The 72089-nt window shown below is 44.7% G+C and overlaps 1 protein-coding gene across 1 annotated transcript; it reads left to right on the top strand.

Annotated features, from left to right (window-relative positions):
• The first annotated feature begins 29389 nt into the window (after positions 1-29389).
• Positions 29390-34408, top strand: LOC134732387 (ran-binding protein 9-like). The gene is made up of 3 exons (XM_063617044.1): positions 29390-29439; positions 29630-29920; positions 30237-34408. Exons 1-3 carry the CDS (start codon positions 29390-29392, stop codon positions 30673-30675), a joined length of 780 nt encoding a protein of 259 aa, XP_063473114.1. The 3' UTR covers positions 30676-34408.
• Positions 34409-72089: the final 37681 nt, after the last annotated feature.

The raw sequence follows: 72089 nt of genomic DNA, 5'->3' as shown, positions 1-72089 counted from the left end.
TTTAGGCTTGTTGGTGCTGGCTGCCTCCCCGAAGCTGCTACCCTGCTTCCAGTGCCGGGGTAGGAATGAGCTGAGCCTAAAGTCCACCCACCCACCTCTTCTCACTTCGGCATCCATCTGATCACCAAGCTACTGCGAGTTGACCCAGGCTGGGGTCCCAGGATAAAGTAGACGCAGGTCTTGCTCTCGTGTGCTGGCGCTATCCATGTCTCCCTGGCCCACGCTCCAGCCCTCTCCCTGGTACTGTGCCCAGGGCTGACCTGCACCCATAAGCTCCCTTGTCTCCCTTGCCTCCCGGCCTCCAGCTGGATTTGACCCATAGAAGACACAGGCAGGAGCCCAGGCAGGAGCATGGTGGCCGGCGGGGGATTTACTCTGCACCTTTCTGCCTGAGGCCGCAGCTGCTATCCCTGTGTTCAGATCCTCTCTCTCCTTTGTCTCTTCCTTCACAGGCTGGGCTGCAGCTCCTGGAGTGCTGCACCATCATTCGTTCCCCTCTGGACCCTGCCCAGCACCCTCAGACAGGGTCCCTGCTGCACTCGCCCCAGGTGGCACTTGGGGCTGGGCTCAGTGGAAAAGCGGATTCTACGATGGCGCCGTGGTTTCCCAGGCCAGGTAGAAAGGCGGTGCTCGCTGAGGGGACTTGCAGAATGGCTGCCTGGGTGACTCAGGTGGTGATGGGCTCTTCCTTCTGACTCCTGAATCTCCACCAGAATCCTGCATACTGCAGAAAGGCTAGAGCTCCAGCATGCAGATTGCAAGTGCTGTGGGCAGGCCTGGTGAGGCAGCTAGGGATGGTGGGAAGAGCTAGACCCCAGCTCTGCCATTTGCTGGCTAGTTCAAGTTCCTTCTACCCTCTCAGTTTCAGTTTCTTTATCTGTAAAATGAGAATAGTATCTTTTTTTTTTTCTTTGAGATGGAGTCTTGCTCTGTCACCCAGGCTGAAGTGCAATGGCACTATCTCGGCTCACTGAAACCTTCGCCTCCCAGGTTCAAGCAATTCTCCTGCCTCAGCCTCCCAAGTAGCTGGGATTACAGGCGTGCACCACCATGCCCAGCTAATTTTTGTATTTTTAGTAGAGATGGGTTTCATCATGTTGGTCAGGCTCGTCTCCAACTCCTGACCTCGTGATCCACCCCCCTCAGCCTCCCAAAGTGTTGGGATTATAGGCGTGAGCCACCACGCCCAACCATGTCTACTTTTCATGGTGTAATCATTAAGATAATGTTCATAAACAGGGTACTATAGTGTCTAACACAAAATAGACAGTCAATATGTGGCATTTGCATTTCTTTCTTTTTTTTTTTTTTTTTTTTGAGACGGAGTCTTGCTCTGTAACCCAGGCTAGAGTGCAGTGGCACGATCTCAGCTGACTGCAAGCTCTGCCTCCCGGGTTCACGCCATTCTCCTGCCTCAGCCTCCCAAGTAGCTGGGACTACAGGTGCCCCCCACAAGAGCCAGCTAATTTTTTGTATTTTTAGTAGAGATGGGGTTTCACCGTGTTACCCAGGATGGTCTCGATCTCCTGACCTCGTGATCCGCCCGCCTTGGCCTCCCAAAGTGCTGGGATTACAGGTGTGAGCCACCGTGCCCTGTCAATATGTGGCATTTCTATTTTTCTTATTATTTCTATTTGGAGAATGAATGGACAGGATGGTCTTACTCTCCTGGAAGTGGATTGTTGAGCCTTTTGTGAACAAAGATGATGCTTACAGCTCCATAGTTAAGTTTAAAATGGGTAAGAGCCTTGTGCTGAAAACCCTGTGAGCCTCATCTTGAATTCCAAGAAAAGTTGTTATTTACATAAAACTAAAAGCCTGTGGGGCGTTCAAAAGTTGAAGGGCCTTTGAGAACTCTGATGATGTTTTCGTTACTATGAGATGGAAGCCAAGCTTGTGGCTCCAACCAAAAAATTTCCAGGTTTTGTAGTCGGTGTGGAGGTGGGAACAGGCAGGGGTCACCATGTGTGGCATGGGTTCTCGGACACATGACCCCTGGAAAATGCATTTCTCCTTCTGTTCTTCCGGAAGCAGCCAGCACCCTGCAGGTGAGGGAAGAAGTCATTGAGGGTTCCAGGAGCCACACTCACAGGCTGAAAATGTCCATGGCAGTCACGAAGGATTCTGCCAGGGTTCAGGCCCGTGGCATCCTCAGGTGCTGGAAAGCACTGGAAAGCAGGAGAAATGAAGGCAGGTGACAGCCAGCACTGCACTGAGCCCAGACCTCCCAGGTCTCAGGGGCTGATGGCGGACACTCTCTCAGCACCGCCCTCCTGCCCTAGCCAGCCCCTTGAGTCAGCTTCTAATGGTCTGTCTCACAATTTGCAGGGAGATGACACTATACACACATGCTGAGGCCAGGTGCGGTGGCTTATGCCTGTAATCCCCACAACTTTGGGAGGCCGAGGCAGGCAGAACACCTGATGTCAGGAGTTCAACACCAGCCTGGCCAACATGGTGAAACCCCGTCTCTACTAAAAATACAAAAAATTAGTGGGGCATGGTGGCGGGTGCCATTAATCCCAGCTACTGGGGAGGCTGAGGCATGAGAATTGCTTGAACCTGGGAGGCAGAGGTTACAGTGAGCTGAAATTGCGCCACTGCAGTCTAGCCTGGGTGACAAGAGCGAAACTCCGTCTCAAAAAAAAAAAAAAAAATTAAATTAAAATTAAAAAAAAAAAAAAACACCTGCTGAGACCTCTTCCTAAGAAATTATTTGGACTTGGAGCAAAGGTTGCCTTGTTCTGGGCATGCCCAGCTCAGAGAGCTCTGGAAGAAAGTTCAAGAAGGCAAAGAGGAGAATCCAGCTAGCCAAGGTTGGGGAGGTTGGAGGAAGAGTGAACGCCCCTGCCGGAAGCCCCCCAGTTCTCACCCCCTTCTGAGTCTCAGCATCTGCGTGGGATGTGAGCCATTGTTTTGTGACTGACAAATCAGATGAGGGCTGCTTATTTTTCAAATGATCCCGTCAAGTTCTCTGATCACAGCCATAGCTACAAGGCAAGCAGAGTGGGGAAGACACCCATCACCCTTGCGCAGACACTTGTTTTACCAACACTTGGCGTGCAGGGAACCCAGGTCACCTACAGTCTCTTTTTTCCTAGGCTGCCTCGGCCCGTTGCAGCCTGACCTGGCCCTACCCCGGCACTCCCACAGTGGGCAGGATTGGAAAGGGCAGTGGCTGGCACGTTGGCACGAAAGCCAGCCAGGAGGGTTGGGCAAGGGCTCCAGGGCCCGTGAGGAAGGAGTGGAGACCACACCACGCAGTGCCCTGCCCCCGTTTTGATTTGGTCGTCATTGTCTGTGTTCAATCCCAAGCTTGTCGAGAACTGGGCTGGCATGGCTATTGAAGTTCTGTGGAACAGAAGTTGGTCTCTTACAGGGGTGTGGCTGAAACAGCAAAGGACTGGAAGGCCTATTAGTCATCTGTGCTGTGTAATAAATGACCCCAAATGTAGCTGCTTAAAACAACAAACGTGACCGTCCCACAGCTTTTGAGAGTCAGGAATCAGGGAGCAGCTCCACTGGGTGGTTCTGGCTCAGTGTCCCTCCTGAGGCTGCAGTTGGCTGGGCTGCAACATCTGCTGGCCAGGCCAGGCTGGAGGACCCTCATCCAGAGGCCTTGCAAGTGGCTGCGGGCAGGAGGACTCAGCTCCGGGCCACGGGAGCTCCCCACGGCTGCTCCTATGTTGCCCCTACATGACTGAGCAGCAGCCAGGGCAGAGCAGGAAGCTCAGTGCCTTTGGTGACCTGGTCTCTGTAATTGCACTGTCTCTTCTGCCCTTTTTTCTGTTGGCTAGAAACAAGTCACTAAAATCCAGCCTGTTGTCACAGGGAGAGGAATTAGGCTCCACCTTTTGAAGGTGGTATCAAAGAGTTTGTGTACGTGTTATAAACCACAACACCTGACTTCTGATGCCAACTCCTCTTTAACTTCTGTGTAACCTTGGGCAAATTGCTCTAAATCTCTCAGCCTCAGTTTCTTCTTCCATAAAATGAGAGAGCTGATCCTATCTCTAATTCCCTTCCTCTTAGCCCTCACACCCTCACACCTTCATTCATTCTGGGTATTTATTTACTAAACATTTACTCAGCTCTCTGCTAGAATGCCTGGGGAGTTTCAAAAAGACTGATGCCTGGTTTTAAGTCTCCCCGGGTGATGCTAGTGTGTCGGCAGGGTTGAGAGTCCTCCTTCTGGAGTCATAATCTGAAAATGTGATGTGCACGCAAATCACCTGGGGGTCTTGTTACAATGAAGATTTTGATACTGGAGGTCTCGGGTGCGGCCTGAAATTTGGCATTTCTAACGAGCTCCTGGGTAATGCAGTGCATCCCAGGGACCACTCTTTGAACTCCTCGGAGCAAGTTTCTAGACGCTGGAAGGCGCAGAAATATAAAGATGATTCCCACCCTCACGGAACAAGGAATCGAGTTGGAGACGGAAAACATGTAGCCAGCACCATCAGGGCCTGACCGCCTGCCCAGGATGTGGCCCAGGCACCAGGACTGAGTCGGAGGGGGTGGAGAATCCCGCAGAGCACGGTCTCGCCGGACCCCGTGATTTCCCCACCACCAGCATCATCCCCCGTCCCCTCATGTCCACAGCAGGACACAGCATCAATCCAGATCCTTCTGTGATCTTTGGAAGTCTTCCACAAATTAGGTTGCTTTGCTGAACAGTAGTTATTTCCACAGGGAAAGAAAAGAATTAGCAAATCTATAATTTGTATTTGTTCAGTCCTGTAGACTATTCCCCAGGTTAAACATTTGTTTAGTGAGCCTGCTTTTATTGGCACCACGAACAAATTGAAGTGTGTTTTCTGAACTTATCTTCAGGGTGTGAAATTCTAGGCTTATGGAAATTCTAGTAAAATATCTTTTAAAAAGCTGCCAGTAACCATTGTCCTAGCTTTGATTCTTTCTACCTTATGGTTTTTCTGTCTTCTCCAAAAGGCCCTCTTCCTATCCCCTAAGCAGGAAGGAAGTGACGTATTCCCAGAACCTTAGGCCTTGGTCCCCTGCCCCGCCCTGGTTATTCTCTCTCCCTGGGCCCAGTGCTGTGTGGCCTGCCTGCACTCCTGTCCACCTCCCTGCCCAGTCAGCCTCCCTGGGCACCGTCCAGGGGCCCCAGCTCCCAGACCATCTCCACTCGGTGTCCTGCCCTCCTTGTACCTCAGTATAACCAAGGTAATGTCAGGATCCTCCTCACTTCGTATCTCAGCCTCTGAAACAGACTCCTAGGTGAACTCTGGGCTCCCAGGTTCTCTTCACGCTAACCTTTACACACCATTTGCAGATTAATAGTCCTGAAATATTTCCTGCATCCTGTCACTGACTCCAAACATCTCGTGTCTCCTGGTGTCCTAAAGAAGCTTCTTTAACTCAAATGCATACCACCTGGGGTTCTGCTAAAAATGCAGATTCTGACCCCCGGGCCTCAGGTAGGGCCTGAGATTTTCCAGCTCTGAGGAGCTCCCAGGCAATGCTCCCCTCACAGTGCAAAGCTCAAGCAGCAAGATTCTGCAGGATGAGGCCACACTACCCGTTCATCATTGTCCACAGGGGAAAGTGTCTTCTTAGCCAGACTCATCACGTCATCCAGATAGCCAAGGCTCAGACATCACCAAAGCCTGTGCTGGGCCGGCTAGCCCCTCCATTAGCAATTTCCCCACTTTTAACTGTGTTTAAAGAAATCTGAGTTGTATGTTCTTATGACCCAGATTGAACTCTGGATTCTCCTTGAAGCCTTCTCTAACTCAGTGATTCTTTCACCCCTTTTTGGAACCCTGCACGAGTTAGCTCTTCATCGCACACTGCCTTGCATTGTTATTAATATTTTGGGGTTTTTTTTTACATGTTTCTGTCTTTCCAGCTAGCTGCTGAGGCCCCCTGGGACTGCAGCTTACACATCTTTCACTTCTTTTATATTTCTTTCAGCACTGAGATGGTGCTGTGCCTTTAGTAATCACTTAATAAATATCTTTTCTTTAAATGACCCAAAGCAAAATTCCTGTACTTAATGAAAAATTAGTCTGAGAAATAAAGGGAATAAAAATGAAATTGAAGCAGAATGACCCCCATTTTACAGCCCTCCCTGAATAGCATATAAAGGTCTGCTTCATGCCAACATCCTCACTGAGTCCTCGGGGCCAGGACCTGTATGCCTTTGGAGGCCCGGCATGGTGTCTGGCCCCATAAACATTTGAAAAGTGCATGATTTGTGAGTTCATTAATCATTCTCCTCTCACCAGAGATACAACCATCCGAACTTAGCCAGCACATACAGATCAGTAGTAGCGAGAACAAGACAAAGAAAGTGGGTGATTTCAAATGAGGTCTTGGAAAGACAGAATCAAAGTGCATATCTAAAAATAGGTGGGGTGGAGGTTGGAGCTGAGGGCAGAGAGAAGAGCAGAAAAAAAAAGAAGGTTGTCAAAGCCAGGGTTCAGCCGCTAGAGATCAAGACCAGCCATAGAGCAGAGGTGCCTTCTTTCTTCATCAGCCTTGTTGAATCCAATTCTCAAGGAGCTAAAACCATGACTGTCACACAACGTAAACTGACTGTGCGTCAGGGACTCATTCAGCTGCTTATTGAGGGATCCCTTGAGGTGACCTCGCTGATTCCGGGAGCATCTGAGGAACGGAATAAGTTAGGATAACAAAACTGCTTAAGGTCCCACAGAGCAGTGAAGTCTTACAACCTTTGTGGTTGTCTTTTTTATCAGGCTAAAATCTGCAAGCTAACGTGTAACCCTACCGTGACTGGGCTTTGGCCAAATAGTGCGTAGCAGAGTGAAGCTCAGGTACACGCCCCTGGCATTTCTACTAAAATACAAAAATTAGCCTGCCGGCACTTTGGGAAGCCGAGGCTAAAATGTTGTTAGGAGGAAGTGTGCTGCTCTCCGCCGGGGTCTGGCGGGGTCTCTGCATTTAAACAGAGAAATTTCTCTCTACTTCTGTTCTCAAAAGGCATTTCAGGTGTGAGAGAATCTTCTTGAAATATTAATAAATTAAATAGAAAACTGCTTATCATAACAAGAACTTTTCCTGATTATCCACTGATTCTCATTATCTGCAAAGCAGGAAATAATTTCATAAAAGTCTTTTATTTTTTATTTTGTTAAGTGGGGGGGGGGGGCTGTTATTTTTGCAAGTACTGATGAATATGGCTTTTAAAATTTTTTTCTTTAACTTAAAATATTTTTTATTTCGATTTGGGAATAACTAAACCTGCTATGAGCATCCATGTACCTGTCTGGGAGTGAGCATAGGTCTTCATTTCTCGGGAATAAATACCCAAGAGCACAATTGTGTGGTAATTGCATGTTTAGTTTTGTAAGAAACTACCAAACTGTTCCCCATTTGGCTGTGCCATTTTATGTTCCCACCAGCAATGTATGAGTGGCCCAGTTTCACAGCATCCTCACTAGCCTTTGGTGTCATCACTATTTTTTATTTTTATTATTAGCCATTCTTCCAGGTCTATATTGACATCTAATTGTGGCTTAATTTGCATTTCCCTAGTGGTCAGTGATGTTGAGCATCTTTCCCCTTGCCTGTTGGCCATCTGTATCCTCTTCGGTGAAGATGTGTTATGTCTCTGTCCTTATCTTTTGCCCATTTTCTAATTGGATTGTTTTTGTTTTTGTTTTGTTGTTGAGTGTTGAGAATTCTATATTCCAGATACTAGTCTTTTATCAGAAGTGGGATTTGCAAATATTTCCTCCCACTCTGTAGCTCGTCTTTTCATCCTCTTGCCAGGATCTCTCGCAAAGCAAAAGTTGTTCATTTTGATTGGGTCCATTTTTTCTTTTATGGATTGTGTTTTTGGAATCAAGTCTGAGTTCCAACTCCTAGTCTAAGTCCAGAAAATGTTCTTCTGTATTTTTCTAAAAGTTTTATAGTTTGACATTTTGCATTTTTAAAAGCCTGTGATTCATTTTCAGTTGATTTTAGTTGTATAAATTGTGATGTTTAAGTCAAAATTCATTTTTCTGCCTATGAGTACCAGTAAAAATGAGCACACCAAGCCCCCAATCCTGATTTCTAAATATTCATGTTCATTTTAAAGAAGTCCTGACTCCTTGGAGAAGTGGCAGGAGTGTCTAGGTCAGCGACTGTGCAAAGCGAGCATGGTTGTCTTGTGCTAATGTCTTGTAAAGTTAACCACACACTTGCCATATGACCCAGCAATCCCACACCTGTGATGACTATAATATGTCCACACAAACACTGCAAATTTCACAGCAGCTTCATTCTCACAAACCCCAAACTAGAAACAGCCCAAATGTCTATCAACAGGTAAATGAATAAACACATTTGGTATATGTTAGAGTGCAGGGCTACTGAGAAAAAACAAGGACCCAGCCACAAATACGCACAAAAGCGTAGATAAATCTCAAAACCATTATGCCAATGAAAACATAACAGACACAAAAGAACACATACTGTATGATTTAATTGAAACGAAAACTGAGAAAGACAAAATGAATCAGTGGTGATGAGAGTAGATTGTGGTGCCAAAACTCACCCAAAATGGGCACAAGAAAACTGGTAGCATGATGGAAATTCTATGTCTTGATAGTGGTGGGATCATACAGGTGTTTACCTTTGTCAAAAACTTCTGAACTCCACAGAAGTTACAATGATTGCATTTTATTTTCTGTAAGTAATATTGCACTTAAATTGACGCTTAAAGAAAAGATTAAACTGGGAAGTCAAAAGGACACAGAAACCACCTCGAAGGGCTTCCTCTGGTCAAATCAGGACAATCTGAACATCCAAAAAAAAATCATCACTTTAAAATAAGGAAGAGGGGGCTGGGCGTGGTGCCTCAACACTTTGGGAGGCCAAGGTGTTCACCTGGGATCATTTGACACAGGAGTTCAAGACCAGCCTGGGCAACACAGTGAGGCCCAGTCTCTACACATACAAAAAAAAAGTAAATGTAATTAGCCAGGTGTGGTGACATGTGCCTGTCGTCCTTGCTACTTGGAGGCTGAGGCAGGAGGACTGTTTGAGCCCAGGAGTTTGAGGCTGCAGTCACCTGTGATCGGGCCACAGCACTCCGGCCTGGGCAACAGAGCAAGACCTTGTATCTAAAAATGAAAAATAAAAACAAAATAAGGAATAAACAAAAATCTAGGGGGCCATAATGAGTGAATGAAGAGAGAAGTGCAGGGAGAGAGAAGCTTGTCTTTAGGGATCTATATCTAGGAAGTAAACATGTAAGAAGAAGGAAGGAGATGGTCGCCAGCAAAGTCAGGGTTGTGGGTGAGGGAGCAAGCACAGGGTGTGATTTTGGGGTGCTGGCAATGTTCTAGTTCTTGATCTAGGTAGTGGATATATCTAGTGTTCCCTTCAGAATTATTAAACTGTGCATGTCTATACGCACGTTATATTCCACAGTAAAAAGTGCATTCTCTGCATTCAGAGAAGGAAAAATCTAAGTAGCCCCTTTAAAAATATGATTTCAAGCCGTGGATTCCATTTCTCTAATCCAATCACCTATTAAATTTGACAAGGGGAGATCTGTGTGTAATTAAAAATAGAAGTAATTCTTGCATAAATGTTATCAAGAAAGCCTTTTTTACACTACAGATAGGCCTTCTTGGAGAACCCAAGATGAGAAATACCAAGTTGTCAGAAGAGAAATAGCTTTGTAGTAAATTATCTCTCTTCAATGTAGAAGCATTTGAAAATTCCTCAAGCTATAAAATGTCTACTCTTTTCTAAAAATGGAAAGAGGAAACAGAATGGAGAATCTCCTTAATTTGAATGAACATCCAGGCTACTGAGGGTCTTAGGTGGGCTGTTTTCTCAAGCTCCCTCTGAAAATATTAATTAAGTTTATCAAATGAAATTTGATTTTCATAAAAAAAAAGAATTTGATTAGGACCTTGAGGAGAACTGATTGGAATCTAATGTGTTCAGAGGTTTGTATCAGGGGCTCCAGCAGCGCCTGCTTGGGGCTAACTGACGAGCACTGCGTGCTCGTTTTTGCTTCCTTTCTTCCCCTCCACAATGGCTCCACTCCCCTATCATTACCTTGATAATAAAAAGCTGGATGATAAAAACGGAAAATAACAGGCAGATTCCATCTCTCTGAGCTCAATCTTGGGTGAAAACCTTTTCATCTCCAGAGGTTTCATCTTCTTCTTCTTCTTCATTTTAACACATTTGTTCTGCTTTGCCCGGAAAATTATTTTGGTTTGAGACTACTCTTATTTATTCATTCTTGTGGATGAAAGCAGAGGCCTGGATAATGCAAAATGATACAAATCCAGGAATCTTTTCTATTTGACTTTCAAATGTGGGCTTGTACTTATGTTTCATTATGCGTATGTTTAATATTCTGGGGGCATTCAATTCAGACAAAATAACATAGTTGCAGGATAAGCATCTACCTGGGAAAATTCTGAGAGGCCACTCCGGGTTCTGAACCCCACTCCTTCACCAGCATCTAGGCTCAGAGGACAGGCAGCCTTACCCCTCAACGGAGGGTAGATTAAAGCCCGCCCCCACCCCCAAGCCCACCAACTTTTCACCCTCTTCCCTGAAGCAAAGAAATTCTTCCCAGGGCATCCGGGTGCTCTGTGCACCCAGACACTGCTCATCATCGTAGATGCAAACATGGCACGTGCTGCTAACATCTGGGAAGGGAGCGCAATTTGCCTTCAAGGAGATGGCTTCTTGAAAGTCCAAATATCACCTTTTCTAGTCTTTCTTTCCAGGCCAATCTTGAGGTTGGTTGTTGGCTGGGTCCCCCTACACTCAAGGGGAGGAGATTAACATAAGGAGGAGGCAGGATCACGGGAGCCCCCTACAGTCCTTCCAACTCAACTGCTGCATTTATAGCCATCTGTCCACCAGAACAGGCTAATCAGGTGACACAAACATACAAGCAAGCAAGCGCTCTAGCCATCTGTAGCAGCCTGCTCAAAGCTAGCATCTCTGGATCTTCCCTCCTGACCATGTTATACCCCCGCCTCACGACTGGTTAATTTAGAAAGAGGAAGGAGGAAGAGAGGAAGGAAGAAAGGGAGAGAGGGAAGGAGAGATGGAGGGAGGAAAGAAGGGAGGAAGGGAGGAAGGGAGGAAGGGAGGGAGGAAGGGAGGAAGGGAGGAAGGGAGGAAGGAAGGAAGGGAGGGAGGGAGGGAGGGAGGGAGGGAGGGTATTCTGTAGTTGATGGCCTCTGCCCACAGGATAGAGATGAAACCCTCCCTGTCCTGAGGTTTCCTCCAAAGCTCTCTGGAAGTTTCAGGTGGGCATGGGCATGGACATGGGTGTGGGCATGGGCGGGTCAATCCTAGGCAAAAATCAGGATCCTCCCCTCCACATCCTGGCCTGCCTTCTCTCCTGTATTTCCTCTTCCCAACTCCAAGCTCCCTTTGGTCCCCTTAGTGGGGAATCTCCTTGTACTGCTACTCAGTGTCCTCAGCAAACTGTGCTCAGGACTCTCCACTTGACTCCTGATGTGCAAAGGAATGCTTTTGAAACATAGAAGGAAATAAAAACAAATGAGCCTTTTTCTCACTCCAGCCAGGTTTATAAGAGTACACTCCTGCCACGGATTGAAAATACCTGATTTGTCATCAAACCTGAGCAGGGATCCCTTTTTCTAGGCATTTGCAGTCTTCCTCCCAAGCTCTGACTGCCACGGATTCCATGCAAGGGGAGCCTACATCATCTACAAGAAAGGAAAACACAGCAGTTTAATAGCACAAAAACATTATGCCCGCAGAGTTCTTCAAAAAGATCACTCAGGCTGCAGTACAGGACATGAATTAAACAGGCACAAGACAGCAGACAATGAGGCCATTGAGGATGCTGTTGCAAAAACCCAGGCAAGGCATGGTGGTGAATTTAACTAAGGCGGGGCGGTGGGATCGCAAAGAGGCAGATTAAACAGATATTAATATTTAGGCTGCTCTGCCAATGGAGTAGCCATTAGTTGTTCCTTTACTTTCTTAATAAACTTACTTCCAAAAAATAAAATAAAATGAAGAAATCCTTAGTATTGATATTAAGATGTTAAGCCTGCTTCCTCAGTTGTTTGTTCCAGGAGGAGACAGCATTTACACTGACTGAAGGAGCGGTGCAGGAGTGTAGATGGGTGCGTGATAAAGGTTGTGGACCAGAAGGGAGGACATAGAAGACTAGATCAGGCTAGGCCTGTTAACATCAGGAATCAGGACTTTGCCCGTTGGTTTGGAGTCCCTGGCTGGGTTTTCTAGAAGTAGATGCTGAGATGGAGCTTGGATGCAAGATGTTCATTGGAGATTTAAATGGACAGAATTATGTCTTCCCATTATTCACATGTTGAAGCCCTAACCCCCTGTACCTCAGAATGTGACTGTATTTGCAGATAGGTCTTTAAAGAGATGATTAAGTTAAAATGAGGCCCTTAGGGTGGCCCTTATCCAATAGGACTAGTGTCCTTCCAAGAGGAAAAGGAGATTAGGACACAGACACACTCAGAAGAGAGACCATGTGAGGACACGGCAGGAAGGTGGCCATCTGCAAGCCAAGGAGAGAGGCCTCAGAAGAAACCAACCCTGCTGATACCTTGACGTTGGACTTTCAGCCTCCAGAATTGTGAGAAAATAAATTTATGTTGTTTAAGGCCACAGGCCTGTGGTACTTTGCTGTGCAGTCCAAGATGACTAACACAGAGATCAGAACCTGTGAAGGGAAAGGGCGGAGGAAAGAGTGGGCAGAGAGGGAAACTGTACTGTGACATGCACCCCCACAAAGCTGTAGCCAATACGGCAGGAGGCTTTAGAGCAAGAATGGCTCCCCAGAATCACAAGACACCTGTGCCTTCCTCTTCTCCCTCACTTAGTCTGTGGATGTGAGTGGCCCTTATATGAGTGTGACTTCAGGCAAGGCAGCTCTCTGCAGCTCGAAGGACCAGAAGGAGCTGATGAGTGGAGATGCCTGTGCCTGTGGCCTGTGCTTCCTGTGCTGGGCAAGGCAGCGCTGCCTCACAGAAAGTGGCACATCTCCTTGTCTATCCCAGCCCACCCCTCACCCTGTTCAGGTAACTGCATCTTCTCCTGGATCCCAGTAGACCTCCGTCTCTGAGAGAAAACGTGTCTGTAATACAACCAGTTTGTCCACGGTCAGGAATTCGCTGCACACCTCCTTTGCTGTCATTGTAAATTGGTCATCTAGTCTGAGGCTGTGTGGGGCCTGTTATTTACAATGCAGATTTTGTTATTATGTAGGTATGGTGAGACCAGCAGATCAGGAGATGATTTTCTTTGAAAAGATAGTCTATTACTCATAGTTCCCAGGACGAGGGTGGCAGCCACACTATGCAGAGACACATGAGGAAACACCAGGGTCAGTCAGGAGGCAGAGGGACGGACACTGGCTAGCATGGGCAGGAACATTCATTGTGGCTTCCACAGGAAGGAATGAGTGAGGCATGGTTTGCACATTTAGGATTGGCTCATTTGAATAATTTCAGCAGGCTCTGGGGTGCAGGGCCTTCCGTAGTTATTTGGTACCTGGCCCTGGGGTATGAAGGGCAGGGAAATACTAGCCCAGAGTGTGAGACCTTCATAGAGGAAGTGGTCGGTATGTGGGCTCTGGATTGGTGCATATGAAAAGTACACTCACAGGTAAGTCATCTACTGTCCCCAGGAATTGGCAAGCCCTAAAAAGGGCAGCTTTGCCAGATGTGGCAGCTCACGCCTGTAATCCCAGCACTTTGGGAGGCTGAGGCGGGCGGATCACCTGAGGTCAGGAGTTCAAGACCAGCCTGACCAACATGGAGAACCCTGTCTCTACTAAAAATACAAAAAATTAGATGAGCGTGGTGGCGGATGCCTGTAATCCCAGCTACTCAGGAGGCTGAGGCAGGAGAATCACTTGAACGTGAGAAGCAGAGGTTGCAGTGAGCCGAGATTGCGCCATTGCACTCCAGCCTGGGCAACAAGAGCGAAACTCTGTCTCAAAAAAAAAAAAAAAAGAAGGGCAGCTTCCTTATGGTCAACAAGGCCCCACATGACAAAGCATCAGAATAAAAAGATATGCACAATACAGGGCTCACATGCCAGTGACTCAAACACCATGTAAGCCTATGATGGTGGTGCTGAGGCCGCATGAACGGGAAAGGCAAACCTCGATCCAGAATGTGTATCTTTCCTGTGAAAATGAACCATTGACCCTTCCAGAAAGAAAAATGTCCAGTGTAATCATCTTGCCAACTGACCAACTGGACTCTGAGGAATGGTGCCATATTAGGGCCTATTGTCCGTGTCTGTTGCTGGCAGGTCAGATATCTGGCAGAGATTGTGGCAAGAACAGCCTTGGTAAGTAGGAATCTATGCTATTCTACCCATATGTACCCTGTATTTCTGCTGCCATGGCCATTTAATTCATGTGCTCACCATGCCAGCAGTGGAGTGGTTAGTGATAGAGACTGGCTGGCCATCAAATATTTGACACATTTTGTCTATTTGGTTGTTTAGTGCAATGATTCTCAACTGAGACAATTTTGCCCACCCCTCTTTTGAGGGCATTTAGTAATGCCTAAGACATTTTTGGTTGTCACAAGTGGGAGGGTGCTAGTGGTGTCTAGTTGATAGAGACCAAAGATGCTGCTAAACATCCTACAATGCACAGGACAGTCCCCACAACAAAGAATTGTATGGCCCAAAATATCAGTAATGCTGACAAGTTAGTGTCTCTTCTAAGGTGGATGCACTCTTATGGAAGACAATGACAATATGTTTTACAATTATCTTCATTCTTCATGATGCCTCCCACACATCCATCCACATGACTTTACCCTAGACTTCTTTGTACATGATTTTCCAATCTTATTCCTTTTGGGCTCCTAACCAGTCAACCAGGTCATTCACCATTGCCCAGGAGTCAATATATACTCTAACTCATGCTACTTCCCTTCTCATACAATATCAATGGTCAAGTATACTGCTCAAATCTCTGGTCTTTGCAAATATTTTCCCTTGCCATTGTCTTTCAAGTTCACCCTTGAAAGTACTAGTTGTTGCAGCATAGGCTGTACTGTACTTGATGTCCATTTGCAGCTTCCACCCACATACCAAGCCAACCCATTTGCAGCCCCAGCTCAGGCTTTCTCTTCCTCATTCTTCTGGTTGTAAAGGACCCACACAAACACATATGGCCATAGATGTGAATTGAGATTAGGGGAACTGGTACAACAGAGGAAGATGTCATCGAGGTTTGGAACGCTTGTGTATGCATTCCCTTAACTCTGGAATGCCTAAATGCATCTAACATCTTCTTGAGGATTGCTTATGAGTCCACCCAACTTTATGACTTGGGGAGTCTGCCAGGAATGAGCTCGTGATAGGTAATTCTTCCTGCCTGGTCACTGGTCACTTGCTGTGGGTAATTCTTCCTGCCTGGTCACTGGTCACTTGCTGTTTTGTGGTCAGGAGACGTGACTCTACCAGGATGTAGCGGCATGGCAGAAGTTGCTTGTTAAAAGATAGCATGGCCTCATTACAGAACCTCAGGGTCTTGTGACAAGATTCTTCCAGTGGACCCTGTCACAAACTCCACACATCATCTTTTCCTACACTGATATTTCCAATACCATAAGGTCCAAGTGGCATAAATGTTTGCCCTGAAGCCGAGACCCACTGCAGAGCCATTTCTCATCCTGGGCCCCACTCAAAGCTGGGAGACATTTATGTTACTAGTACATGGGCAGAAGTGGTATAGAAGATGCCATGACACAGGCCCCCTCCAAAAACTAGAGAGGTCCACCATGCATTATACTTCCTTCTTCATCATGAGAGGTGCAAGATGGAATAATTTGTCTTTCATTTTGAAGGGATGTTCCAGCATGTTTCTGTCCATAGGACCCCTAAAAATGTTACCAATGTGGCCAGTCCTCAAATCTCTGTAGGGGTTTATCTCCCACCTTCTGGAGCACATGTGCCTTACCAAGGCCTCCAATGTCCTAGCCACCTCCTGCTTATCTAGCCCAGTCAACATGATGTCAGCTATGTAATGGATCAATGCAGGTGGTCCAGATAGTGCAGATATCTTCAGACAACATTACAACAGGGAGTGAGTCAACATAACCTCGGGGGAAACTGTATATGTATATTGTTGTCTGTTCCATGTGAAAGTGAACTATTTCTGATCCTCTTTTTCTAATTGTGATAGAAAATAACATATTTGCTGGATCAATGGCTGCATAGCATGTGCCTCAGGTTGAATCACTGCTGTATTCTGAATATTTATGTCTACCCAAAATTCATATGTTGAAATCCTAACACCCAAAGTGATGGTATTAGGAGGTACAGCCATTGGGAGGGGATTAGGTCATGAAGGCAGAGCCCTCATGAATGAGATTAGTTAGTGCCCTAATAAAAGAAGCTTGAGAGAGACTCCTTGCCTCTTCCACCATGTGCAGACACAGTGAGAAGCACCATCTATGAACCAGAAAGTGAATCCACACCAAATCTGCCAATGCTTTGATTTCAGACTACTCAGCCTCCAGAACTGTGAGAAATAAATTTCTGTTCTTGCAAGCCACCCAGTTTAAAGTATTTTGTTAAGGCAACTCAAAGAGACTAAGGCCATCACCCTGCTTTAGCAAAGCCACCTCACCTAGTGCAGCAGCTGCAATCAGGGCATGACTTGGTTGAGCCTGTGGTATATCTATAATCTTCCTCCAGGATCCAATCCGTTTAACTGGTGATCAAAAGGAGATATGATAGGGCTTACCATCTCTGCATGCTTTACACTCTTAAAAGTGTCCCTAATGTCTGCATTGCCACCACCCCATGCAATATTATTTATGACCAACTATCTTGTCTGGGTGGAAAGGTAGGCATTTCAGAGGTTTCCGCTTGGCCATTCTCGCAGTACCTCTTACCCCACGGGCCAAGGACTCAATGTGAGGGCTGCATCAACTGCTAAATATGTTGATCTAATTATATATTTTGGAAATAAAAGGCATCCAAATTGCAAAGGAAGAAGTAAAACTGTCTCTATTTTCAGATAACATAATCCTACATATAGAAAATTCCAAAGAATCTACACGGAAGCTACTAGAGCTAATAAATACATTCAGCAAAGCTTCAGGGTACAAGATCGACACATAAAAATCAGTTTTGTTTCTAAATACTTGCAATGAACAATCCAAAAAGAAAATTAAGAAGATGGTTTCACTTATAATGACCTAAAAGAATAATATGCCAGAGAATAAATTTAACCAAGGAAGTGAAAGACTTGTACACTGAAAACTAAAAAACATGTTGAAAGAAGGGAGATCTAAATAGATGAGAAGACATTCCCGTGTTCTAGATAGAAAAACTTAACATTGTTAAGATAGTAACACTACCCAAAGCAATCTACAGATTTAACACCATCCTTGTTCAAAGAACAATGTTCTTTGCAGAACTGGGAAAGCCAACCCTATGTAATTGCAAGGGACCCCAAATAGCCACACAATCTTGGAAAAAATGAACAAAGCTGGAAGACCCACATCTCCTGATTTCAAAACTTACTATAAAGCTAAAGTAATCAAAGCAATATGGTACTAGCATAAAGATAGACACATTGACCAATGGAATAGAATTGAGAGTCCAGAAATTAATCATATATGTGTCGCCAATTGATTTTTGATAAGAGTGCCAAGTCTGTCAATGGGAAAAGAAGAGTCTCTCCAACAAATGGTGCTGGGACAACTGGATTTCCACATTCAAAAGAATGAAGTTAGACCCCCTACCTCACATATAAGTAAAACTTAGCTCAAAATGGATCAATGACCTAAATATAAGAAAGAAACCTATAAAAATCTTAGAAGAGGCCAGGCGCGGTGGCTCACGCCTGTAATCCCAGCACTTTGGGAGGCTGAGGCAGGCAGATCACGAGGTCAGGAGATCGAGACCATCCTGGCTAACACGGTGAAACCCCTTCTCTACTAAAAATACAAAAAAAAATAGCTGGGCATGGTAGCAGGCACCTGTAGTCCCAGCTACTTGGGAGGCTGAGGCAGGAGAATGGCATGAACCTGGGAGGTGGAGCTTGCAGTGAGCTGAGATCGCGCCACTGCACTCCAGCCTTGGTGACAGCAAGACTCTGTCTCAAAAAAAAAGAAAAAAAAATCTTAGAAGAAAACATAGGGGTGAGTCTTCATAACCTTGGATTGGGCACTGGGCTTTTAGGGGAGAATCCGTTCCTTGTATTCTTCAGCTTCTAGAGGCATCTGCTTTCCTCTGCCCATGACCCTTTCCCAGGAGTGGTATCACTCCAACCTCGGCTTCTGTCATCACAGCTCCTTCTCTGACTGACCGAAAGCATGAGTGACAAATGAAAAAATAAATTGGACTTCATCAAACTGTACAACTTTTTCCATCTAAGGATGATTGTTAAGAGGGTAAAAAAACAGCCTATGGAATAGAAGAAAATATTTGGAAATTATTTATCTGATGAGGATTAATATCCTGAATATAGAAAGAACTCTTAACACTCAACAACAAAAAGACAAACAACACAATTAAAAAACAGCAAACGACTTGAATAGACATTTCTCCAAAGAAATATACATATGGCCAATAAGCACATGAAGAGATAACCAATATCTTAAGTCATTAGGGAAACACAAATCAAAGCCACAATGAGATACCACTTCATGCCTACAAGGATGACTATAATAACAATAATCAGAATGTAACAAGTGTTGGCAAGGATGTGGAGATATTAGAACTCTTGTACATTGTGAGTGGTATGGAAAATAGTTTGGCACTTCCTTAAAATGCCGAACATATAATCATCATATGACAGCAATTTCACTCCTAGGTTTATACCCAAAATAATTCAGAACAAGACTCGAACAGATACTGGTACAGCGATATTCACAGCAGCGTTATTTACAATAGTGAAAAGGTGGAAGCAATTCAAGTGTTCATCAATGGATAAATGGATACACAAAATGAGGCATATACATATAGTGGAATGTTATCTGGTCAGAATAAGGAATGAAGTTCTCACACATGCTACTATGTGGCTGAACTTTGAAGATATTATGTTGAATGAAACAAGCCAGACACAAAAGGACAAATATTGTATAATTCCACTTATATGATCTATCTAGATTAGGCAAGCAGAATGTACATTAGAGGTTACCAGCAGCTGCAGGGAGGGGAAGATGGGAGTTATTGCTTAATGGTTCCAGAATTTTGGTTTGGGATCATGAAAAAGTTTTGGGAATAGGTAGTGATGATGGTTGCAAAACATTGTGAATGGAATTAATGCCACCGAATTTTCTACTTATAAATGGTTAACATACCAAACTTTAATGTTTGATTATTTTACCAGAATTTTTTTTTAATTATTTTCAAAGCAGGAAGAAGCAAGATTGGAGGACTGGACTGAGAAGAAAATTAAACTGCAAGGCAGGGCTGATAAACCCCCAGCCCATCTGGTGGAAACTCTGGAACAAGTGTATCCTATCAGAGGAGTACCATGGCATGTCAGAATGTCTGGGCTATTCTGAGACACAAATATCCCTACCTGACTTAATCACAAGATGTGGCCTGGAAAGGGCATGATCCAGGTGAGGCAGCTCTAGACAGCTAGAAGCTCTCTACTGACTGTACTTCCCAGAGCTGGATGACAAGACCTTCCAGGGGTCACATTATATCCAGATGGGGTATAATGCAGCCCATCTTTGTGCCTCTCATACATGCAAGCACCCAGGGAGAGTATGCATTCATAGTATGCTGGTTAGCTACTTTAAGCCTGGATTCAGCCATGGCTTACAGTTACCAAGGTCAAAATTCCTGAATGCCCCAGGTATTCCATAGAAGAAGAGTTCATAGGCTTAATGAAGTAGGTATGTTAGGTTACGATGGATTTATTTTGTGCCATTTGTACATTTATCTTGTAAGCATACTCCCTGGGAGAGTCTAAATGATATCCCCCTCACCAAGGCATAAAGAAATGGGCACCTGTACCATTGTATGAGTTTTTGCATGAAAAAGAGAGATTTTGCATGTCTGTCCTTAGAGACCATGAGTATCTTTCAGCTGAACTCTGTGGCTGTGTCCTCTGAAGGTGAGGTCAGGGTGGGAGACACTGCAACAGAATAGTTCCCTGATCTCAATGGGAATAACTGAGACCTGGGCTGGTAGAGGCAGATGGCACTGCAGTCACAGTCAGGGACACTGGTGGAGGGAAATCTTCCAAAAACTTCAGGTCATACATCAGGATGTCCACTTGTGTGGATGAAGAGGTCTGGATCTACACTGATTCACAAGCGGTGACTTATGGGATGAAAGAACAAAATTAGAGAGCTGGTGGCAAGGAGCTCTTGGAGAAAGGAATGTGAATAAAGCTCTTGGAATGTGAAGTAATTCACAATCCAAGGGAATCCTCCCAAGAGACCAGAATCAAGGCCCTCATACAATAATCCAGGTTCACAAGATGGCATGTTCTGTAGCTGTCAGTCAGCCCCTTTCCCTACCACACTGTACAATTACAAAGAGGCCCTGGGGGCAGGATAAGAGTTGTGCAGGACTGAGCAACAGGGCCTTCTCCCTACTAATATGGATCTGGGCAATTCCAGTAGTACCCAGTTGAGTCCCTGATATGGCACCATTCTCTTGGGGAGCTGGAACATACGGTGGGCAATGTGCTACCTCTTGAGGGGTTTATTATGCTGGCCTCTGTCGTCATAGAGGAGAGCAATCTGTCTTCAAAAGGATAAACTCATAATCTAGGTATGAATTTGCCTCTCCTGTCCTCAGAGTTCTGCCAGACCCTCAGAGTGTGGGCTTCAAGAATTCCTGATTCATAGTCAAATAGCCAGGAGACACCATGTATGATGATGAAAGTTCATGAAATGCGCTGGTCTTACCCCAAGCCCCACCATCACCTGGAAGCAGCATTCACAGAATGGTAGGATGGTCTGCTGGAGGCTCAGTTATGGTAGCAGATGGGAGGTGGCACCCTCAGAGTTTCTGGAGGCTGTCTAACAGCAATCAGCAAACACCTCAAACCAATGGCCAATATTTGTTTGATCTCCCCAGGAGCCAGATACGTGGGTCTAAGAATCAAAGGGTTGAGGTGGCTGTGTTTCTGAGCCTGTAATACCTAACAACTCATTGGAGGAATTTTTGCTTCTCATTCTGTTGTATTGGAATGGATGATTTTGGAAGTCCCAGAAGGAACACAACCATGGCACTGTGTTAAGTTAGAAGCTGAGATGACCCCTGGCCATTTGGGGTTCCTCAGCTGCTGAACCAAAAGGCCTGGAAAGGGTCACTGAACTGAGACGGTGACAGATCTTAGTTACCAGGGGAAAAAAAGCTGCATTATTGCTACCCCATGGGGACAGGGAGGATTGCGTAGGTAGCCCAGGGATTCTCAGGAGCCGCAGTCTTCTAGTACTTTCTTGCCCAGCAGTCCTCACCTACAGAAAACTGCAGTGAACTGAGGACTCAGACCTGTTCAGATTGGAAGTTTGGGTCAACACCCTACAACAGAGACCCTCGCCCAGCTGAGGACTGCAGAGAGTAAGAGGAACATGGTATAAAATCAGCTGCAGTTCCCAGGTGGGCCTCAGAACCAGCTACAGAAGAGGAGACGGCAGCAGATACGTTTGTGTTCATTGTTTTCATTCTTCATTTTTTGTCATCACCCCTGCTACATTGCATGAAAGAGCACTGTTAGGGCTAACATGTCAGGTTTCACAGGGGCCTATGGCTGAACTGACATCACCTGCAATGATGCAATATCTAGCTAGATTTTGCATATCTCTCTTTAGAGACCATGAGTATTTTTTAGCTGAACAGAAGACAAGAGGAACGAGACTCTACAGGATATTTTGCATCAGCCCATCCAGATCCACTTTCCATCCTTCTCCTGCTTCGTGGCTGGGAGGCAGGTTCTCTGGGTGGCATCCACCAGGTCCCTTGCACTCTGGTTTCTGGCTGGGACCTGCCAGTGTTGGCACCATTAAGAACCTGAGGTCACCACCCCCACAGTGGGTTTCTCTACTGACAGCTCCTGTCTGCCTGGAGCTGCTCTTCTAGGTTCTGGTAGCCATCGTCTCCCTTGGCCTCTGCAGGGCCATGAGGGTTCACCGCCTCCCACCATTGCTAGTCGCAGGATTCTGCACTAGTCTTTGTTTCCTTCCCTAACCCCTGGCCACAGCTTGTCAATATCCCTTCTTTAAACTCTTCTCAATTCCAGCTGGACGGTCTGATTTACTTCCTGCTGGATCTCAGACTTGTCTGAAAACAACAAAATAAAATCAAAGATAAAAAATCCATTGAAACTCTTTTTAAAATTGTGAAATGTAATTGACATGAAGAAAAGCGCATATAACATGGATCTAATGTTGAACAGGTCATTATAAATGGAACACCCATGCTACCACCATCCAAAAATGAAAACTGGACTGTGGTCAGCATTTCCAAAGCCCACCCACTCTTTGTATTCCTTTCTCCATTCAGAGACATGTCCTATGGCTGCTGTCACAATTTACCACAAACTTAGTGGCTTAAAACAACACTTATTATCTTACAGTTCTGGTGATCAAAAGTCTACAAATGAGTTTTGCAGGCTAAAATCCAGGTGTCGGCAGGGCTGTGTGCCTTCCAGGGGCTCTGGGGGAGAATCAGGCTCTTGTCTATTCTGGCTTCTAGAGGTACCTGCATTCCTCTGTTCCTGGCCTTTCCCAGGAATGTCACCTCCTCTGACCCTCCTGCTACCCTTTTAGAAGGACCCTTGTGATTACTCTGTGCTCACCCGGAACCTGTGAATATGTTACCTTACAAGGCAAAAAGGGCTTTGAACCTTTCCATCTCAGGATCCTTAACTTACTCACATCTGTAAAGCCCTTTTAACATATAACGTAACGTATTCACAAGTTCTGGGGATTAGGACGTGGACATCTTTGGGGCCATTATTTTGACTGCCATACCGACTGTCTGGATTTTTATGGTAATCATTTCTTTGAATAAAGTTATTTTTAAAGATGAATTGACTGGGCCCGTTTATCACTGGTGACTTTCTATTTAGGCCACAGCCTGGTCCCTAGTCACCCTGTAGTGGGCTGCTTTTCACTCAGCCATCAGTCCTGGCCTCTTGCATTTTAGTCAGGAAGACAGAATGCCATAGTACAAGGCAGGCGTTCCTCATATGAACAAGGAATGGCTTCTGGCCACTTTTTGTTCATGAGCTTTTCTCCAGTACTATGACCTCGAGAGGTATCCCCACCTTACAAATAAGGAGACTGAGGCTTACGGAGCTAAAGTAACTGCCTTCCAGTTGCTCAGCTAATAAATGGCAGAGCTGTAATTCAATGCCAAATTTGGTGTGACGTCAAAACCACTCTCTATCCCATCACACTGCTACCCTTGAAAAGAAAGGAATTCTCTTCATCTGAGGCCACAGCATTAAGGTGGCCTTAATTAATGTGACACCCCCATGCAAATACACTCTTGATATAGCAGCCCGAGAACAGAAAAAAGTGTTTTTAACTATGAGCCCTGAAAAATCAGCAGCAACTGTAATTTACATTTCTGTAAAGTTTCGACTTTATGTAGCAAAAAAACCCAAACAAACAAACAAAAAACCTGTCCACAAGTCGCCTTAGCAGATACGTGGCTTCTTTCATGTGAGCTCAATGGCGTGTTGGTTAATGGCTCTCATAAGAAAATATGTTCTAGGGTCATTATTGATAATAGGCAGCAATAACAAGCAGTAGCAAAGCTGGCATGCAGCAATAGGCAGTGTAAAATTTTAATGGGAGGCATTTTCTGGATTTTGATTTTAAATGCCTTGTTGTTACAAAATGAAAACAGCTTTCAAGAAGGATAAACATCATGTCAGAGGTGAGGAGGTAGATCTCCTTAAGTATGTTTGCTTAAGACACCAGAGGAAAGAAGCCTGGCCAACTCGCTTCTCCCTGACACTTAAATTACAGCATCATCAATAATAACATCAAATTACACAACATCTGAGAACACCTAACTGCTTAGCACACACATACCATGAACAGAAAAATATAGGTTAGTATTCCCATGCCAAGATCAACTCAGAAGAACCTGTCTGACACCTACTACGTACTGGGCATGGTGCTAGGGACTGTGGAAACAGTAGGAATGCATCTGATATAGCAACCATGACGTCAAACAGCTTGACATCCAGCATTACTGCGTGGGACAGACCCACAACTCTGCTAGAACTCAGAACTGTCAGTTGTGCTGGGGAGGCAACAGACTGGCGGTCATGGAGGGGCAGGACTTACAGAAAGTGGAGAAGAGTTAGGCAAACAAGGGCAAAATCAACACAAAGTTTAGGGCAAGGAATCTGTGTTCATCAGGGTTCTACAGGGAAACAGGACCCATAGACTGTAGAGAGATTTATACAAAGAGACTGCGTATATGGTATTGGCTTACACGATTATGGAGTCTGAGACCCATGATCTGCCATCTTCGAGCTGGAGGCCCAGGAAAGCTGGTGGTTTGGTTCTAGCTCAAGCCCGAAGGCCTCAGAGTGAGGGTAGCCAATGGTGTAAGTCCCAGTCCTAGTCTAAAGGCCCAAGAACCTGGAGCTGTTATGTCTGGGGCCAGAAGAAGGTAGATGTCCCAGTTCAAGAAGAAAGACACCGAAACTGCCCTTCTCTCTGCTCTTCGTTCTATGTGGGCCCTCATGGGATGGGATGATGCCCACCCACGCTGGTGAGCATGATCTTCTGACTCAGTCCACGGATTCAAATGCTCATCTCTTCCAGAAGCGCCTCACAGACACACACAGAAACAATGTTTTGCCAGTTATCTGGGCATCTCCTAGCCCAGTCAAGTTGACACATGAGATGGACCATCACAGAAACCATATAAAAATTATTATTTATTACATGGCTTTCAAATTGCAGGTTTTGACTTGTTCATGTATTGTGAAATCGATTTAGTGGATTTTGAAAAGTGCAATGGGACAAGATAGAAAATAGAGTATGTTGCACATAGTAAGGTCAAGTATAAAAATTTTAATATAGTTTTATATAGGCAGATACATGTGTGCATGGGTCACAATGTGAAATGTATTTCTCACTGCAGGTGACAGTCCAGAAAAGACAATAAAACCCTGATTGAAGAGAAGCTGTTGTGAACTCATTATAAAACCCTGGGGCCTGTTAATCAAACTCATTACATGAATCTACTTTTCTTGAAACACAAATCACCCAGTGATATGGTCAGGGTTCAGGAGCCGTTTCTCCTGCGTGTGCCACAGAATAAGTGTGCCTAAAGCATAATAGTATTAACAATGGGCTGGCACTTATGGAGTGCCACTATGTCCTAAGTGCTTCACGCGTATTCTTTCTTCACAAGCCCCCATGCAGGAGGCACTATTATTATGCTTATTTTACAGATGCGGACACTGGGCACAAGAACCAACACCTTCCCAGGGCTGTGCAGCTAGGAAGGGCAGAAAACAGCTTGGAATTCAGCATGATCCCTTCATGTTTAGCTTATTTCACACTGATTCCTGCTAAGACTGTAAGATTTTGAAGGCAAAATCTGTCTCATTCCACCTGACATATGTTTGTTTATTGTTTGGTATTCGTGTTATCTCTTGCTACATAACAACTACCCATACTTAACGGCATTAAACAACCATATTTTATTATGCTCATGGATTCCCTTGGTCAGGAATTTGGATGGGATACGGAGCTGGGGTCACAGCTAGAAAGATCAAACAGCTGGAGGTAACTTGAAGGCCAGACATTGGAATCACCACATTTATTCATACATCTGGTGCCTGGGCTGAGATGCCTCAGAGGCTGAGACTGTTGACCTGAGCACCTCTCTATGACCTCTCCCTGTGGCTTGGACCTCTCCCAGGCTGAGTTCTGAGTGGGTGTCTCCCAGGAGGGAATATTGGAAGGTAAGCATTCCAAGTGAGCCAGAGGGTGCATGCCTGTTATGATCTAGTTCCAGGAGACCACATATCAGCTCTTCCAGCTTTCCCCATTGGCAAGCCCATCCAGGGGTCCACAGGGAGGGGACATGGACCCCACCTCTTGATGTTTTAGAACCACCCTATATGACATTCTCAACTTTTTTTTAGCTTCCAACTAGGATATGAAAGTTTCCTTGTCAGGACAACTGGATTTCCTCTGATGTGGGAGATTGAGTGGCTCAAATTCCTTGTGATGCATAGGGCACTTTGTGGTTAATAATCTGCTGTTCATTAGAATGATCTGGCATCTCTATAATAGTAAATGGGCCGGAACCACAGATATATTTACTGCCTTAATTTAGTTGCTAGCACTAGGCTTATTTTAAAGTATTTTCTCTCCATTTGGACTAAATGTCTTTTATCTAAGCTTATCTTCAATGTCAATAAGCTTAGCATTCCTCAACAGCTGGAAGCCCTGATATTATACATCTCCCCTTCTATTAATCTTCTGTAAGTTGATCTTTATAGACATCTAATCCATTCATCACCGCAAGCTGTCCTTTCCACACTTGTATGGTCTTCCATTTAGCTAAACCAAACTCTATTTCTTTATCAAGACTGAAGTTCTTTGTCATTTTCATAGTTTATAGAGTTCTCTCTTAGAGCTGGTTTGAAGTGTCAGATTGTCCACAAAGAACAAATGGGTCCTCATAAAGTTCTTCACTGTGTTTCATCTGGACACATTACCAGAAATTTTTGGTAAAAATTATTTCCCGAAAGAATCAGAAGGTCTGAGTATCCCCCAAATATTTCATTCTTCAAGAAGACCTACAATTTGACAGTTCTCCCGTGAACAGAACCAGATCCTACATTTCACTTGTTCTTCTCATTCCACGAAAGCCTTAGATTCAATTTTACATTATGGCTACATTATGTCTAATTGATACAAAGTACACCAAAAGGTTTCTTTAAAAATCACTATAATCCATATTACAAGAGAGGGAAGGAAAAGAGAGTTGCAAGTGAAGGAATGAAAGTGGTAGAAAGGTACAAGGAAAAAAGAAAGGCTTATTCTCTTCAGAACAAGGTCACTGAAATCCAGGACCACGCCAGGGCAAGTAACTGCGCTTCCCCTTTTGGGGATGAGAATATACAGCAACCAGGAAGTGAAGATACAAAATCAGAGACTCATCATCGGGGCACTCGAATGTCCCTCACAGAGGCAGGTCTCTTCCTCTCCAGGCCCTGCCCACCCCAGGGAAGTGCTGGCAAGTGAGCAGGTTTGAGTCACCTAAGCTAGTTGCTGGGCTGGCTACAGGACATGGAAATCCTGGCCTGGGCCGAACCTCTTGGGAGGACAGTCTATTATCTGTGTGTATGTTATATGAAGTATTGTTTGTACCAGTACCAGGCTGGGCAATGGACAGGATGTTATGGGGAACACTGAGACTTGATAACAGTTCCAACTCTCAGCACGTGCACAGTCTAGAGAGGCTGATACAACGCACACAGCAACCAACATCTCTCATCACAACCAACAGCTCTAATCACGAATGCAGCGCAGGCCCAGGGTCTCAGACTGAAGACTTTCATCTGCCTGAGGTTGTCAGGGACAGATTCACAAGAGGAGGTAAGGCGTGGGGAGGCAGGAGAGGGAACATTGTGTTCCGTTGACTGAGACCAGTTCAACTGGGGTGAGGGGACAAAGAATGAACCCTTCCCTTCAGCATCCCAAGGATCATTTTCTGGATCCATGATAGTAGGGAAACCCACAGTGTCTAGGAATCCCACTGAGACTGGCAGTAGGCATCCACACCCACACTCTGGCCTTTGGCAAGGAGAGAAGAACCATTTTCTCTTCTGCACATTCTGCTTCTACTGCAGCAGAAAGCAGGCATGGGCCCTGTTTGTCTGCTTAAAGTAAGGCTGTGACTCCTTTGCAGCAGTCATCCCTCTGGGCTTCAGTCACTGTGGTCTCTCCCATGTAGAGGTAGCAGCAGGATGAATGCTCCAAACAACTTGCCAGCCGTTTTGTGCCAGACACTGTACACATATAAGTGCCCCTGGCAGCCCCAAAACACAGGTTCGATCCACAACCCCAATTTTTCCTGATGAGGTAACTGAGGCACAGAGATGCCAAGTAATTCAGCCAAGGTCACACGGCTAGCAATAGGTGTGGGATTGAAAGCCAAGTGGTCTGAGTCCAGAGCCTGCCTCTTGGCCACTCTGCCCTGCCACCTCTTAACACTGCTCTTCAAGCCACTTACCGACAGCCAGCCTCGGCTCTGCCACTAGGGGAGTTCAGGGAAGCTGACTGTCCAGGTGCCCTTGCCACAGCCTGAGCCGAGCCTCTTCATCCTCTTCAGATGGCCTTCTAAGGTACAGCCGAGCATCCATTTCCATCCCACACCTGCACAGGTCTTAAATATAGAATAAAGCTGGCACGCTAACTTCCCTCTCTTGCTGTGCTCGGGCCTCAGGACACCGGGGAAACCAGTGGCAAACGCGGCTCTCCTGCTTGGGGCCAGACCCTGCAGAGCCTTCAGGAGCCCACTCATGGGACTCCAAGGGGTTTCAGGGGACACTTCAGCCCACCTCTGTAGTTTGTAACCTGCACTAGGGTTCAGACAGTTTGTGTGAATTGAATGGAAACTTTTATCATTCAAATCAAAGTTCTATGCATGCATTTTTCTAGAAGGATAGGCTTCAATCAAAATTTTCAAGAAGGCAGGGACAGGGTAATGAGTGTTTGGCCCTTGACGGATCGTGTTCTGTAGTTCATGGTCCCTCAGTGACTGCAGGCCAGCAACAGATTTGCAGGACTCTTGTCCACCAGCAGCTTTGGACAAAATTCAGGCTCAACCAAAGCTGAGCAGCACAGTCAAAGTGCTAAACACAGACCTGGAAAATAACTGTTCAATGAATAACTATCAGCTGTTCAGTGATAGTCGGAGGGCATTGGGAATTCTTCTTAATCTTGTAAAGTGGCATAATAATATTGTAATTATGTTTTTTAAAAGTCCTTAGCCTCGTCGATGGGGAAGGGAAGGAGTAGATTAATGAATGGAAAATCTTGACAATCTTTAAAGCTGAGCACTTGTGGGTTCATTATACTATTCTACTTTAAAGTTTTTAGATTTCACAATAAAAAGTTTTTTAAATAAAAATAAATCAAAGCTACTCTTTATACCAAGATGCAAACGTCTGAGTCAAGCAAATGACTGAGAATCTTACTTCTCCCAGAAAGGAAGCCTAGGAGTCTCCTCGCAGGCCCAGGCAGGATGGCACGTACTTGTCCCACTCCCAGACTGGACCCATCCACACGGGTGCTGGCCATCGGGCCCAGGACAGAACAGGTAGCATCTGGGTCCTCCTCTTAAAGGGCTCAGATCCGGCATTCTCCACTCAGTATCCCTGCGTCCTCGGGCATTTCAACTCCCAGGTCTCAGTTTTGCTGCTCATAAAATGGTTGGACCATCCGAAGGCGAGGTGTGCGGGCGGTTGGAAGGAGGAAGGTGAGGGTGCTTCCTAGAGGTGACCAGGTGAGGCCGGGAGTCGAGCATTTTCTTAAGATTGCTTGCGGACGCGGGGGTGGGTGGAGAGCAACACGATTAAGAAGGAACACACGCACGCACACACACACACCTCCTTCCTCCTTCCCCTCCTCTTCCTCTCACCCCGCCCCCCGGGGGGGCGGTACCCTAGTCTCCCGGGGGAGGTTTTGGGGCGGAGGACAGCGAAGGACTGCGCCCAGGAGGGTGGCCGGCTGCGGGAGGAGGACTTGGGTTCGGGCTGCTGCAGCTGGGTGGCCAGTGCCGCGGCGGCCCCTCCCCCGCTCTCCCTGGCCGCCGCCCCCTCCTCCTCCCGTCCTCCTCCTCCTCTCCCTCCTCCCGGTCCCCCATCCTCCTCCCGGCCCCCGGCAGCTGAGCAGCCGGCGGCGCCGCGGCCGCGCAGCCTTTGTCTCGGGCCGCCGGGCGCGCAGGGCCCAGCGCAGGCGTAAGTGACTGGTGGCCGGGCCGCCGGGGGGCTCGGCGGGGAGCGGGCTGGGGGTCGCGGGCGCTCCCTGCATTGGGGGGGGCCGGGCCGGCTAGATCCTCCCGCCACGCGTGTCCCGGGATGCTCGGGCGGTGCCGGCGCGCGGGGGCGCGAGGAGAGCCGAGCGGGGCCACCGCCGGGGAGGGCGCGGGACGCAGAGAGGGGCGCGGGGCACGCCGGGCCGCGGGGCCGGGGGAGGGGGTGCGGGCTCGCGGGGCGCGGCAGCTTGGCGCCCACAGACGTGCGGCTTGGGTGCAAATCCTGTTTCTCTGGGCAGAGGCCACGCGGGGACGGAGGAGGCAGAGAGGACGGGCTGTGATGGAGAAACGGGAGAGGAGCCGGCCAAGCGCCACCGTCACCACCATCACCAACCACCACCACCACCATCACCATCACTGACTGTCGCCCATCCCAGCTCCCCTGCCTCACCTCCCATCTCATATCCCTGTGCAGTGCCAACTTTATCAGATCATCTCCTTTTCACTGGGTACTACTTTGGAAAAGCGACAGAGTGCGCCAAGTCAGAAATAAGTACATCCGCTGTGGGACATTTATCTTCCCCTTTCTATTTAGCTACCTCAATTATCTCATCAGGAAAGGGGGCACAATGGCATTTCATTCCTCTAAATCACACTGAGATGGCTGGGTTGCTTCCAGTTTTTCCAGTCCTGGCCCTGGACGGTTATATATGCTTGGTGATGATGATGATAAAGTAATGTCTTCATTAAATTGGACAGTTGGGAGTTTTCAGACTTACTCTTCTTTGACTTCTGAGTGTCAGTATACCAGTAGCAAATAGAAACATAAGGAAAGTGAAACTTTGACTATCATAATACCAAGAATAGATGCAAAACAGGCACTTTTGTAGGGACGTCACCCAAGAGAGCTGCAGGCAATGGTTTTCATCTGCAGTGTAGAAAGCACCCCATCAGTGCCAAGTGGCTGTGGGGAGCTCCTCAATCTGGATGCACAGTTTCCCGTGGGGTTTTCACCCTACCTAAAGAATGCTTTAATTGCCGTTTTTCAAAATTGGCTTTCACCAGGCCCCAGGGACGGCTGACCAGTCAGAACAAACACAGGGACAGAGCCCCAGGGCTGTTGGGAAGCCCAGCACCAGAGGGCATGAACCTTCTTAGGAGAAGTAAAACTTACAAAAAACAAGCTCTTAAACCCTCCGCCTTTTCCCCTATTGGTTAGAAAGTGAATCTTAAACTGTGTTTTATGTCCTAGTCTAATAAAAGACAGCTAGACAAGCCTATGTTTCTTGACATGCTTGGAAAATCTTCCTGAAAAGTCATGCAGCAGGGCTTTTTCTTTTTTCTTTTTTTTTTTTTTTTCGACTGAGTCTCACTCTGCCTCTCAGGCTGGACTGCAGTGGCACGATCTCAGCTCACTGCAACCTCCGCCTCCTGGGTTCAAGTGATTCTCCTTCCTCAGCCTCCCGAGTAGCTGGGATTACAGGTGTGGGCCACCATGCCTGGCTTTTTGTATTTTTAGTAGAGACGGAGTTTTACCATGTTGGCCAGGCTGGTCTTGAACTCCTGACCTCAGGTGATCTGCCCGCCTCAGCCTCCCGAAGTGTTGGGAATACAGGCGTGAGCCACCACGCCCAGCCAGGGCTCCTTTTTAGTAGGGCTATGGAGTCCCCCACCTGGTGTTTTTTTTTTTTTTTTTTTTTTGTCCTGTGTCCTGTTTTTACAATTCAAGAAGGAAAGTGATCATATTAAAAATAATGTGAACCCAGCTGAGCTGCATTTGTCATTACCATAGTTTAAGATTTCTCAAATGTCGAAGTATAATTATATGTCATTAACTCAAACCTCTCTAATTTGTGAAGTAGGGTTTTAAATAGGGTATGTAATTCTCTGGAGAATGACTCTGAAATCATTCTGAGGACCTGAAGTTTAAGTAAGGCATAGTCAGTCTAAAACAATGACATTTTCAGAACAAAGACTTGAAGAATTATTTAGCTATGTTTTTAATTCTGGATCTTTAGGAAATAATTAGCCTCTCAAGGAAGCTTCATGCCAATGATAGTGTCTTAGTCTTTTGGGTCTGCTATCACAAAATGCCTTAGACTGGGTGATTCTGAACAAGAGAAAGGTATTGCTCACAGTTCTTGAGTCTGGCAAGTCATGGATCCAGGTGCTGTGGATTCAGTGTCTGGTGAGGGCTAGCTCTCTGCTTCATAGATGGCACCTTCTGTGTGTCCTCACATGGTACATTGGGCACACAGGCTCCCTTGGGCCTCTTTTATAAGGGCACTAATCCCATTCATGACATTGGGCATTCAGAAGCTAATCTCCTAAAGTCCCACCTCTTGATACCTAATCTTTGGGTATTAGGTTTCAACATATGAATCTGTGGGGACACCAACATTCAGACTGTGACAGGTTGGCATTGAGTTCCAAGTTATATCCAACATGCATTGTTTTAGCCCATACAAATTGTTACAGCCTATACTAATTCTATGTTAATTTAAGAACAATTCATTTGCTTTTGTTGAGATACGATTTACATACATAAAATGCACAACTCTTCAGTGGACAGCTTGATGAATTTTTGCCCATGTGTCCCCTGCAATAAGATACAGACTATTTCCACAGGCCTAGGGGATCCCCTGATGCCCTTTCTAGTCGGTACCCCCCCCCAACAGAGCCACTATCCCCTCAATGGAGCCACTATTGAACTTCTATCAACATAGAAAAATAATTTCTTTTAAAATAATTTCTAAGTAGTTTATTTTGCATTTCACTCCATTAAATGCAATTGGCCTATTCCTTAAATGCATTTGGCCTATTCCATTTATGACCAAATCCGGGGGCCCTGAGCCCAGTGCTCTGTAGACATGAGACTGTATAGACCTGAGACATGTTATTATTAGCACATAAGGCAAAAACTTCAACAAGCAGAAGCAATACCCTGTATGCAGATACAGAGGGTTAGGGGAACCCATGAGAGTCTGGGTCTAACCCAGTTTTATTTTGTTTGTGAGGGGAAAGGGAAGGCTTTTTGGAGGATGTGAATTTTAAGTTGAAAATGGAAAATTGAGTAGAAGTGATCCAGCTAAAATGTGGTAGGGGGAAAATTAAAGCCTATTCTAGGTGGAAGGAACATCTTGAATTCCAGCCTCAGAAATAAGACAGCATGGAGTGTTCGAAGAGCAAAGCTAAGTTGAAGATGCTTGGAGTATAGAGCTGTGGGAGAAAAGTGGGAAATAATGCTGGAAAGGCCATAGGAACCCTTTCAGATTGACACAAAGGCCCTGCTGAGGGGTGGGCCTTGGCTGTAAGAGCTAGGAGAGCTCTAGGACAGGCCTGCATGGTGGGCATGGCAGAAGGAGACTTGAGGACTCAGCAGGTGGCTGTGGGGTCGGGAGATTACAGGAGGCGTGGGCGGGGGGCCAAGTGGTCATTCAGGTGAGAGACAGTGGTGACCTGGACTATGCAGTGGCAACAGGAATGGGGAGAAATGAATGAAATGGAAAGAGAATTACAGGGTAAAATGAACACAAGTTGATGTTTGCCAGGTGAGAATTCAAGGATAGCCCTTGGGTTTCTTGGATCTTACAAAATGGATGGATAATGGTACTCTTGGAAAGATGGGAGAAGAATCTTGTATATATAATATCCTCCTTTGTTATGTTTCTTTCTGTGTGGACTTAGTTTCGGTTGCAAGTTAGTGTGATGCATTCAGGTACAAATATCTACTGGGGACTTGTAACTCATACTGACTGAGCACACTCCATATGCCAGGCATGCTCTGTCACTTAGGATGCAGTCGTGAACAAGATGATGAAAACCCTGCCTTTATGAAACACAGGTGGGAGCTGCAGCCTGAGGACCCACAAGGTTTAAGTGGCGACAGAAGGCTTCAGAGTGAATGAGATGGCTCAGTCAGATTTCAGTGAAAGAGCAGCAGCCCAGCATAAAATCTCAAGAACACTAAGAGACTAAGAAGGAACAGAGAAGAGATGGCAAGGAAAGCAAGAGAAGTTGGGCTTCACAGGCCTAGGGAGTGATCCCTAGTGTCATACACAACTGTGAAGTTAAGGGAGATGAGGACTAGAGATGATCTATTGCAGCGTTTCTCAAAGTAGGGTCCCCAGACCAGCAGCAGCAGCACCAGGAGCTTGTTGCAGTTGCAGATTCTTGAGATCTACTCCAGACCTGGTGACTCTGGGAGCTCTAAGGGAAGGGCTTAGCAATCTTTGTTTTAACAAGGTTTCCCAGTGATCCTGATGTATGCTAATGTTTGAGCACCACAGCTCTATTGTGTTAATTGATAAGTCACTGGTGATGCAGAAACTTGGTGAAAGTAACTTCATAACATTTACACCCTGTTTGGGCAAATTTTTAAAATGTTTCGTGGGACTGTTAAAGTTTTATTCTATTTGTTTAGAAATTTCAAATGTTTTATTTTCTTTTGCAATAAAAATGTTTTTATTTTCTTTTGCACAGTTTGAGTTTTTTTCCCCTCTTTGATTGCTCATTGGTAGCTGATCCATATTTTTTTCCCATCTGTTCTGATTTTTGAAGTTTCGTTCCTGTCTCCTTTGAAACACATCACTTTACAGGGTCTCAACATGTTAGGGCACCTGCATCATTGATACTGGTTCACTGCCCAAAACAGAGTGCAATCATGAAGATAAGTGAGTCTCAACTCTGAATGGCAGCCTGAGAAAACACCTAGATGGTTAATTAGCTCTTCCAAAAAGTTCCAAGACCCTATTAGGGATATATTTCTAATTATTCAAGCTTGTTACTCATGAGAAGTAATTGGAAGTATGCCCTTTTCATCTCAAGTGATCCAACAACATAACCATAATTATTGTACTTCTAATGCACTTATAAAGGAAAGAACTCTCACTAACTAGTGCTTTTGTTGCCAGCCTCCCAGGTACTTTATTGCATTTCACAGGAAGAATTAGAGCACAATATTTTGTTTTGCTATCATCAGGGAATACCTATGGTAAATGAGAAGAAACTGATGCAGATACTACCCTTATAGTTATCCCTGTTTACTGAAAACTTTGCCTTTTATAAGAACAAAAACTAGTAAGTAGTTCCTGTACTCTGTATGTTAACAAGCACAAAGAAGGACCACAAATACTGAGTGAATGGATGGTCGGATGGATGGATGGATGGGTGGGTGGATAGATGAATGAATCAGTGGGTGGATAGGAAGATAAATGGATAGATATAGATACATATGTAGAGGGCAGACAAAAGAATGGATATGTGGATGGATGGGTGGGTGGATTAATAAATGGATGGATGGATGGATGGATGGATGGATGGATGGATGGATGCATGGATGGACAGGTGAGTAGATGGATGAATCAGTGGATAGATGGATGGGGTAGATGGATGGGTAAATAAATGGGGAGGTGAAAGAGTGAATGGATAAAAGATGGTGTGAGAGACTTCTACCTAAAGAGGTAAAAACAGTCTTTTAAAAAAATATTATTCCACCTGAGGAAGGTACAGTACAATGAGCTGAACTGGGCTGAAGACTTGGATGGCTTAGTGACATTGTCCCTTATTTCTAATGTGATCTTGTTCAAATTCTCTAACATCTCTGAGCTCCTGATGTGAAAGGATAGTATCACCCACCCACCTGCTGCCAAGTTTGTGGTCAGAACCAAATTGTATAATGGCCGTGAATGTGTTGTTAAAATTGTAAAGTGCTATAGGAATGTAAATAATCCATGTTCTATGTGGTTAGATAATGGATTGTCATTTGGGGTTGCTTTTAAATGTTAGGACTGCACTTTTACTCTGTTATGGGGACATCTTATTCATTTGTGCACACGCATTTGTCATTGGTAAGCTTAATGTATCCAAGCATGGGGTGCATACTTGCCTGACCAACACGGAGGACTAAACTAACATCTCAACTGAAAATACAAAATTAGCCAGGCATGGTGGCACATGCCTGTAATCCCAGCTCCTCGGGAGGCTGAGGTAGGATAATCGCTTGAACCCGGGAGGCGGAGGTTGCGGTGAGCCGAGATCACGCCCTTGCACTCCAGCCTGGGCAACAAGAGCTAAACTCTGTCTAAAAAAAAAAAAAAAAAAAAAAGTAATCTGAAGTTACTCGCTATTGAGAATATATCATAAGTGATTTATTTTCCAAGTCAACGGCAAGCCAGTGGCACACAATGAGCTCCTCCTCCTGCCCCTCTGCTGGTGCTAATGATCCTTAGAAATAGGCCAGCTTATCTCTCCATCATTTGCAAGGTGCTCTCACAAACATTTTCAGTGCACACAGATCCTGTTAAGTAGGTGTTGCCACTTTACAGATGAGAAAGAAGGAGAAACATTCCCCAGTGAGACCACTGAGCCAAGACTCCAACTCAAGTGCTCTGGCGAGTCCAGTTCTCTTTTCACCTGAGAACTTCTTAGTCATGAAACTCCCAGCAAAATATGTGTCGTACTTCAGAGGTATCAGCCTATTGATCTCATTTGTGTGTTGATTCTTTTGAAGACTCATCAAGTGGGTGGAAATGGGATCAGAATTGGCAAGTCGCCAGTAAAGGGCACATAATGCGCATACCACCCAAAGGAAGGTGACTGCCTGCATGTGCTTTTGATCCTGACATATAAGCATGGGGACTTCCTACTCAAGCTCAAGCTCCAGTTGATTGTCTGCAAAGCAGAAGTGAGCTCTGATGGAGCTAGCATACCCCCTGAGCCTCTGGGCTGCATTCAGGGGGTATATCCTTGCATCGGGAACATAAAAAATATAAAGGCAGGGGGACTTATAGGAAAGCATTGTTGGATGTTCTTAAGGATGCAGGTTATAGTCAGTCCCCATAAAACTGGTCTTTGAACCAATTCACATGAAGAAAATAGATGCATTCTTTCACCATCAGTTTATTCATACATCTTACAAGCATTTATGGAATGCTTACTGTATACAAGAAGCCATGGAAATAAGGAATGTTTTTTTCCAATTATCTTTTTTCCATCCCTTAACCTTTTACGAAAAAAGGACTGAGATGGAAATTAGGCAATAAAGAAAAAGGAGTTGTGAAATTGTAAGAATATTGATGAGAACATCCTTTTGACTTTCATATTATTACTGGCCTCAAACACTCAACCTGTCTCAAAATTGCTTCACAGCTCTAGGGTCTTTTGTGAGAGCTTCTTTCTTTATGTCATAGAAGTCTTCATAAAGCCTGGTGCTTGAAATTTTATTTGGAAGATGACAAATCATTGTGTACTTTTGGAGACAAAAGGCTTTGTGATCGCTCTTCAAACCAGGTCACAACATGGTATGTAGAAGACTGTCTCTAGTCAGGAGGAATGGGTCAAGGAAAGTGCATGGAAATTGTAAACAGAGCAGAAGCTCCCAGAAAAATCATGTTTTTGAGTACAAAGAGTGCCGATCTGCATTGAAGGCCTGAGGAGGCCTCTTAACATGCTGGTTGACTCCTAGTTCACCATTTTCCTCTCTGTGCCTCAGTGTCCTATCCGTAAAATGGAGCTTATAATAGACACTTGCAGGGATATTGTAGGGATCAGCTAACACTTACATTGAAGGCCTCCTGTGCATCATGTGACACATTTCTCCTGCATTATATTATTTAATCCTTATAACATCCTATGAGAGAGGTACCATTATTAGTCCCATTTTACAGATGGGAAAACTAAGTAGGTACAACACTATTGAGTATCTGGAGCATAGTAGATCCTCAGAAAATTTAGCATCTATAAGTGCTAAATTCAATTTCCTCCAGTAAATGAAGACAATAGTACTTGCCCTATCACTCAGCAGTAGACTTGTGGGAACATTCAAATAAAACTTTGACTATGAAAGTACTGTGATGGGAACATGCTCTAGAGACACATACACTCCCAGATGTCAGGTCGGTGGAGCCACTGACTGAACCCTCTAATACACTGGACTGGGCACCAAGGGGGGCCCCACAGATAGCCCCAACAGGAAGGCAGAGGCACCCAGGAAAAGGGGTCTTTCATGCTCATGTCCCTGTTCGCAGCTCTGCTTCCCATGCCTGCGTCCCTTGCCACCTCAACATCCTCCTACTCCCACCTTGAAATATGACTTGGCGTGACTCTGTGAAGTCTGACTTTGACCCCTGACTGCCTTTCAGGGGAGGAGGAAGGTCAAAGTCCAGGAAAGAAAGACTGTTATCTTTGAGGAGCAATTTGCTTCTTAGTGGAGTCTTTATTTCTCTTGGATGTAACGGCGTACACCTTGCTTCTTTAGAGAAGACTTCCAACTGCATTGCTACTTCCTGCAAGTACCCACCTGGTCTGGTGCCTGGCCTTATGACCCCCATTGCTCTTTCCAAAGTGGTGCATATTCTCATCATAGGCAGAATAGGATTTACACATCCACCTCCTTCAGGTTAGCCTCAGCTCCTAGTGGTGTCAGGGGCATTTTATTGGACAGTTATTGGAAAAAGTAGGAAAAAGGAAGAACCTTGACCCATCCCCTAAGTCTGGCTTTCTGGGATCGAGAAGATGACAGTCAGCAGGGATTAGTGGAAGACATGAGCTCACCCTTTCTCCAGTGACATCAGCCTCTCCCTTTCTACAGGAAGGAAAAGAGAAGAGAGGGGTTGTGTAGATGACTTTGACTGTGACTGTGTTTATGTCCAACACACTGTGAAAAATACGGGTAAAACATCTACACGCTGGAATCTGGTTCCGAGTTGTACCATGAGGACTTTTGGCTTATTTTTTTTAGGAAGTCCATGTGCCTTCATTACAAAAAGTGTTGACTCTGCCTGTTTCTTCCATGTAGTACAGGACTATGAAATGTATGACAGGCACAGTAACTTACGCCTGTAATCCCAGCACTTTGGGAGGCAGAGGTGCTTGGATCACTTGAGGTCAGGAGTTCGAGACCAGCCTGGCCAACATGGTGAAATCTAATCTCTACTAAAAATACAAAACTTAGCCAGGCATGATGGCGTACGCCTGTAATCCCAGCTACTCCGGAGGCTGAGGCAGGAGAATCGTTTGAACCCGGGAGGCAGAGGCTGCAGTGAGCCAAGATTGTGCTACTGCACTCCAGCCTGGGTGACAGAGTGAGACTCTGTCTCAAGGAAAAAAAAGGAAAGGACTATGAAATGTAAATATTCATATGAGAAGTTTTATTATTTATTCGATGCTCTTATTGTTGTAATATAAATAAAATCTAACAACATTAAAATTAATTAAAATTAAAATAATCTCATCAGTAGTTAAACATAATCTTAATTTGCGCATTTGCTAATCTCTCCTCTTCTACATCAAATGAACAAAATGGATACAATGAAAAATATTTACTGCTGGCTGCTGTTGACATCCAGTGCCATGACATGCAATGAAAAGACAGACAGCAGCTTAATCTCACAGAAACATTGTCTCTACTTAGCAAATTTTGTCTAACACAGTTTATTTGCCAAGCAGAAAACTTTCTAGTTTTCCAGAAACTGCCTTATGCAGTTTCCCAGAGACAACATCGTGGGTGGGAAAGAATATTGGACATGAGAGAGGAAACTTTGCTTTTGTTTTGACTCCACTTCTATCTAACTATCTGACATTTGCAGGTCATTTAATCTCTCTGAATCTCACTTTCCTCTTTTGTAGAATGGGTATGTAAGATGCATGACTGCCGGGGTCCCACCCAGCTCGGCAGTGCTATGATTGTATGACTTTATTCATTTGTGTGCTGTTACTCATCTCTTTTCTCTTACATTCTGAACTCAGCATCCATTAACTATATACTGTTACCATAATTATCCAGTCACTGAACACTGCATGATGGAGACTAAAGTCACTACTGTTTATGTTAAATTGTTTTATTATTTTGGAGGGCGGGCGGGAGAGAGCTGTATGTATGAAGCTCTAATTATAGTAATATAGTGCATTAGATTATAGCTCTCTTTAGCCCTATTTTATTCATGGTCATAGCCCAGGAAATCCAAGCCAAGATTTTTCTGTCCATGCTGACATTGACCACATTTCACACATCCAACAAGAGGCAAGTGCTCCCAAATGAAAAAGATGGACTGAGACTGTGAGCTTCAGCTTATGGAAGGTCAGGGAATGGGAGGGCAGGGGCTGCACCCACCCCACATGACACGCATGAGTGAGACACGCTTTCTGGTGCTGACCTGATGGCTGGTCCTGTGCATCTTTGGCTCAAGGCCTGCGGGGACTGTGCACCTCCAATGTATGAATGTGCCACTGAGACTCCACTTGGTGCCAGAGATTCATCAGAGGCGTCTTTCTAGAATATAATTTTTTCTTAGATATTTTTCCAGAAGAAATATTAGTCAGATATTAAAACAAACTCAACTTTATCTTGGAATAGAATGCAAAATTGCACAAATATTTAACATGTAACAAGAGCCTTAAAAGAAATTTCATGCATATAGAGACTGATTTGAGGCGTTCTTCCAGATCATCCCTAGTGTTCCTTTACTGTTCAGGGCCCTTTGATGGAAAATATTGCAAATGGTAATTGCTAACATTTATTGAGTACCATGAACTGTTCTAAGCATTTTTATGTGATTCTTTTTTAGGTACTCTAATTATCCACATTTTGCAGATGAGTTAAGTAAGCTAAGTAATTTGTCCAAAGTTTGCACAGCTGGTAAGATGTAAACCCTAGCAGTCCCTCTCTTCCCTCACTCCTCATGATGCCACCCACTCCCCTTACAGAGAAAGCACCTTCAGCCACAGAGGGTGTACTGTCCATATTGCGGACTTGTCATAAATCTAAGAAGGGCAGGGAGCTCTGCTTTAGAGCATTTCCACAGTTGCTTCCAAGAAATACATGGTGGACTTATGTCTAAAGCCTCCTTTTCTGGACCTTCAGAGAATCCCAGGGCAGAATAGAATCTCCTGGAACTGGTGGAACTGGTGCACCTTCTAGAAGTAAACAGATGCTTCCACACTATACCTCCTACTCATAAGCAGCCAGCCCAGCCTTGTAGCCATTGATAGGTCTGCTTCTCTCCTAGGCCACTAATCCAAGAAGGCCTGATTCTATGCAAGAGGAAAGACCCTGTCAGAACTGTATATTGTGTCTTGTAACTATGACATGGATTATAAGACAGATGTAAGCAAAAGTCTATGGTTGTGGATGGGGAGGAAGCACCAGTTTTGACTTAGGTAATCAAGGAAGGTTTCCTTGAGACAGACAAGAGCATGAGTGAAGGCCTGGGATGGAAATGCACAGTGTGTGTCCAAGATCTGGAAGTGGATCACTTTGTGTGAGAGCAGAGGAAGATAAGGCTGTAAACAGGGAGGTGAACCATTATGTTAATGGCTTTGAACCCCAAGTAGGAGTTCGAATTTTACTAAGTAGCCAGTAATGAGCTGGTAAAAGTTATGGAGGTCATGTTGTATACCTTGAATATACACAATAAAATTTATTTTAAAAACAAAACTTATGGAGGAAGGAAAGCAAGGGATAACATTTGTGCTTAAGGAAATAAACCTGGTCATAATCTATAGAATAGGAGAGACTAGAAAAAGGGGAGAGGTTGTCAGTTTAGAGACTAGTTAGGAAACCATTGAAATGATCTAAGTGAGAAATAACAAGTTTCCAAACAGGGCAAAAGCGTAGAACATAGAAAGAAGAATACTTTTAGCTTGGGGAGTATTGAGGATGTGAAATCTTTAAATATTGTTCCAATATTGGAAAAGGAAGCAGATATGACTCCTAAAGCAAGGAGAAAGATAGTTCAACTAAAGGAAATACGGATTTTTTTCCTCCAGAAAGATGAAGTAAACGTGATTGTCCTTATTTTTCCTGCTAAGTCAAACTAAAATCTCTGGACATTGTGTATAAGATGAACTTAAGAAGACTCTGAAAAGGGGAAGGAAGAAGGCAGACAGACCCACTAGGGATCTCAGGACTTGAAGCATGACATGAGAGTGAGTTCCCTGGGTTTTTTCCTACCTTTTGAACCCCAGAATTTCATAACATGTTGAGCAGGAAGATCCAGCTACTAATCCCAAGTGAGGATTTCCACCACATGGAGGACAGCAAGAAGCACAGCAATGCCAACAACCAGAAGAAGGAGCCTACAGACCTTGGCCCACTGTATCTGCTGCGATTTCAGAGTTGCCAAGGGGGACTCACACTCAAGGCACTGATTGGAACAATGCTGTACTTACAGAAAGAAGAAAAGATGCAGCAAGATAGCATCTGTAGTGTGTGCTGGTCCCCCATGGCCAGCAGGTGTGAGGCAATGGGTGAAACACACAACCCTCTCTTGCTGCAGGCAAAGACCCTGTTCTTTCCTGGTGGGGACAGATATAATCTTCGGGCTGACCAGGTGCCATATGATACATGTGTAAGCAGTACAAGGAAGCTTACTGTGTAATCAGAGCAGGAAAATATTTTCTTCTAATAAATAAGAAGAATCTTCAGCTACACAGCAGCTCAGTACCCAGCTTTCATATGGGGGGAAGCTCCAGGCCCAGGGCAGTGATTAGACAATCTCAGGGCAGGTGACAGGTTGCATGATAGCTTCTTCTCCAACATAACCTAATCCCCCAAATGTCCAGGCTTCAATAGAAACCACTCATTATACAAAGAATTGGGAAAAATCTCAACTTGAAAGAAAAAAATCAAGCAACAGATGTCAACACCAAGATGGTATATTAGAATTATCTGACAAGGATTTTAAAGCAGCGATTATATACCCTGAGCATCACAAACACACATGAAACAAATGAAAAAACAGAAAATCTCAGTGTAAAAATAGACAATATAAAGGACTAAGTGGAAATGTTAGGGCTGCAGAATACAGTAAGTAAAATAAAAATCTCAGTGAATGAACTTAACAGCAGAATGGAAGGGAGGGAAGAAAAGAATCAGTGAACTTGAAAATAGAAAAATAGAAACTACCCAATCTGAATAATAGAGAGAAAGTAGACTGAAAAAAGGGAAAAGAAAAGAACAAAAGCTCATGGGCTTGGGGACTATAAAAAAAAAGAAAAAAAAAGTGATAACATTTATGTCACTGGAGTCCAGAAAGAAGAGGATTAAAAGTGCAGGGTTGAAAAAGTACTCAAATAAATAATGGCTGGAAATTTGCCACATTTGACCAAAGAGATAAACCTTTTGTCAAGAAACTGAGCAAGCCCCAAACAAGAGATACCCAAAGAAGTACATACCAAGACACATCATCGTTAAATTTCTGAAAACTAAATGCAAAGAAAAACTCTAGAATGCCACCAGAGAAAAGGGATGCCTTACTTATCAGGGGCAGGGTTGGGGGGCTACAATTTGAATGACAGCAGACTTCTCATCAGAAACCATGAAGCCAAAAGAAAGTGACAAAATATGTTTCAAGTCTTGACACAAAAGAGCTCTCGATCTAGAATTGTATATCTGGTGAAAATATCTCAGTAATAAAGGGAAAATCAAGACCTTTTCAGGTGAAGGAAAAATCACATAATTTGCAGATGTACTGTAAAATAACAGAATATAGAACTATCCTAGAGAATGGCTAAAGGAATTTCTCTAAACAGAAAGAGAAATAAAAAAAAGAAGGAATCATAGAACAATGTGAAAGAAGGAAAAATGTAGTAAGCAAAAATACAGGGAAAAAGAATATGTTTATTTTCTTTGAGTTTTCTAAATTATATTTGATGATGGAAATAAAAATTATAACATGATCTAATGTAGTTCTCAAAGTATGTAGAAGAAATATTGAGGACATTACAAATGAGAAAGAGTAAAGGACCATACAGGGAGGTAAGTTTCTACATTCGCTAAAATTGGTACAATGTCAACACCAGTTGAATATGATATGTTGTATATCTATAATGTAATATCTTCAGCAATGACTAAAGAAGTATACAAAGAGATACATTTAAAAACACTATAGAAAAATAAAAATGGAATACTAAAAATGTTCAACTAGCCCACAAGAAGGGAAACAAAAACAGGAATAGAAAAGCAAACAACAGAGAACAAACAGAAAGGAAGAAGCAAAATGGCAGACTTAATCTCGAACATATTAATAATTACATTAAATATAAATGGTCTAAATATGCCAAATAAAAGACAGATTCCACAAAGAGGATTAATAAACATGATTCTCCTATATGCTGCCTATAAGAAACCCACTTCAAATATAACCATATAAGTAGATCGAAAATAAAATGATGGGAAAAGTTATACCATGGTAATATTTTAAAAGGCAGAAACTGCTATATTAGTATCAGAAAAAGTGGAATGCAGAGCAAAGACTATTCCTAGGGACATAGGGACATTACATTATGATAAAAGAGTTAATACTCCAAGAATATATAGCAATCCTAAATGTGCATACCCCAAGCAACAGAGTGTATAAATGTAAAGCAAATACTGATAGAGCTGAACAAAAACTGATAGAGAAATAGACAAATTCGCAATTATAGTTGGAGCTTTCAATACTCTCTTAACAATGGATAAAACAACTAGAAAGAAAATCAATAAGAATATTGAGCTTAATAACACCACCAATCATGGGCCCTAATCAACATTTATAAAACAATCCATCCAACAGCAGCAGAATACACATTATTTTCAAGCACTCATGGAAGATGTACCAAGATAGACTATACCTGGGTCACAAAACAAGCCTCAACAAATTTAAAGGAATTAAAATCATACAATGTGATATTCTCTGATCACAGTGAAATCAAACTAGAAATCAATAACAGGAAGATAAGAGGAAAATCTTTAAATACTTGGAAACAAAACAAAACAGCACACTTCTCAGTAATTCATGGGTCAAAAAGGAAGCTTCAAGGGAAATAAAAATACATTATATTGAATCAAAGTGAAGATACAGCATATCAAAATTTGTGGGACACAGTTAAACCAATACTTAGAGGGAAATTTATAGCATTAAATGCTTACATTAGAAAATTTGGAAAAATCTCAAATCAGTGATCTGAGCCCCCACCTCAAGGAACTAAAAAAAAAAAAAAAAAAGCAAAATAAACTCAAAGCAAGCAGAAGGAAGAGAATTATAAAAATACAATCAGAAATCTGTGAATTAGAGCCAGGCACAGTGACTCATGACTGTACTCCCAGCATTTTGGGAAGCTGAGGCAGGAGGATTGCTTGAGCCCAGGAGTGGAAGGCTGCATTGAGCTAGGATCCTGCCACTGCACTCCAGCCTGGACAACAGAGAGAGACTTCATCTTAAAAATAATAATAATAAATAATTTAAAAATAAAAAATAAAGAAATCTGTGAATTAGGAAACAAAAGAAGAGAGCAAATTAATGAAACTAGAAGGTGGTTCTTCAAAAAGATTAAAAGAAATTGAGAAACATTTAGCAAGACTGACAAAGAGAAGACACAATTTCTATTACCAGGAATGAATAGCATATCACTACAGATCACACAGATATCAAAAGGATATAAAAGAATGTTATGAGCAACCCTATACACATAAATCTAACAACTTAGATGAAATGAACCAATTACTTAAAAAGCACAAAGTACCACAACTGCCCCAATATGAAACTGATAATTTGAATAGCCCTATAATTTTTAAGAAAATTGAATTCCTAATTTAAAATCTCTTGAAAAAGAAATCTTCAGGTCAAGATGGTTTCACTGTAGAATTCTACTAAAAGTTTACAAAGGAATTGACACCAGTTCTACCCAATGCCTTCCAGAAAACAGAAGAGGACAGAATACTTCCCAATCCTTCTTATGAAGCCATTATTATCCTATACCCAAACCAGACAATACCAACCAATATAAAAAAAGAAACACTATGAATACAGTTGCAAATTCCTTTATAAAATATTAGCAAATAGAATTCAGCAAGCTGTAAAAGGAATGACACATTATAACTCAGTGGGCTTTATTCCAGGTATGCAAAGCTGGTTAAATATAAGAAAACTAAACAATGTAATCCACTATAATAACAGGCTAAAAAAGAAAAATCACACAATCATATCAATTGATATGGAAAAAGCATTTGACAAAATCCAGTGCCATTCATAATTAAAACTATCAGAAAACAAGAAATAGACAAAAATTTCCTCAACTTGACAAAGAAATCTACAAAAATCCTAGAGCTGACATGACACTTAAATGGTGAAAGACTGGATGCTTTCTAAGATCAGAAACAAGGATGTCCACTCTCACCACTCCCATTCAGCATAGTACTGGGAGTTCAAGCCAGTGTAATAAGGTAAGCAAGGGAGATACAAAGCACTCAGATGGAGAATTACATGATTGTCTATGTAGAAAATCCCAAAGAATCTCTAAAAACTCTCCTAGAAATATGTGACATTATAGTAAAAAAGATTAATTAGCCAAAATAAATTATTTTTCTGTTAAATGGCCATAAATACTTGGAAACTTAAATACAACAGTATTTGTAGTAATTAAAAAATTGAAATAGGTGTAAAATTTTTTTAAACATGTATAAAAATGCTGAAAATTGTAAAACATTGATGAAATAAATCAAAGAAAATCTAAATAAATGGAGAAACATGCAATGTTCATGGATTGGAATACTCAACATAATGAAGGTGGCAATTCTATTCAAATTGATGTGCACGTTTAATGCAATTTCTGTCAAAATCCCAGGAAGATTTTTTTGTCTATATAAACAAGATTGTCCTAAAATTTATTTAAAAGGTAAAGGAACTAGAATAGCTAAAGTAATTTTGTTTTTTTAAAAAATAAAATGGAATTAATTAATCTACCCAATTTCAAGTCTTATTATGTAGCTACAGTATTAAAGCCTGCATGGTATTGGTAGAAGATAAACACTTGGATCAATGGAACAAAACAGAGAACCCATATAGAAACCCACACAAGTTCAGCAACTGATTCCAAAATCAAACACAAAAGTGCAAAAACAATTCAATGGAAGGATCATCTTTCCAACAAATGGTGCTGGAGCAATTGGACATCCACAGGGAAAAAAATCAAGGTTTAAATAACCTTTCACTTTATACAAATGTTAATATGAATCATAGATTACAATATAAAGCATAAAACTGTAAAACTTTTAGAAGAAAACATAGTAGGGCTTGGTGTAGAGGTCTCAGAGTTGACACTTGACAGCACAATCCATTAAAGAAAAAACTCAAAAATTAGACTTCACCAAAATTTAAAATATTTGTTCTGTAAAAGACTTTGTTAAAAAGACTAACAGATAAGCGATAGACAGGGAGAAAATACTTGCAACCCACATGTCTGACAAAGGATTCTTATCTAGAATATATCAAGAACTCTCCAATGTCGATAGTAAAAAAAAAAAAAAATCTAATACTAAAATGGGCTACATACATGAAGAGGCATGTCACTGAAGAGGATATATGGAGGGCAAATAAGCAGATGAAAATACAGCCTCATCAACCATCAGGGAAATGCAAATTGAGACCACAGTGAGATGCCACCATACACCTATCAAAGCACATAAATAAAATGTACTGACAATAGCAAATACTGGCAGGGATGTGAAGATACATCTCATACATTGCCGGTGGGAATTTAAAATGTTACAGTCATTTTTGGAAAATCATCTGGCAGTTTCTCCAAAAAAAGAAAAGAAAAGAAACTAAACATATGCTTGCATTGCCACCCAACTACCTCACGCCTGGGCATTTGTCCCAGAGTAACAAAAACATACGTGCACACAAATACCTTATATACACCATTGTTCATAGCAGCTTTGCCAACAGCCAAAAACTGGAAACGTCTTTTAACAGATAAATGGTTAAACAAACTGTGGTATATCCATAACATGAAATACGGGATTTCAGATGAACATTGAATAATTGTTTAGTACAGATACGTCCTAAGTATTTCATGAGACATACTAAAAAATTACATGTCACTTATCTTAAATTCAAATTTAACTGGACTCCCTGTATTTTTACGTGTTAACTCTAGTAACTCCAGTTTTTGTTCATTTGGACTGATATAGTTACCCTTCTCTAAACCATGGGCAACTGGTTCACATCTCCCAGGTAGCTGATGCAGCTAAAATGAGTGGACAGGAGTATGCTCTGCAGTGGCATGGAGCTAAAACTCCTGGGAACAAAATCATTCCAACTCCAGCTTACCAGATGTGATCAGGGCAAATCATTTAACACCTCTAGTCCTCAGTTTTCTCATCTGTTAAATGGGGAGAAGAAGGGAGGTTAAACGAGTCCCTCTACATGAAAATCCACTGGAACTGGAGAGTGCAATACATGTGATAGCATGTCATTCTATAAGATTAGCCTGCTGCCGTGAGCCCAGTAGAAAAGGGGCATTGGCATCTGCTGCAGCCTGAGATAGGCCTGAGATGCATGGATTGGCTCCAGGCTTTTCTTGATCTTGATGCAAGGGTCTGTTGCCATATTATTATCAGTCAGCAATTGTCACAATAATGCTGTGTAACAAATAAGCCTAGAACATGGTGGCTGACAACAGCAAACATTTATTCTCATGCTCATGGATTTGCAGGTCCACTGTGGTTCAGCTGACCTAGGATGGGCTCAGATGTGGGACTTTTCTTTATGCTGTGGATCAGCAGGGCCTGGCTTCTGACTTCAGATTGGGTTTGGATCTGCCACATCTCCGTTCATCTGGGGGCCAGACTGAGGGCTGCAGCTACCCAGGGCACATGTCTCAAGGCAGATCTCTACAGCATGTTTCAGCTTGCTTGTGTCTGCTAACATTCCCTTGCAGTGCAAGCAACAAGTAATATCTAGGGTAGGGAAATCTGTCCTACCCTCAGCAGATGATGGTGAGAAGTGAATATTTGCTCAACAAGAATCCAGTCTTGATGTGGTTTGGGCTTTAGTTTAGGTCAAACTTTGGTTCAAGATGCTTGGAACAGTCTAATCTCACCCACTCAGATTGATGGTAAAATTGTCTTAGCCTCCTCATCAAATCTCAGGCTGCAGTGAGCTAAGCCTGATTCCCTGGGATGGCTCAAAGCTGGAACAATGTTCAGATTCCCCTTACATTGGCACTGCCTACTTCCTAGAAGATGGCCTGGCCTTGAGTCAGCTTCCTGGAGCTAGGCTCAGGATGGTCACCTACCTGATGTTATCTTCATGGTGTTAAACATCTTTTATCTGCCTCTCCAAGTCCCCATCCCCACTCCCACCTCCCACCATTTTGCCACTTCCTACCCTTCTGAGTTATATAGACCCATCTGCTTGGATCTGAAGAATCACTGAAGAACTAGCAGAAAATGGTAGTAGGGAGGAGAGTGAGGTTGGGTATTTGTTCCCCATAGGGTAACCTTGGTCTGACTGTGGGGTAGCCTTTAGCTGCCTGTAGGGTAGCTTGAACTGACTGTGGGGTAGCCTTGAACTGACTGTGGGGTAGCCTTGGACTGACTGTAGGGTAGCCTTGAGCTGACTGTGGGTAGCCTTGGACTAACTGTGGGGTAGCCTTGGACTGACTGTGGGGTAGCCTTGGGCTGACTGTGGGTAGCCTTGGACTGACTATGGGGTAGCCTTGGGCCACCTGTAGGGTAGCTTTGAGCCGACTGTGGGGTAGCCTTGGGCTGACTGTGTCCCTCCACCAAAGTCACCGCTTCTCTCATGACAGCCTTTCTTACCATTTTATCTTCCCAAGTTCCAGCATCTACTTCCTTCCTTTAGCCATACAACCTGTGGTGGTAGCAGCTCCACTGTTACTAGTGTGGGTTTCTGTAGTACTCCCTGTGTGGTTTCCCTACAGCCAGTCCACATCTTCATAAAGAGCTTTATTAAGCCCTCCTCAAGGCCAGGCGCTGTGGCTCACACCTGTCATCCCAGCCCTTTGGGAGGCCAAGAAGAGAAGATTGCTTGAAGTCAGGAGTTTGAGACTAGCCTGGGCAACATAGCAAGACCTTGTCCCTACAAAAAAAAAAAAAAAAGTCGCTGGGCGTGGTGGCATGCTCTGGAGGCTGAGGCAGGAGGATCACCTGAGCCTGAGATTGAGGCTGCAGTGAGCCATGATCAGACCACTGCACTCCAGCCTGAGCGACAGAGTGAGACCCTGTCTCTAAAACACAAATAAATAAACGAACCCTCCTCAAATTGCCCTAATTTGAGTGTACCATCTATTTCCTGCTGGGACCTTGGTTGATACAACCTTAGATTTCAGATTGGTCCATAGAAAATAAAGGAAAGGACCTTGATATATAGGCCCTTTATAACTATATTCCAGTTATATATTTTATACATACATACATACATATATATGTATGCACACACACATACACACATATATAGTATGTGTGTGTGTATAATTGTTCTTAGTTTCCCCTAGCATGATAACACCATGAAGAAGTCAGAGGTGCATAGATTTCTACCAGTTTAAATTCACATTTATTGCTATAACCCCAGTGCTCAAGCAAGCACTGGCACACAAGAGAAGTTCAACAAATATTTAAATAATTCTTGAATTGATGAAGATAAACGAAACTACTTCTCACACAGAGCTTGTTTGCCTTTGTTTGAGGGAGAAAAGAATACTGTGTTCTTTATTATAGAAAAGGCTAAAATAACTGAAGTAACTAAGGGAGCACTATCTCTGACTTGGAGATGTTTTTAAATCGTGGTAAAATAGACCTAACATAAAATTTGCCATCTTAGCCATTTTTAAGTGTACGGTTTAGTGGTACATTCACACGGTTAGGCAACCATCACCACTGTCCATCTCCAGAACTTTTTCATCTTCCAAAACTAAAACCCTGTCCGCATTAAACACACACTCTCCATCCTCCTTCCCCACCATCCCCTGGCACCACTCTTCTCCTTTCTGCTGCTATGAATTTAACTATTCTAGATACTTCATATATATGGAATCATACGGTATCTTTCTCTCTGTGACAGGCTTCTTTCAGTCAGCCTAATGTCCTCAAAACTTGAACACTTTATAGCCTGTGCCAGAATTTCCTTCCTTTTTAAGACTGAATAATATTCTATTGCATGAGTATCCCACATTTGGTTTATCCATTTACCAATTGATGGACATCTGGGCTGCTGCCATCTTTCAGCTACTGTGAGCAATACTGCTATGAACATGGGTGCACAGTGAGCTGTTTGAAAACATTCCTGTTTTCAGTTCTTTTGGGTATATACCCACAAGTGGAATTGTTGAATCATACGGCAGTTCTATGTTGAACTTTTTGAGGAACTGCCGCCCTGTTTTCCACAGTAGTGGAACCATGTTACATTCCTACCAGCAATGCGCAAGGGTTGCAGTTTCTCCACATCCTCACCAATACTTTTTATTTTCTGTGTTTTTATAAATAGTAACCGCCCTAATAGGCCTGAGGGGTGTCTCACTGTGGTTTTGATTTGTGTTCCCCTAATGATTAATGATGTTGAGTATATTTTTGTGTACTCATTAGCCTCTTGTACATCTTCTTTAGAGAAATGCCTATTCAAGTCCTCTGCCCATTTGTAATTGGGTTGCTTGTTGTTGTTATTGATTGCAGAAGCTCTTCATATATTCCGGGTAGTATCTCATGTTGGATATATGCATTGCAAATATTTTCTATGGTTTGCCTTTTCACTTTATTTATTTATTTACTTATGTTTTTGTTTGTTTGTTTGTTTGTTTTTTAATACAGAGGCTTGCTCTGTCTTCCAGGCTGGAATGCAGTGGCACCATCTTGGCTTACTGCAACCTTCACCTCCTGGGCTCAAGTGATTTTCCTGCCTCAGCCTCCCAAGTAGCTGGGATTGGGATTACAGGTGCCTGCCACCACACTCAGCTAATTTTTGTGTGTGTGTGTATTTTTGGTAGACCGTGTTGGTCAGGCTGGTCTCGAACTCCTGACCTCAGGTGATACACTCGCCAAGCCTCCCAAAGTGCTGGGATTACAGGCGTAAGCCACCAGACCTGGCCGCCTTTTCACTTTGTTAATAGTGTTTTTAGATGCACACAAATTTTTAATGTTGATGAAGTCCAATCTATCGTTTGTTGCCTTTATCAGATTTGGAGATTCTTTGGGGCATCATTACAGTGCGAAAATACAATATTCTTTCCTCCCAGAGCCCATACTCCTGGGTGGCCCCCACTCAGACCCCTTCACACACCCAGCAGAGCAGGTGAGGCACAGTGTCATATAAATTCTGTTTATTACTCTGTTTCCCACCAGACTGGAAGCTCCCAGATGCAGAGAGTCTCACTTTCCTGTCCATCAAGGGTCCTGGCGAGAGGTCTGGCACAGCACAGAGTGGGACTGTGTAAATAGTGAGAAGTAAATGAAGGGGTAACTGAATAAATGGCTCCAGGAAGGAAGAAATTGGCCTCTCAGCAGGGCTGCAAAGCTTCAGCCCTGGTTGTTTGCAAATCTCTTTCTTTCTTTCCTCATTGTCCTGGGAGGTTGCTTCTCAATGGGACCTGGCTTTTATGTAATTGTTTGCAGCGTAACAATACTGCTCTATAGCTCTCAGGCAGTGGCCTAATTTCCCTCCTTTAATAAAAGGTACATGCCTTCTGTGGGAAATCAGTGATTTATTGAGTGACCAAGGACTGTTTCTGTCCATAATAGAAACCAGTACAGACAAGCTAGTTGCTGAAGGTGAGGAAGGAACATGACCAGCTACTCCTGAATAGGAAATTAATTTCATACCCTGGTGTGTCCTCGCTAATTTGGAGCTGGTTTCACCATGATGCTCTCCCTCAGATGGCTGGTCTCAGGACAGCCAGTCCAGACACCTTTTTAGTGAACTTTGTGTATATAGCTCCCTCATGAGCCCCTGAGAATCTTGGAACACAAAATCAATATGAAATCAAAATCGGGAGCATTCATTCCACAATAAAAGAACATCTACTGAATAGAGCATGAATGGTTGTTAATTATCCTTTCCTAATTTTTCATTCCTTTTGGGACTTCTGGTGTCACTATCAGATAAGGGGTGGCAGGCACCACAGCCTAGGAAAAAATAATAGAAGCAAAAACATGAAATTAAGAAAATTCTCTCAGTTAACTTTTGTGCAAATTGGGACAAGGCTATCATTATAAATCATTATTTAATTTTAGCGGCAGAACATCCCAATCAAGCTTATAAGCCATTTTTGTCCTGCTGGAGCAAGCTTGAAAAGTCATGACATTCTAGAAAGAGCAGGGCTTTGAACTTAGACAAAGCTGGATTTCAGTCCTTACAATACTTCTCCACTTCCCTCTTATGATCTTGCACATGTTATATAACCAGCTTCAGCTTCCATTTGCTCATCTGTAAAATAGGGATAATGAACAATGCCTTACAGAGCTGCTGTAAGATTCAACGAAACAGCATTTGTAAAGCATGTCACATACGCTTCATAAATATCAGCCCCTAACCTCCCCCTTCTGCTGTATGTGGCATTTGTCATGGACACAGCAGTCCAGGGATGAATTACTTATTAGGTGATTGCTAATTATCTACTGATTCCTTCATCAAACATTTGTGAGTCCCTGGAGAAAGGAGCTGTGGTAGTGAAGGATTAAAAACTGGGTTTGTGTCTGGAAGTGTGGTCTGGTTTGTAGTTTGCTTTATTTCCATGACTTGTTTCCAAATTGCCCCAGATATTTGGGTTGGTTTGAGTGAGTTGTGATGGCCGAGTTGACCAATGTCAGATTTCCCCACGTGGTGTGAACTGCATGGAAGGATACTTTGGATTTCTTTCATTCATTCATGGCTGCATCTCAGGGCCCAGAGCTCCCCCAGGAGAGCCCTCAGCACTCATGAGGACCACTCACCTGCATCCAGCAAACAGCCGTTGTTTTGGCCTCATCTAATGCAATATGATTTCTTCATTCCTGAGGCCCACATCAGAAAAGAGACAGAGGCAGGCCATGGGAGAGTTGATGGTTTGGTTTTTATCTATTTCATTTCATCAGGGCAGGAAGTGAATGGAATGGCTTCCTCCAGGTGCTATTTCTGCCCCCAGGAAAGAGCAAAGGGAAATAGCAATGTGTGAGAAGAAACTTGCAGGGTTAAAGGATTTATAAGAAATTGTAAACAGACTGCACCACGGAGCCAGAGGCAAGTGAGGAGAATCGGAATCCTGTTCATTAAGGAGATAGGAGGTGCTTCCTTATTTGTTATCACAAATTTCTCCTTTTTTTGTTCCCTATGGAGAAATCTGTCTCTGCAGATATGTATAGTTCAGACTCCCAGAGGAAGGAAGCCCCCATCCCTGCTGCTTGAAAGTTATCTTCTGCTGACAGAGCACAGTGGAGGCACTGACCCTGTGTCTGCAGGACCACATTCAAGAGGGCAGAGGGTCGCCTGGGGTTTCCGGGAGGAGGAGTGGCTTCCAATTTTTCTTCTGGAAAAACACATTCTCAGCAGAGATATCATCATCTGTTCTCTTCACTTTTAAAGAAGGGTGGCAGCCAAGATTGGTGTTTTTCTAATATTGCCCCTAGGTTGGAAAAGTCCCCCCTCTCTGGGATGACCAGGGGGGATTTGCTGACAACCAGGAAGTCCTCCTCCATCTGTGTGATCCCACATCACTTCAGAGCGAGCACATGCTTGCACCTGGTCCACGGCAGAAGCACCGTCACTAGGCTTAGCCTTCTTGTCCTGAAGTCATTCTGCTCATTTATTGAACACTCACTGTGGCCCAGAACAGTGCGCTGCCTCTGGTGACAATATTCAGGGGTCACACTTGCCATCTCCAAGGAGCTCAGGCTCTGGAGGGGGACGCAGAAGAAAGCAAATGGATTCAGAACTGTTTGGAGGGCACCGTCTTCAGTGGATCCCTAAGCACCGTGGGGGTTGATGGGGTTCAAGGCCTGCTACCCCAACACCTTGGCATTTGAGAAAACAGCAGAAGCAGGAAGGTCTCTCTCACCTTCCCCCCAGAGATAGGTCATGAGACACTCATGTGAGATCTGTCCTTTCTGTACCCAGAGGCAAAGAACATCCTTATCTCTGAAAACACAGGGACACAGAGAAGAATGTGAACCACCAGGCCTTGTTAAGTTCTCCCCATTTTATTGCCATTAGATCAGATGCCCTTTGTCCAAACTTATTTTTCTACAACTATGCACTTCTTCATCAAACCAAGCATAAAAATATATGTGTAACCATTTCTTCAGGTCTTCGTTTCCTCATGAGGGTTCCTGTGCCATGTAAAACTTACATTAGACATATTTGCACGCTTTCCTCTTGTTAATCTGTCTTTTGATATAAGGGTCTCAGCCATGAATTGAGGATGGCTGAGGAAAAACTGCTTTTCCTCCCTGCAGGGTAGGAGTGTGAGGCAGGGTCATGGGAAGGCACAGACTTCGGAAGGGCCATGTAGTGAGCAAGGGGGACCGATGGGGAAGGAATGCTGCCAGCAGGTGTGAGAAGGCTTGTGAGGCTCAGGGCTGTGAGGAGGCACACATGGCAACAGCAAAGGGCCTGGCAGGGCTGGAGATCCCAATGGGGAGGGAGAGGGACAGGAGTTCAGAGGACAGAGGCTGGGGGTTGCGGGAAGGCCTGAAGCATGTCCTGCCTTACTTGAAGGACTTGGTGCTTGAGTCCGAAGGCAGCAGAATTCATCCAGTTTCCTTGCACACTGGATTTTTATATTTTTTGGCTTTAAAAGAAATATTTTACCATGGGTGAAATGTTAAAATTTCATCCATGAAATGTTAAAATAGACAAAGAAGTAGAATAGTTAACACAGAAGTAGAATAGTATAACCAACCTCTTCATACCTGTTATCCAGGTGCAATAATTATCAGTACATGGCCAATCTTGTTCCATTTCTATTTTCCATTGCTCCCCTCCCCCGGATGACTTATTTTAATAAATTCAACCCCAAGACACTATATTATTTCATTTGTCAGGAGTTCAGGATGTATCTGTAAGAGAAAAAGACTGTTTTCAAAAACACCATAATCTCATTATTGCACCTTAAAAATGAGCAATCATTCTATAATGTCACCTAATAATCAGCCAGTTTTCACTGGCTCAGAATGTTTTTGTACAATGGTGTGTTGGATCCAGACAAGATCCACTCAATGCATGTGGCTGGAAAGTCTCTGAATTCTTGTTAGATCATAACCATTCCTCCGCTCCTCACTACCACCTGCCCCACCTCACAGACCATGCACACTTCTTTGGTTTGGTCATGGAGAGGATTTGAGCAGGTGTGTCATGGGCTGGGGGTCCTGGCTAGAACAATCCCCTGGGGAGGGTATACAGAACAGGGCCAGGTGACCCAGAAACATGGTTGGAAAAGGAAAAGTGTGCAAGGACAAGGCAGTAAAGATAGAAAGGAGGGCACCCATGTCTGCGAAATAGTTTAAGTGAAACTGGAACAATCAGCGACTGATTGGAGGGACAGGGTGAGCAAGAAGAGGAGTCAGCTGGTGGTACTCAGCTTTCTGATTTAAGCAGTAGGAGTACAGGGTGTTATTAACTAGAAGGAGGGAGTTGGGGTAGGGGGAGGAGCAAAGTATTATTGGGATACAGATTTGGTGGTTTAAACAAAGACCAAAACAAAACATACACACACACGCACACACACACAACGCACACATGCACAAAGTGACTTAGACAACATTATTTTCTGCCTAAATGTTAAAGCATAAGCAGCTCACAACCAAGGTGGTGGCTCCATGGTTTTGGGATGCCAGCGCCTTGTACTACTCTGTTTTCATGCTGCTGATAAAGACATACCTGAGACTGGGAAGAAAAAGAGGTTTAATTGGATTTATAGTTCCACATGGCTGGGGAGGCCTCAGAATCATGGCAGGAGGCGAAAGACACTTCTTATATGGTGGCGGCAAGAGAGAATGAGGAAGAAGCAAAAGTGGAAACCCCTGAAAAACCCATCAGATTTCACAAGACTTATTAACTATCATGAGAATAGCATGGGAAAGACCAGCCCCCATGACTTAATTATCTCCTGGATCCCTCCCACAACATGTGGGAATTCCGGGAGATACAATTCAAATTGAGATTTGGGTAGGGACACAGTCAAATCATATTAATCCACCCCTGGCCTCTCCAAATCTCATGTCCTCACATTTCAAAATCAATCATGCCTTCCTAACAGTCCCCCAAAGTCTTAACTCATTTCAGTATTATCCCAAAAGTCCACAGTCCAAAGTCTCATCTGAGACAAGGCAAGTCCCTTCTGCCTATGAGCCTGTAAAATCAAAAGCAAGCTAGTTACTTCCTAGATAAAATGGGGGTACAGGTATTGGGTAAATACAGCTGTTCCAAATTGGAGAAATTGGCAGAAACAAAGGGGTTACAGGACCCATGCAAGTCCAAAATCCAACAGGGCAGTCAATTTTTTTTTTTTAGATGGATTCTCACTCTGTTGCCCAGGCTGGAGTGCTGGAGGGCAGTGGCACGATCTTGGCTCACTGCAAGCTCCACCTCCCGGGTTCACACCATTCTCCTGCCTCAGCCTCCCAAGTAGCTGGGACTACAGGCACCTGCCACTACGCCCGGCTAATTTTTTGTATGTTTTAGTAAAGACTGGGTTTCACTGTGTTGGCCAGGATGGTCTCCATCTCCTGACCTCATGATCTGCCTGCCTCGGCCTTCCAGAGTGCTGGAATTACAGGTGTGAGCCGCTGTGCCGGGCCAGCAGTCAAATTTTAAAGCTCCAAAATGATCTCATTTGACTCCAGGTCTCACATCCAGATCACACTAATGTAAGAGTTCGGTTCCCATGGTCTTGGGCAGCTCTGCTCCTGTGGCTTTGCAAGGTGGAACCCCTCTCCCAGCTGCTTTCATGGGCTTTTGTTGAGTGTCTGCAGCTTCCCCAGGCGCATGGTAAAAGCTGTCAGTGGATCTACCATTCTGGGGTCTGGAGAACGGTGGCCCTCTTCTCACAGCTCCACTAGGCAGTGCTCCAGTAGGGCCTCTGTGTGGGGGCTCCCACCCCACATTTCCCTTCTGTGCTACCCTAGCAGAGGTTCTCCATGAAGGCCCCGCCCCTGCAGCAAACTTTTGCCTGAGCGTCCAGACGTTTCCACACATTTTCTGAAATCTAGGCAGAAGTTCCCAAACCTCAATTCTTGACTTCTGTGCACCTGCCGGCTCAGCACCATGTGGAAGCTGCCAAGGCTTATGGATTCTACCCTCTGAAGCCACAGCCCAAGCTGTACATTGGCCCCCTTCAGCCACAGCCCAAGTGGCTGGGACACAGGGCATCAATTCCCCAGGCTGCACACAGCACAGGGACCTTGGGCCCAGCCTATGAAACCACTTTTTCCTCCTGGGCCTCTGGACCTGTGATGGGAGGGGCTGCCATGAAGGTCTCCAACGTGGCCTGGGGACATTTTCCCCAGGGTCTTGGGGATTAACATTAGGCCTTGCTACTTATGCAAATTTCTGCAGCCAGCTTGAATTTCTCCCCAGAAAATGGGTTTTTCTTTTCTATCACATAGTCAGGCTGCAAATTTTCCAAACTTTTATGCCCTGCTTCTCTTATAAAACTGAATGCCTTTAACAGTACCCAAGTCACCTCTTGAATGCTTTGCTGCTTAGAAATTTCTTCCACCGGATATCCTAAATCATCTCTCTCAAGTTCAAAGTTCCATAAATCTCTAGGGCAGGGCAAATTGCTGCCAGTATCTTTGCTAAAACATAACAAGAGTCAACTTTGCTCCAGTTCCCAACAAGTTCCTCATCTCCATCTCAGACCACCTCAACCTGGATTTCATTTTCTATATCTTTATCAGTATTTTTGCCAAAGCCATTCAACAAGTGTCTAGGAAGTTCTAAACTTTCCTATATTTTTCTGTCTTCTTCTGAGCCCTCCAAACTGTTCCAACCTTTGCTTGTTATCCAGGTCCAAAGTCATTTCCACATTTTGGGGTATCTTTTCAGCAATACCCCACTCTATTGGTACCAATTTACTGTATTAGTCTGTTTTCACACTGCTGATACAGACATACCTGAGACTGGGAAGAAAAAGAGGTTTAATTGGACCTACAGTTCCATATGGCTGGGGAGGCCTCAGAATCATGGCAGAAGGTGAAAGGCACTTTGTACATGGTGGTGGCAAGAGAAAAAGAGGAAGATGCAAAAGCAGAACCCCCTGATAAACTCATCAGATTTCATGAGACTTATTCACTATCACAAGAATATCATGGAAAAGACCGGCCCCCATGATTCAGTTATCTCCCCCTGGGTCCTTCCCACAACATGTGGGAGTTCTAGGAGATACAATTCAAGTGGAAATTTGCGTGGGGACGTAGCCAAACCATATCAACTACCTTGTTCCACTATCTACTGGTCCAGCACAGCTCACCACCAGGTACCCATGGCCCAAGTGAAACAGAAGAATAATATGCCTCTCCCCTTGAAAGTTATCACCCACGAGTAGCTCACATCCTTTTGCCTAGAACTTGGTCACACAGCCATACATAGCTGCAGGGGAAATGGGAAATGGCTTATGCTCAGCTAAGACTGTGGTTCCACAGTAAAGGAAGAAAGGGTGAATAGATGGGGTGAAGTCTTTGCAACAGAAGGTTTGGTACAGTTTGGGACACATTGAGTTTCAGGTGCCCATGGTAATTTCCAGTGGAGACATGTGCAACCCAAAAGAGAAGTCTCAGGGGGAATGTTGGACTTAGGAATTATCATTGTCATTAGGAAGTCACCAGTGTTTGATCAAGGGAGGAACCCAACTGACCTGGAATCTAGGAAGGCGAGCAGATCAGTTGGGAAAAGGCAAGCCTGAAACTGTATCATTTTAGAGCTGCTACCATGATCTTGAAGACTTTGCAGGGAAATGGCCACAGGACTTCGCAACTGGTTAGATAGGATGGAAGAGGCAGAGTGGGGAGTCCAAGGTGACTCGAGATGCTCAGCCTGAACACCTTGGCAGGTGAAGATGCAGTTACAGAAAAAGACAAACAGAAGGAGGAACAGCTCTCTCGCACCATGGTGGATGGGGGCTGGCAGGAGAGGAGGAAGATAAGCTTGGTTTTAGATATTTTAATACGAGGTGCCAAGAGCCAGCCAGGTGGCTATGAGATAAAGGCTGGTGGAGAGCTTAGACTCAGTGTCAGAGTTAAGAGTTGAAACGCAGGTTCTGCCACTTCTTAGCCATGTGACCTCAGGCAAGTATTTAACAGCTCTGCACTTCAGAGTCCTCCTGGGTAAAACAGGAATAATAAGGATTGTGTACATGCGTGTAAAACAGGCATGAAGTAGGTGCTAGATATGTTTGATTTTATGATTACAAAGGGTAATGGTAAGTTGTGTCACTGGCAGTTGGAAACACAAGCCAGTAACTCCAGGGAGGGGTTAAAGGTAAAGATCTGGGAATTTTGGCATGGAGGTGGGAGCATGTAAGATCGCCAGAGTGGGAGCTGGCAAGTGGCAGCACATGCCTGGGGAACACGCACGTGTTAGGGGGGCCTCCCCGACCCTCCCCCACCAGGCATGGTCTCTGTACCATAGATCTCTCACTTTCACAGCTCCTACCAGCCTCTCCCTCTCCATCATTCAGCTGATTGATGGAAAAGCCCATCTCTCTTAGACGCCATGGGATTAGGCCCCATGCTGAATACAGCCCAGCCTGCCAAGCCCCACACAGAGTAGGTGCTCAGTAATTTTTTGTTGTTTGAAGGAACCAGGTGCCAGGGGAAGGGGAAGGATTTTCCGGGGGAGTCTACAAATATTTGTGTGCCAAACAGAACTTCATGGAGAAGAAAACGTTAGGATGATGTTGAGGGAAGAAGGGAGGGTTAATATTGCCAGCACTGCCCACAACTTACAGCAGCTGTGCTCCACCCTAAGGCTTATTAAGTGTTAAAATTGTTTTGCTGAGGAGAAAATGCGGTCAGCCAAGTGGATCTGATCACATAAGCAAGTGAAAAACATGCAGCCAATGTAGGGAATGGCTGATTAGAAGCCAAAAACACACACATTTGTGGCTTTCCTCGAGGTCTGCTGGTCATCTTCCTGGTGTTTATCCATGAAGCCTCAGGGGGACATCCAATAATTCTGAGCACTTATTTATTTGCAAAGGATTGCCAAGTATTTTACAAACATAAAAAATGACTCTGAGGGCAGAGGAACGATCCTGCTTCTCTTCCAAGAAGGAAGAAGGCACAGTTGGGCACTCAGTGTCCTCCTCCAAATAATCCATCACTGTCAAAGCAAGTGGGGACGCCCCAGCTTCCGGCTCTCCAGCTGTGACTCCACCACCGAGCGAGAGCAGGAAGGGCTCCTAGGCACCGTGGAGAGCTGCAAGTTGGTGCCCCTGAGTTCACAAATTCACATGTTCAAACCTAAGCCCCAGTGTGACAGTGTTACAAGGCAGGGCCAGTGGGAGGGGAACAGGTCATGAGGATGGGGCCCTCACAAATGGAATTAATGCCTTCATAAGAGGCCCCGGAGAGCTCTTTCTGCCATGTGAGGATACAGTGAGAAGGTGGCTGCCAGCAGCCCCAAAGAGAACCCTGACCAGAACTTGACTATTGCTGGCTTCCTGATCTCAGACTTCCAGCCTCCCGAGCTGTGAGAAATAGATTTCTGCTGTTTATAAGCTGCCCAGTTTATGGTACTTTGCTATCACACCTCAAATGGACCAAGACAGAGGCCATCCACTCCAACTGCATGCTCTCATCTTACTAATGAGGAAACTGAGGATGCCAAGGTGATGGGTAGGGCAGAGAGCGAGTTTCACTGAGTACCCACTCTGTGCCTGGCCAGTGCTAGCTGCTCCTTCATATGTCCTGCAGAGAAGCCTCATAAATATTTTCTGTAGCTTGTTGGAAGCAATAATATGCATAGCTCAGTCAGTGAAGGCAAACCTCCATGGCCAGTTATTGGCAGAGCTTTGGCCCAAACCCCAAGTCCGTGCCTGCTGCATCCATCAGGAGGGGCAAGGTGATGCTGTGGAAATAGCCCATAGAGCGACAAAGGGCTGCCTATAGCTCATACTCTATGTGCACCATGGATTGGCAGGGGCTCTTTTCTCTGTTGTCACCTTCACATAGGAATACGCGAGGGACCCAGACCAGGGGAGGTGACACCTCTAAATGCCAGGGGAGGAGAAGGAAGAGAACGACTTATGCTGTGCTGGCTTGTAAACATACACCCAGAAGCACATACTTCACAGTTCACCAGGCACACAAACCACTTGCCACACTCATCCTCAAGGGAGGGGAGAGGGCAAGTCTGCTGTGTGGCTGGGAGACACGCAGGAAATACCTGGTGGGCAACGCAATGGCATCACCACCACACTTTTCCTCCTGCCCCTCCTGGTCCCCAGAGAAGTGCTGAGATGATCCTTGGATGGAGAGCCCCCACCCCTCCGTGTACATCACTCTGCTTTCCCCATTATCTCCCTCTGCCTGGCTAAAAACATCCCAAAATCTTTATTGTTTCTCCTATGGCAACTGCATATATATGTCGGCAGATATTTACAGACCGTAGACCTGAAAGATGATATAAAAAGATAACTGAAATTACAGGCTGCAAAGTCTAATAAAATAGCATTCGGGTTTCCCCAGATTCTTGACATCATTGTATATTTTCTGTATGACACTGGAAAGGCATTCTTTTCTAGACTCTCTTTCTCTCTTTTCTTTTCTTTCTTTCTTTTTTCTTTTCTTTCTTTCTTTCTTTCTTTCTTTCTTTCTTTCTTTCTTTCTTTCTTTCTTTCTTTCTCTTTCTTCATTCTTTCCTTTCTTTCCTTCCTTCTTTCCTTCCCTCCCCCCTTCCTTCTTTCCTTCTCTCCTCTCCCTCCTTCCTTTCTCCCTCTCTCCTTCCTTCCCTCTTTCCTCCCTTCCCTGCTTCCTTTCTTTTGCCTCCAAACTGTATGCAGAACTTTTATATTACTTTAATTTGAAATTAATTTAAGAAAGCAAAGAGAGTTCCTAAATAGTATTTTATAAATTGTACGTGGGTGTATATTATTACGGAAGCATTTTAAACATAGGCAAATGTAGAGTGCATCGCACACGGTTGTTTTAAAATGTGTTCGCAAGTCCTTTGACACACCTCTCATCAAGCAGTGGAGTCTATGTCCCTCTCCCCTTGTAGCCGAATGGACCTTGTGACTGCCTTGGCCAAAGAATGTGAGAGAAATCCTGCTGCCAGACCGTGACACAGGTGACAGAGTGCAGCACAGGGACATAGGCCTTGGGAGCCTAGGGCCACCATGTAAGGAATCTGAAAGAGCTGTCACACTGGAGAATCACACACACAGGAGCCCAGGGAACCTCTGATGTGAGAGTCTCCCCAGCCCAGGTGCCAGGCATGTGCCTGAGTGAGCCCTGAGCTGATTCCAGCCCAGCCAACTGTAACTACACGAGAGATGGTCTTAGTCCCTTCAGGCTGCTATAACAAATCACAGCAAACTGGGCAGCTTGTAAACAACAGAAACTTATGTCTCACAGATCTGAAGGCTGGGCAATAGGAGGTCAGGATGCCAGCATGGCCAGGGTCTGGTGAGGGTCTCCGCCGGGCTGCAGGCTGCTGACTCCTCCTTAGGTCCTCAGGTGTCAGCCAGCGGCAGGCAGCAAGCTCTCCCGGGGCCTCTCATCCTTATCGCCTGCCAAAGGCCCACTCCTAATCCCATCGCACTGGGGAGCGGTGTTTTAACATATGAATTTGGGTGAGGGGACACAAACATTTAGTCCATACGAAAACATCAAAGCAAGAACCACCTAGCAGTGTTTGTTAAATCCCTAGGAGCTTGAGAGAGAATAATAAGATGACAGCAGTAGATTTAAGCCTCAACATCTTAAATGTGATATGTTGCACAGCAACAGCTAACCAGAACACATCTAAGGAACCCCATGTACCCATGTGCCCACCCAGCAGCTTCAACAGTTATCAGCTAAAGGCCAATCTTTTTGCATCTAAACTCACACAGTGGCTCTACTTTATATTATTTTGAAGCAAATCTCATATGTTTCATTATATTGTTTCATCTATACATATTCCAGCATTTATCTAAAAAGGTGATTATAAGTATGTATCACATATATATGTCTATACATATAGACACACATATATAAAAACACAGCACCATCTGTTGTTGGTTGAAATGGGGCCCCCAAAAAGATATGTCAAAATCCTAACGCCCAGTACCTATGAATGTGACCCTATTGGGAATTAAGATCTTTACTGACGTAATGAAGTTAAGATGGGGTTACATGGGATTAGGGTGGACATAATCAGTGACTGATGGGCAGAGAGACCCACAGACACAAAGAGAGGAGGCCACAATGAGGATGGAGGCAGAGGTTGTGCTGATGCATCTACAAGTCAAGGAACCCCAAGAATTGCAGCAACTGGGACTGTCCCCCACACATCAAGGGGTTGCTTCTCAAGCTAAGACGTTTTCTGCTAGGACTTAGAGAAGATGGGACCCATTTCATGCTTTTCCAGCACGGGATTGGTCCAATTGCAGAGGCTGGGAGAGGGGCCTAGAACAGATTTTCTTTCATTGCCTCTAGAAGGAACCAACCGTGCTCACACCTTGATTTCGAACTTTTAGCCTCCAGAACTGTCAGAGACTCAGTTCCTGTTGTTTTAAGACATCCAGTTTGTGGGACGTGTTACAGAGGCCCTGGGAAATGAACACAGCATCCGAGAGCACTCTTCTTCTTTTTTTTTTTTTTAAGAGAGAGTCTCACTGCAACGCCCAGGCTGGAGTGCAATGGCGCCATCTCAGCTAACTGCAACCTCCACCTCCCCGGTTCAAGCTATTCTCCTGCCTCAGCCTACCGAGTAGCTGGGATTACAGGCACGCACCATCATGCCCGGATAATTTTTGTATTTTTAGTAGAGACGGGGTTTCACCGTGTTGGCCAGGCTGGTCTTGAACTCTTGACCTCAGGTGATCTACCCACCTCGACCTCCCAAAGTGCTGGGATGACAGGTGTGAGCCACCGCGCCTGGCCAGGGAGCACTCTGTTTTAAGTTGGAGATTTGGTGTATGCTTTTCCTCTCATGCATTGCTTCTCATCCTTCTCGAGACTTTTAGAGATTCTAGTCACACATGGAATTATTATTTTGTACATAATAAAAATAAAAGACTGTCAACAGTACTGGGCTTATCATTGTGGTTTCCCTCTTGGTGGAAGGTGTTACAGTCCAATAGAAGTAGTCATTGCCTGGACCCAGACAAGAGAAGTCAGTGACTCAGAGATGTTGTGGAACCCCCCGTTTTAGCCAGTGCATGTGGGTTTGGGGGAGTTGATTCTTCTGTCAGAGGTTTGTTTACTCGGTTGTTGTTTTTTAGTTGTTGTCTTTTTAATAAGATTAACCCTTTATACTCTAAGGTACTATTGTGGAAGTAAATGAGATGGCTCATGAGAACAACTGGGCTGATGGCCAGCAGTTTGGAGCATTGTTTCCGCTTTGAGTGACCAAGGTGGGAAGAGAACCCAGGTTGCCGAGTCTCTTGAGCTCCTGCAAGTGGTGAAATAGCTGCGAGCCTGCGCTGGAAAAGCATGGAATGGGTCCTATCTTCTCTAAGTCCAAGCAGAAAACGTCCTAGCTTGAGAAGCCACCCCTTAATGTGTGGGGGACAGAATAGCAGGGCCCGATGAAGTGTGCTTTAGAAGTGTGGGGGAGGCATTCTAAACAAGCATTCTGAAATTCTGCCATAGGAAAATTAGTCCTTTTCTCCTGAGCTTTGAATTTGCATCTTCCAAAATATACGCAGTAACCCAAGTGGTTCCCACCACCCCAGAGACAGTTAACTCATTACAGTCCCTCCAGGACTGGAGGGCCCGGATGGCAGGCAGGCACGAGGGAGCCAGAGGAGGGGTCCGTAGAGGCTGCCTTGTCCCTACAGGCTCTGGTGGGGTTGGCTAAAGCACAAGACCAATGCGGCCGGCTGCAGGATTGGGTGTAGGTCCTCCCAGCTCTCCAAGTGTTGGAAGTGTAGTTCTTATTCCCGGTTCTTCTGCTGGGCAAGGCATTCTGCTTCCCTGAACTCGGCTTCCTTCCATGTTGAAGGAGGGTGTTGGGCTGGACAGCGCAGAGGCCCCTTCAGGATCCCTCCATCCGTGACATCACCAACTAGAGCAGCACTCACTGAGGCCAGAGAAAGGGCTGTCTGCTTTTACAGCTGGGTGTTGGCCTGCCTGTTAAGTTGGGCTTCAAGGAAGAGAAAACTGAGTGAATGGTGGCTTTAGCAATAAAGATGCTTGGTCAACAAAGGGAACCAAAGCTGCAGGCTCCCAATTCAGGGCTGCCGGCTCCGCAGTGCAGCTGCCGCTGGTTTTCAGCCTTGTGTGGCTTCCTAGGTGCCAAATGGCTGGGCCCCCTCCTACACTGTTGCGCTTTATACAGGAGCAAAAATCTTTCCCAGGAGCACCCCGGCTGGCTCCCTTTACATCACAATGGCCAGAACTGGGGTCTGCCCACCTGCCTGGATATCCAGGTGTGTCCGGACCAAAGCTGAGCTTTGTTGGCAGCAGGAAGAGAGACTCCTGTTGGCCAAGTCAGCCATATCCACGGCTTCTCTGAGCTTCTCAGGTCAGAATCATGGCATTAATAACAGTGTTATTGCCATGGAAAAGAAAATGAGCTTCAGGATAATCTGCTTTACAACGCCACTTCTGGAAAATTCCACTGGCAAAATGTAGGGCTCACCTCTATTTTACTCCCTCTCCTAGCGAGGGACACCTTGTTAGGAATCCTGTTTTGACAGAGCCCAGGATAGGTTTTTTCATGACCCAGAGGGAAGACGGGGCCACCAACGCCCCTCCCTTTATGAGGAGCCTCTGCCCACTCCAAAGCTAGTGTCCTGAGCTCTGCCACAGGTGAGAGAGACAGAGAAATCCACAGAAGTGTCTCCATAGAAACCCCAGGGATTCTGCACTGTGGTCACCCCCACAGAAAAGCATCCACCCTGGCTCCTCAGCCAGGAGCTGACCTCTTGACAGAAGCTGCTTCCTGTTTTCACTGCATTTTCTCAAAGACTTCAGCTGCTCATCCTGATTTCCTGGTGAAAACAATTTCCCCATCACTAGCCCAGTACTGACTCCAGAACCCAGGCATGTGGGATGAGACATCCAGGGGAGGAAGAGAAGGGGTGGAACACTGCGTGACAATCTACTGGAGAGGAAAGACATGAATGAATGGCAGAGGTGGAGATGGTGTTTTTAAAAAGATAGAATTAAGGCAGAGGGCTCTGCCACAAGGCTGCCTGCTGTGTGGACCAAGCATGGGATTTGGAGACCAATAACCCTGGCTCTGACATGTGTTAGCTGTGTGATTTTGGGAGCCTCAGTTTCCTTATCTGTGAAATGGAGGTAGCAATGCCTTCTACACAGGGCTGCTGTGAGCATTGAGGATACTGTCATTGAAACATTGGGCATGAGATTATTAAAATAATGGAAACGTTTTCTGTCTTGAGAGTCAGTTTAATGTCACTGAAAAACATACACTTTAGGGCCAGTGAGACCTCAGCTACATCCTGTCCTCCTGCTTCCCCTCTCCAGGTCCATTGGCAGGTCACCAGAAAACCTCTCTGAGAGTCTGTAGAATGGGCTAATGCCATCTGCCTTGTAAAGATTAGAGAAGCTATTCTGTTTTAAATATTTATTTTTGTGGGTATATAGTAGGTGTATATATTTATGAGCTGCATGAGATGTTTTGATACAGGTATGCAATGCGTAATAATCACATCAGAGTGAATGGGGTATCCGTCCACTTACGTACTTAACCTTCGTCTTACAAACAATCCAATTTATACTCTTTTAATTATTTTAGAATGTACAATTAAATTATCATTGACTATAGTTACCCTGTCATGCTATCAAATACTAGGTCGTATTCATTTTTCTAACTATATTTTTGTATCCATTAACCATTCACACCTCCCCGCTACCTTCCACTACCCTTCCCAGCCTCTGATAACCGTCCTTCTACTCTCTATCTCCATGAATTCGATTGTTTTAGTTTTTAGCTCTTACATAATAAGTGAGAACACGCGATGTTTGCCTTTCTGTGCCTGGCTTATTTCACTTAACATAATGGCCTCCATTCCATCCATGTTGTTGCAAATGACTCGATCTCATTCTTTTTTGTGGCTGAGTAGCACTCCATTGTGTATATGTACTATGTTTATTCATTCATCTGCTGATGGACGTTTAGGTTGCTTCCAAATCTTGGCTATTGTGAACAGTGCTGCAATAAAACATGGGAGTGCAGATCTCTCTTCGATGCACTGATTTCCTTTCTTGTGGGTATATATCCAGCAGTGGGATTGTTGGATCATATGGTAGCTCTATTTTTAGTTTCCTGAGGAACTTCCAAATTGTTCTCTATAGTGGTTGTACTAATTTACATTCCCACCAACAGTGTATGAGAGTTCCCTTTTCTCCACATCTTCACCAGCATTTGTTATTATCTTAAAGCCATTTTAACTGGGGTGAGATGATATCTCGTTGTAGTTTTGATTTGCATTTCTCTAATAATCGGTGATGTTGAGTACTTTTTATATGCCTGTTTGCCATTTGTATGTCTTCTTTTGAGAAATATCTATTCAGGTCTTTTTCTCCCCCCCTTTTTTTTGAGAAAGGGTCTCCCTCTCTTCCCTAGGGCGGAGTGCAGTGATGTGACCATGGCTCACTGCAGCCTCGACATCCTAGGCTCAACGGATCCCCTATCTCAGCCTCCTGAATAGCTGGGACCACAGGCACATGCCACCACACCTGGCTAATATTTTGCATTTTTTTTGTAGAGACGAACTCTCACCATGTTGCTGGTGTTGAACTCCTGGCCTGTAGTGATCCGCCCACCTCAGCCTCTCAAAGGGCTGATGAGATCGCCTACGGATAGGGTATACGCTGGAGCTGTAGACAGCAGTGCCATTGATACTGAGATGGGAAGTCTAGGAACACCTGGGTTCCTTGTTACTATTGTTTTGCTCTTGGCAAGGAGGGATTTGGAACCGTGAGACCTGCTTTGAACAAGTTTGAAATGTGCTTAGATACCCAAGTGAGGCTGTCAAGCAGGAAGGTGGGTCGAGGGGTCAGGGGCTTCAGGGAATGATGCGGGCTGAAGGTACCATCTGCACTAAGATGGGATTTACAGCCAAAGTCTGAATGAGCCCTGGGGTGAGCCCAAGGGAGTGAAGAATCTGGAGGGAGGCTCTGCTGATGGAGTTAGATGCCATTTCAGCTGTAATCATGACCATTGTCTGCCTAAACCTGGAGATAGAAAAATTTTCATTTCCTCTCTGTCAAGCCTCTTTGTCCACTCCTTACCCCACACGGCCACACCCACATCTCAGATCCTGAAAACAAAGATGGTTCTCAGTCTCAAGATAGTCTAGTCCCTCCCAGGTCTGGGACTAGAGAGAGGTCAGTGTGCTACTTGCTTCGGGTGCAAAACTTAAGGTGGTGCCAAAACACTCAATAATCAAGATAAATAATATTTTAATGCAAAATATTTTAGAAACCAAAATTAGTGCCAAAAAAATTCATGATGAACAAAATATCAAAATGTTTTTTTAAAAGACAGCATCATTGACAGTACCTCACCCCGTTGGAGCCAGAGGTGAAAGGAAAGGTCTGAATTCTGCCCCTATCTTTAGGTAGAAAGTGAAGCTCCCCACTTCCCTCAGCCTGGGCCCGGCCTCCACAGCCTCCTCCAGACTCGCCTGCACATTGAAATCAATCACTCCTCTTTTAAGAAAATGCAGGTGGCTGGGCTCCACCCACCTCAAGTCACTGCAAAGAGAATGTCAGGGGTGCGACCTGAACGTCCCCAGGTGATTCTATGGCACAGTCCGGACTTAGAATCCCCGAGTTAAAACGCTGCCATACTTAGGTTAATAACAGTCACTGCCGGAGTCCGGAGGACCACTAGAAAGCCAGCCACCCCTCCTCTGGGGCAGAGAGAGGCGGAAGCGTGTAATTATACTTTTATTTTTCCTGCATAGAAACTGGAGAAAAGCCAAAAGTCGGGAATCTTTCTGCCAAGCCCAGATTTATAGGTTCCTGGAGAGCCCTTGCAGCCACAGACTGGTGGCTCACTCCTGGCTCACCTGCTCGCTCACCAGCTGGTGGTCCTGAGTCCTGCCTTGCCTTGTCATGGCAGGTCATTAGGCATCACCAGGATACAGCATCACCTTCCCCCACAGAAACAGCATATTCCTTTGTAAGGGGATTGTGAGAAGCAAACTCAAAGCGAATGCCATTCACGGTGCCTGGAATGTGCTAAGGCCTCAGCAAAGGGCAGCCATTGTTACCACTGTTAATACTTAACGAACTTAAACTTCATAATAACAGCACTGAAGTGAATATATGTATTCCTTTAGCCGAGTGGACAGATTCTGCAGGCACATTAGGTAGATTCACTGTGCTTTCCTCTGGGAACCTATGTTCATTTAGTCTGGGAATAAATATTTATTATTTACCCACTGAGAACCAGGCACTATTCTAGGCACTAGGGCCAGGATGGGGGAAAACAAAAGACCAAGCCTCCCCACCGTAGTGCTTATGGAGAGACAGAATAAGTCGAAGAACACGCAAATGTATCATTCAGTGTGAAGTAGAGAAATGTGCTTTGAAGAATCAAGTGGACAGAAGGACAGAGAGAGCCTGGGGGTGCTATGTTAGCCGGGAGCTGGGGAGCACTAGGGCACAGCCATGAATGAAGTAGAGGAGTGAGCCATGACCTCATCTGGAGGAAGCACAGTGCGAAGGCCCTGGGTAAAAATGCTCCTGGCTCTTCCAGGAACCATAGGGGACCCACATGGCCACAGTGAAATGGGAGAGGTTGGAGCCTGGCGGGAGCGGAAGGGATTGGGCTCTGGGTTCATATTCTGAATGTGATGGGAAGCCATGGGAAAGTTTGAATGGGGAGAGTGTAGTATGGCTTGATCACTTTTTATATATGTTATCAAGAGATAAAAGAGCCTAATAAATCCTAATGCATTAGCCACGTGGGGCAGTAGGGGAACGGCTGCTGTAGAGGCCTCCAGTGAGGGGATATGGGGCTTTGCCTGCCGCGGGAAGCTTCTACCTGCCCTAGAGAGCAAACGCTCCCTGAGAACACTTCCTGAACCCTGCCTAAGGCCCAAGGGTGGGCACACTCCTGCAAGATGGGGTTCCAGGAGCAGGCCTTGGTGCCCTGGGCCTTCACAGTGACCCCCAGCTCTCACGGCCTTGCTACTGAGGGCCGCCACTACCCTCTCTCTTCCAGCACTTCTTCCATTCTCTCTAGAAAAAAAGACAAGAAGGCCAGAGGAGTTAGAAGCAGAATTTCTGCACCCATGAATGGCTTCTTGAAATAACCTCAGGGTTCAAAGTGTTCACTTCCTTGGGTGCCTGAGCACTGGTGGACAGGGTGTCCCTCCTTCTAGCTGGGGGCTTGATAGCGACTGAGCACTTTCATATGGCCAGGACCTCCTGGCTTCAGTCAGTGCTGGGCTTTTTTCCAGCCTGAAATAAATGCTCAGCTTGCTGCTATTTACCGGTCTGTGTACTTCACAGCAGGCACCCAGGTTAAACCAGGTGAGCTGCAGCCAGGCTTTGGGGAAGTGGGTGTAGCATCTTGGGAGGCCCTCCTGTGTGCAGGTCAGGAAGGAGGGCTGGAGCCCACAGCAGAGGAGGTGGGATAACATCCAGCACGTACATGTGCAGCTCCCACTGTGTGCCAAAGACAATCAGACAATCCCAGGTGCTCAAGGGACACAGCTAACAAAACAGGCAAAGGACCCAGCCTTTGGGGGCTGACAGGCCAGGGGGAGACAGCTCCTCTAGCTGAGCTGCCCCTTCCTTCCCAAGTAAAGTTTCTGCTGTCACGACTCAGAGATCAAAACTGCTCTACCAATGGTTCTGGCTGCAGTCTTCCCCACTTCTCATCTTAGCCTTTACAAAGTCAGTTAAAAAACATCAGTCACGCTAAAATCACTCTTCAGGGCCGGGCGTGGTGGCTCACGCCTGTAATCCCAGCACTTTGGGAGACTGAGGTGGGTGGATCACAAGGTCAAGAGATGGAGACCATCCTGGCAAACAGGGTGAAACCCAGTCTCTACTAAAAATACAAAACTTAACTGGGCATGGTTAAGGCATGCACCTGTAGTCTCAACTACTCCGGAGGCTGAGGCAGGAGAATCACTTGAACCCAGGAGGCAGAGGTTGCAGTGAGCCGAGATCACAGCACTGCACTCCAGCCTGGGCAACAGAGCGAGACTCTATCTCAAAAAAAAAAAAAAAAAAAAAAAAAAGAAAGAAAAAGAAAAAGAAGAAAAGA

The sequence above is a fragment of the Symphalangus syndactylus genome, chromosome 14 (genome assembly GCF_028878055.3).
Source record: "Symphalangus syndactylus isolate Jambi chromosome 14, NHGRI_mSymSyn1-v2.1_pri, whole genome shotgun sequence".
Taxonomy (NCBI): domain Eukaryota; kingdom Metazoa; phylum Chordata; class Mammalia; order Primates; family Hylobatidae; genus Symphalangus; species Symphalangus syndactylus.
The sequence above is the reverse complement of the archived record's forward strand: the minus strand, read 5'-3'. Positions and strand labels throughout refer to the sequence as shown.

Bases quoted from the DNA above. Each gene is read 5' to 3' on its own strand.
- LOC134732387 (XM_063617044.1), top strand. From the start codon at position 29,390: ATGGTTGGACCATCCGAAGGCGAGGTGTGCGGGCGGTTGGAAGGAGGA. The intron at 29,440-29,629 runs GTGAGGGTGCTT...GCGGTACCCTAG, and splicing joins GGGCGGTTGGAAGGAGGAAG to TCTCCCGGGGGAGGTTTTGG. The intron at 29,921-30,236 runs GTAAGTGACTGG...TTCTCTGGGCAG, and splicing joins GCGCAGGGCCCAGCGCAGGC to AGGCCACGCGGGGACGGAGG.